This window comes from Saccopteryx leptura, unplaced genomic scaffold (genome assembly GCF_036850995.1).
Source record: "Saccopteryx leptura isolate mSacLep1 unplaced genomic scaffold, mSacLep1_pri_phased_curated manual_scaffold_28, whole genome shotgun sequence".
NCBI lineage: Eukaryota > Metazoa > Chordata > Mammalia > Chiroptera > Emballonuridae > Saccopteryx > Saccopteryx leptura.
The window spans coordinates 443090-515178 of NW_027095710.1; positions in this window are offsets into that span (position 1 = coordinate 443090).

Genomic DNA, 72089 nt, shown 5'->3' on the forward strand with positions numbered 1-72089 from the left:
ACATCCCATCTGTTGCCTGTGTGCCCCCACAGGACACGCTTTCTTCACCACCCATGTAAGTGGCCACCTTTGTGTCCAAGAGGGGACCATGGCCAGGCCACACTGGCGGCCGCTCAAACTCAAGGTGATTGCTGCCATGGCTTCTCGCGCTTGTGGTACTGGAAACTTGGTGGCGCCTGCAGCCTTGTATTTGGGGCATGCCTTCCCTGGCACACACTTTTCTATGCAGATTTTGAGCACTGGCCAGAGCTCTCTCTTGTCCCATTTGTGTCTTTTTTGCCGTACTGACCTGGGAAGCCACTGCTTCTGCCTTAGCTGTTGCCTGCTCGCTTCCCCTCAGAGGCACAGGGCAGGGAAAGCCGTAAGGCCAGCACAAACCCTAGTCAATGGGTGACCTTGTCCCTGCCACTTTACCAGTACTTGGCTCATTGCCCCTGCCTGGGTAGGCCAGCCTTCTGCTCTTTGGAGCCATAATTTTCAAGGATCTGAGACAAAGACTTTGGGAGCAAAGAGCTGTGGAGCGGCAACGTTTACAATGGCCACAGCCATGATATTCCCATCTTCCAAATTACTCTCAGATTTGAAGCTTTTATATTTATATTCCTCTGTTTCTACCTTATTCTGGTTAAACAACTTATTCTCAAATACAAACATTTGTACAAAAATAAAATCTCCCAACCTCACGTCTGATTGGAGATGCCCACCAGTCCCTTCCCAGCTTGTCAGCAAAGCTCCAGTGTGCAGACCGACGGCGGTCCCTCAATCCAGGACAAGCCCCCAAATGTTAAGCCTAATCTGGAGGGAACTGAAACAAAGAATACACAAGCAAAGTTTGTCAATTACACATCAAAACTTTATTGTCTAGCTTGGCCAAGCGGCGGCAACACCAACAGAAGTCTGAGGAAGAGTGCGTTGGCCCTTTATTCTACCTAGTTTTATAGTATTGTAAGTGGAAAGTACAGAAGCAAAAATTGTAATTAGGAGCCTTTTACCACTATTCGTTATAGTCATATGTCCTTTAACATGATAGGACCATGTTCAATTTGCAAGCCATACATCATTTTGGAGAAAACATAATTTACAAGCCAACACAATGGTAGAAAGATGTCTTTTTGCATATTAAAAGGCATTCCTATATTATCTATTGTTTATCTGCCATCTCTCTGTCCAGAGTCACATGTGTTAACCACATGCATTTACTTAGGAGAGGTAATTTCTATGGGGACAAATGCCCGCAAATGGCTCATTGCTATAAGATAAAATTTATTTTGGCTTTTCTCTCCCTGTTCCTAACTAGCCATACACCCTTTCCCCAAAGGCATGGTGGAGTGTCTGGGAATTTATGTTTTTCTGCCATTTACATTTACAATACAATGCCAAGGGCCATACTGGTTTTAGGCCAATCACACAGTACAGAGACTATTTCTCACAATTTCTCTGCATAACTTAACCCAAGTTAATAAAATGTTCTTCAAGCCTTTTAAAATATGAATATTGATTCTGTAGCTTTTGATACCTTACAACACCAGCAGATGAGGTGGCATCCTCAGTGTCAGATAGAGTGTCACTGTCATTTTGAATTGTATATTTCAAATAGTTAGTGAATACAAACACTTTTTATATATCTATTTGCTTTTTGTAGGTTTTTATTAGAAAATGTCTGCTCAGGTCCTCTCCACACTTTTTTTTTTCTTAAGTGAGAAGCAGGAAGGCAGTGGGACAAACTTCTAAATGAGCTCAACCAAAAATACATTTAACAAGCCCTCTATGGGGCAATGTTATGCCCAGTTGAACCATCGTTCATTTGCTTCTCAACTGAGCTACTTCATTACCTTAGGGAAGGCCATGGTGCCATTCTCACTGCCCAGGAAAAACTTGATTCAACAAAGCCATGGCAGCGAGAGGGGAAGAGAGAAAAAGGGTGAGGAAAAGGAGGAAGGGTGGAATAGCAGATGGTCACTTTCCCTTTGTATTCTGAGTAGGAATTGAGGTTGGGCTCTCCTCATTTTTTAATTGAATACTTTATTTGTTATGAGCTTTAGAAATTCTTTTTATGTTTTGGATATAAACCCCTTATTTGAACTGTTGTTTGTGAAAATTATCTTCCATTTTGTTGGCTGCCTTTTTGTTTTTTCATCAGTTTCTTGTCCCTGATGGTGCTTTTTAGTTAGATATAGTGTCATTTATTTATTGCAGCCTTTACTTTCTTGCCTTTAGGGTCAAAGTTATTAAATGTTTTCTATGGCTTAGATCTATAAGTTTAATGTCTATGTTTTATTCTATGTACTTTATTTTTTTAGATTTTAAGTATAGGTTTTGATTCATTTTGAATTAATTTTTATGCAGGGGACAAAATTTAGTTGTTTTATTCTTTTGCGTGTGGCTTTCCAATTTTCCCAGAGCCATTAATTGAGGATGCTTTATTTTATCCATTGTGTCATTTTGACTCCTTTGAGAAAAATTATTTCTCCTAACATATGTGGTTTAATTTATGAGCTCTCAGTACTGTTTCATTTGTCTATCTGTCTGTCTTCCTGCTGTTCTGATTATTATGGATGTTATAAATTTTTGCTGTGTGTGTGTGTTTGTGTTCATTAAATTTAAGATATAAATTAAATTAGATGGCATTTGATATTCCCACCTATCTTAATTCACTTAGCATAATAATCTCCAGGTCCACTCTTGCCGATACCAAAGGTAAGATTTTATTTTCTATGACCTTATAACATTTTATTGTATAAATATACTATGGCTTTTTTTTTTCCTCCTTCAATGATGGACATTTGGGCTGTTTCTAGATCTTGCAAATGGCAATCAAAGCTAGAATAAACATAAAGCTGCATATAATATTTTGATGTGTTTGAGATTGTTGGGATATATTTCTATAAGTGGGATAGCAGCATCTTAAAGCAGTTTCATTATTACTTAAAAAAAAACAACAACAACCATACTGTTTTCTACTGTGACAATGAGTCTGCATTTCCACCCACAATGCAGGAAGGTTCTGTTTTCTCAACACCTTTACCAGCACTTGTTGTTTGTTTATTTTTTAATACAAACTATTCTGACAGGTGAGAGGTGACATTTCATTGTGGTTCAAATTTGTATTTCTCTGATGATTAGTGACATTCAGAATATTCATATATGTATTGGGCATCTATGTGTCCTCTTTAGAGAAATGTCCAGTCAAGTAAGTATTTTGCCTACTTTTTTTAAAAAAAAAAAAATTTTTAGCACATTGTGCTGATGTTTTTCAAGAGTCCCATATAATATATCACTCTATAATCCATGTATCATGCTCACCCATGACACATCCAAAGTCTGTTTCTATTTTAACCATTTTACTGCCTTATCACTACCTCCACACAGCCTTTCTCTCTAGAAATGCTACCCTGTTGTGGCATTTATGTGTTATGTGTGTGTATATATGTGTGTATATACACACAAAACTTGATTAATCCCTTCACCTTGTTTGAGCTTCATCCTTTTCTCCTCCTTTTCTATGACAGCTGTCCATCTATTCTTTGTGACCCTGCCTCTGTTTCTGTTTTATTTCTCACTTTATTGTGTTTATTTGATTCCACATATAAGTGAGATTATATGGCATTTGTCTTTCTCTGCCTACCTTGGTTCACTTAGCATAATAATCTCTAGGTCTGTCGATGTCAATGCAAATGTAAGATTTTATTTTTTTTTTAAGAACCATGTAGTATTCAGGTGAGTAAATCTGCCACAGCTTGTATATCCACTCATACACTGATGGGCATTTAGGTTGTTTCCAGTTCTTGGCTTTCTGCAAACAATGCTTCAAAGCACATGGGCTCCATATCTTCTTCTGCTTTTTCTTTTGTGTGTTTTTAACTTTTAAGTTAATGATTTTTTGTTGATGTATATAAGGTTTTATTTCTGACTTCATGATTCTGTACCATTATTCTGTCTTTTTTTTCTATCAGTACCATGCTGTTTTGATTATCGTAGCCCTATATTATAATTTGAAGTCTTGTATTATGATACCTCCAGCTTCATCTTTTTCTCTGGATTGTTTTGCTATTCAGGGTCGTTAATGGTACCATACAAATCTGGTGATATTTAGTTCTATTTCTGTAACAAGATGACATTGGGATTTTAGTGTGAATTGCCTTAAATTTGTATATTGCTTTGGATAATATGTCCATTTTATTTATAGATTCTTCAAATCTATAAACATAAAATAATTTTTTACTTCATTTGTCTTTTTAATTTTTTTTAGTAATGCTTTGTAATTTCATTGAATACATTTTTCACATGGCTTTAGTTTTTATTTGTAGGTATTTTATTTTAAATATATTGAAATTGTATTGTGGATAGACAGGTGATATATTAGAGTAAAGTGGCCTGAGAGATACACCTCATCTCTCCCCTTGAATTTTCAGTAAATTGAACAGCTATAACACAGAGAAGAATTTTCAGCCAGGCTCATAGGAATGCTCGATAGACCTGCACAATTTAGACTAGAAGTTTGAAGGTGCAAAGAGCAGGACAAAAAATAAAACATATTTACAGCCTTCTGAAGCATGACTGTTTTGTGTTTGTTTTGCATTGTTTTTTCGAGGACTACAGGGATGAGGAAAACACAAGGTGCTTGGAAATTTTTTTCTTCTAGGAATATGGACAGGGAAGATGGAAGTGACTCAGCTTCCTCCATTTTGGAGGAACAGTGAAACTAAGGGTGGCAGAGAGAAAGGAAAGATACTAAACCAAAGTGGTGGCAGAACATGTGGTCATGGCCAGTGTTTCCACAGTCTTTTCATAGCCCACACTTAGGCAGAGACATAGAAATAAAAGTTCGGCTGCAACTAGCCTCCCAGGTTTCATCTCCCTTACCTCATAGGTATGGGAGCAGTGCAGAGAAAGACCCCATGCTAATTATTCACGGCCACTTTCTTCCCCAATAAATAGTGGTGCTTTGTATCTGATCCCCTGCTCTGTTAAAATGTTGAGAGAAGCACTGGAAAACCTGAAATCTCCATTAATCAAGCTGTGAAGTCATAAAGCCCTCACTCCAGTCCCAAAAATACAAATGTGATTGTGGCCCCACCTCCATCAATGAGACTGCAGCAACTCAGCAGATATCAGTCTGGAAATTCAAAGAGCTGAAAATGATAATAAAGAAAGACATACTGAAAAAAAGTAACTTCTCAAATCTGATGTTTTTCTTTATTTTATTTTTCCTTTTTCATTTTTTTTTCTCTTTTTAATATTTTTACAAATTTATATATTTTTATTTTCATTTTAGTGATAGTTTATTATGGTTTATGTTACTTGTCATTACTTTTAAATTTTTATATTTTTAATTGTATTTTTTCAATATTTATCCAATATTTAGTTTATTCTTGTTATAGTGTGTTTTTAATTTTTGACAGATACAAAGAGAGAGTCAGAGTGAGGGACAGATAGGGATAGACAGACAGGAAGGAAAAGAGGTGAGAAGCATCAGTGCTTCATTTTGACACCATAATTGTTCATTGATTGCTTTCTTATATGTGCCTTCACTTGGGGGCTATAAAAAATTAAGTAAACATTTGTTTAAGCCAGTAACCTTGGGCTTCAAGCCAGTAATCTTTGGTCCCAAGTCAATGACAATGGGGTCATGTCTATGATCCCATGCTCATGCTAGCTATCATGTTCTCAATTCTGTGAGCCTATGCTCAAGCTGGTTACCTTGGGGCTTCAAAACTGGGTCCTGTACATCCCAGTTAATGCTCTTTCCACTGGGCCACTTACTTCTCAGGCTCTTGTTTGAGTTTTTATGCTTTTTTAATTCAAATTTTATTTATTTATTTTTATAGGGACAGAGAGAGATTCAGAGAGAGGGATAGACAGGGACAAACAGACAGGACAAGAGAGAGATGAGAAGTATAAATCATTAGTTTTTCATTGCGCGTTGCAACACCTTAGTTGTTCATTGATTTTTTTTCATATGTGCCTTGACCGTGGGCCTTCAGCAAACAGGGTAACCCCTTGCTGGTGCCAGTGACCTTTGATTCAAGCTGGTGGGCTTTTGCTAAAACCACATGAGCCCACGCTCAAGCTGGCAACCTTGAGGTCTCAAACCTGGGTTCTCCGCACCCCAGTTTGATGCTCTATCCACTGCGCCACCACCTGGTCAGGCTTGTTAGAGTTTTAAAAAATACACTTTTAAATGCAGTCAAAGAAGAAGAAATTATATAGTAAAGCTTCACAAGAAATACAAGTAATTCAAAAGAAAGTAAAAATTTCCAGAAAGCACTCTCAATTACATGGAAACTTTGGACTTATATGATAGAAAATTCCATATTAAAGTTTTGAAAATACTCATTGAAATGTGAGAAAACACTCAGATATTTTAAGGAATTTAATGAGCTCAAAAAGAAATTAATGAATAAAATTAATATTTCAGCAAGAAGACTGAAACATTAAAAACAGTTATAAAGAACTCAGTATTTGAATTAAAACCTGAGAAGCAAGTATAGCAAACAGACAAGCCAGATAGGGGAAGAATCATTGACATTGAAGACAGGAAACTAGAGATATTACAGAAGATAAAAAAAAACTCACATATTTTTAAAAATGTAAAAGTTCTACAAGAATTACCAAACCCTCTCAGAAAGAGCAATATAAAAAAATGAAAATATCAGAAGAAAAAAAGGGGAGAGGGAACTGAGAGCCTATTGAATTTAATAATTGGTAAGAATTTCCCAATCACATGAAATCAGATCCTTAAATCCAAGAAGAAAATGGAAATCCAAATTACCTCAATCCAAACAGACTAAGACAAATCATAATCAAATTTTTAAAATTCAATGAAAAGAAAAGGATTCTCAAGAAGCTGAGGGAAAAGACCATATATATAAGGAAGTCTCATTAGGCTTTTATTAGAATTCTCAGAAGAAACTCTAAAAGACAGAAGGGTGTGGATCCAAACACCCAGAATACTTAGAGAAAAGAATACCAGCCAAGAATTCTATGTCCATCAAAACTATTCAAATGTGAAGGAGAAATTAATTGTTTGTAGATATACAGAGGCTGAGAAAATTTATTAACAGAAAACTTTCACTGCAGGAGAAGGTCATTCAACCAGACACAAAGAACAGAACACATATAACTATAAATGAAAGGTTGTAAAATGATTCTCCAAGCAAATATTATCTAAAAAAAAGCATGTGTAGTTATAATATCAGACAATGCTGACTTCAAGACAACAAAGATAACCAGAGACAAAGATATACATTTAACAAGATAAAAAGGATATTGTATCAAGAAGACACAACACTCTTAATACATTGCACCAAACCAGGCATCACTGAAATATATAAGACATATATTAACCGATCTAAAAACAGAAGCAAAGAAAAGCACAATTTTACTTGGAGAACTCAACATTTATTGATGACTTCAGATAGATCTTCTGAACAAAAAATCAATAAAGAAATATTGGCCTTAAATAACACACTGAACCAAATGAACATAATAGATATTTTCAGGATATTTTATCCCAAAATATCAGATTATACATTCTTCTCCTGTGTGCACACAACGTTTACAAGAATAGACCGCATGTTGGGCTACAAAACTAACATCAATAAATTTAGAAAGATGAAAATAATACCAAGCATATTAACTGATCATAAATCTTTGACTAGAATTCAACAGCAGAAAGGAAGTATGGAAAGCCATTTAAAGAGTGGAAATTAAGAAACATTTATAAAAAGTGACTTGGTCAAGAAGAAATAAAAACAGAAAACAAAAGATATATAGAGGCCCTGGCCGGTTGGCTCAGTGATAGGCATTGGCCTGGTGTGCGGGGGACCCGGGTTTGATTCCCGGCCAGGGCACATAGGCGAAGCGCCCATTTGCTTCTCTAGCCCCCCTCCTTCCTCTCTGTCTCTCTCTTCCCCTCCCACAGCCAAGGCTCCATTGGAGCAAAGATGGCCCAGGCGCTGGGTATGGCTCCTTGGCCTCTGCCCCAGGCGCTAGAGTGGCTCTGGTTGTGGTAGAACGAACCCCCCCCCCGGAGGGGCAGAGCATCGCCCCCTGGTGGGCAGAGCATTGCCCTTGGTGGGCATGCTGGGTGGATCCCCGTCGGGTGCATGTGGGAGTCTGTCTGACTGTCTCTCCTCGTTTCCAGCTTCAGAAAAATACAAAAAAAAAAAAAAAAGATATATACAGACAAATGTGTGTTTGTTTTGTTTTAATCAGAGGTCTTAATTTGGCTCAGAATGTCCTAGTGTGTTTAATATCCGCTCTACCATTACCCCCAGATAACTTCTTCATTTTTTTTTCCATGAGTTTTAGTTCTATATCACCCCTACGTGTGAAACCATACAGTTTTTAGCTTTCTCTCACTTACTTATTTTGATTATTATAATGTTTTTAAGTCCATCATACTATAAAAGTTACTGTGTTATCATTTCTTTTGGCTGAGTAGTATGCCACTGTAAACATGTACTACCTCTGTATTGTGTTTTATGTTCCAGCATGAGAAGTCCTAGATATAGTATCTTTACCCAGAATTTCTTATCTCTAGACAGAAATCAGGTAGGGGTTCTTTATGTGCACAAAAATTTCTTTATTTTTTTATAGATATTTTATAAGCTCACCTTGTTATTACATTTATTTTGTTGTTGCAATTACTTAAACCTATATCTAGTTGTATTTTTTTTGTTTTTATATTTTGTTTTAAGTTTTTACTTATTTATTATTTTTTTTTAAATATTTATTTAGAAAATTAACTTTGGCCCTGGTCAGTTTGTTCAGTTGTGAAGCCTCAGCCCAGCATATATATGGATGTCTTGAGTGTCAATTCCCAGTCAGGGCACACAGAAGAAGTGACCATCTGGTTCTACAACCCTCCTCCTCTCATTTATCATCTGTGCTACCTCTTTTCCTCCTTCAACCATGGTTTGATTGGAGCAAGATTCCTGGAGACTGAGAATAGCTTCATGTCCTTTGCATCTGGCACTAAGAAAAGCTTGGTTCTTGAACAACGGAGCAATATTAACATGGCAGACCATCATCTTTAGAAAATATGCCAGGTGGATTTCAGTGGGGCACTAGTGAAAGTCTTTCTCTGCCTCCCTGCCTCTCACTTTAATAACACTGGGGAACACTGCATTCACAAAAGCACTTGTTCTTACCTAATTATAGGGTGCTGATCTCAAATCTGACATTAGTTTTTCTGTTTAAGGTACTTTTTTTTCAATTCAAGATTTTATGATGTCACCTTATTGTAAAATTTTCAACATTTAGTTTAAAATAATAAAGTAAAATGTCTTTTTGGGCATCATTTTTGTGAAAATATAATAATTTATATAATTCAGTAAATAAAAAAATACACTAAAAGATATGATTGCATCAGAATTTGTATATAATTTCAAAATAGAACATATTAAAAAAACTTATATTAATCATAAAATTATTGAAAAACTTATTTAAATTCTAGTCAGGAAGAAATTTGCATTTTTAGATATTGAATTTGTGTAATTTTTGAGGACAATCTCATTTGATGCTCCGCTCATCATAAACAGATTTAAGATTTTCAGAAAACTTAACAAGTTGACTATTCAAAAAGTGAATCTTGAGATGACGTCAGAGTAATGGCGGGGTAGGAAGCGATACCGATAAATCGTCCCCAAAACTCAACAAGATCTTCAACCAGAAACAGAAAAACCTATACTTGGAGCCTCCAGAAGCTTCGCAATACACCCAAAGGTATGGTCGAGTGAAAAATTGTCTAAATATATAACCAAACCCCGAAGGAAATAGGGAGTAAGAAATGCTCCGCCTTCCTCACTAACCTAAACAGGGCGGCTTTCTCTGGTAACTGTGAATATAGAAACTGAGGCAGGCAAAGGGGGTGAACAGATCCAGGCCGCGGCACAAACGGCCGAACCAGGCTGTGGCACGGAGATCCAAGCCGAGGAAAAACTGATCCTGTGGCAACCCGGGCAATACAAGCTAACATTCGCGCCAAATCCAGACAAAGAAAGACAAGTGGGGCGGCCATTTTACCCAGTCTCCTGGTTGGCGTGCATGCAGTTAGTGGGCGAGAGATTTCTTCCTAGGCCCCGAGAGTGGGTGCCCGTGTTGCCCCACGGAGAGGCAGGTTCAGAGGCCTTTCTGTGGGCCGAGGGCAGAGTCTCTGGGCAGCCCCAGTGCCCTGGAAAAGCCACGCACAGGAGGGAGTGAGAACTAATTCCAACAGTGGAGATTTTCCGTGCTGGAGGGATTTCACTCAGAGGGAAACGCGGCCAGCCTCATATCCTGGTTTGCACGCGCAGATAGTGAATGAGAGATTCCTCCAAGTGCCTCAGCAGTGCGCGCCCTTGTTATGACACAGAGGGGCAGAATCAGGGGCCTTTGTGTGGGCCAAAGCAGAATCTCGGGCCGCCAGAGCGCCTTGCAAAAGCCGCGCACGGGGACGGAGCGAGACTCAATTCCAACGCTGCAACTTTTCCCTGCGGTTGGGGGTTTCACTCAGAGCGTGAAACTGCTGCCTGGATATCCTGGTCTGCGCACGCAGCCAGTGAGTGAGAGTTTCCTCCAAGCGCCCTGGAAGTGGGCGCCCGCCTGTGTTACCAGACAGAGTGACAGACAGAGCCAGAGGTCTTTGAGTGGGCGGAAAGCCCTACTGATTATGCTAGCAGCTCTGACTGACTGAGCCTTACCCAGAGCCCTGTGCTGAGTGGAAATAGAGTGGGGAGTTGCCAGCTCTTTGAGCCTCTTACTATCCAGGCAGACGCAGCAGCAACCCCATAGCTGGATTATCAGGCTACTAATTGAGGAAGGAAAGACTAGGAGAAAGGCTCCAGGAACACGGACTCTCTCACTGTCGGAGCCTATAAATGCTAATGAGCCTCGACTGCAAATGAGACTAAAGCACAATACATGACATTGCCATAGAGACTTATCAACTGCAAACCTCTACCTGAGCGTGCCAAAGGGGCAGAACCCGGGGTACAGGGTCACCGACCAGGAAGAGGGAGAGAAAAGAAAAAGCAAGAAGATAACCTCTCAAAATCAAGAATAATCTGCAGACTTTATAACCTATCCCATTTTATTATATTTGTTCGTTGGTTTCTCTTATCTTCATTCTTGATACTTTTTTTCCTCCTCCAATTTGGCCGATTAACTCTCTGCCGGTCTTACTCTCTCCTCTCCTTGAACTACACTACCCATAAGTGTTACATCTCCCATTATCTTTTCTCTTCTCTTCCTTTCTCTCTATGAGGGTTGCACTCCAAAACCCTTAACTCTCTCTCTCTCTCTCTCTCCTTTCTTTTTTCTTCTTTTAGTGGTTCCCTCTTTTTTTCTCTCTCTCTCTTTCTTTTCTCCCTCTATATTAGTTTCTTCCTTTCTCCTTTACATCTCCTCTCATTCAAACCTCAATAACGAACAAATTATCTTATCTGGGACTCAAACTTATGTTTGTGGCATTTTGGGGGGTTTTTACTTCACCTTTTTAACTCACTAGCAGTGCTCCCATCCCTGGCTCTCCATTTTATCTAGTTCTTGTTCCACTAAATACAATAGTAATTTTTTAATTTGTCCCTCCATTTTTCCGTTTTCCTCTTATTCCTCTCATCATAACTCTCAGACAACCAACACCTAAAAGCAAATCATTTTATTCTTGACCCAAATTTTTTCCTTATTTGCTTTTTGTGGTCCATACGCTATTTTTTTTTCTTTTTTTTCTTTTTTTCGTTTTTCTTTTTTTTTTTTTCCTTCCCCTTTATTACTCTTCCCCAATTCAGGCCCTCCATCACAGGCATTGTTTGTTATAATTCACAATTCACCACAAGATTTTCTCAAGAAAGAGGGGAGAGGAGAGGAGAGGAAAAAAGGAGGGGGGAAATAATTGCCTTTTTAAAAAAATTTTATTTTATTTTATTTTTCTTTATTTCATTATTAATTTTTTTAAAAAAACAACTCTTTTCGATTTTTTATTTTTTTATTATTTTTTTAACTTTTTATTCTTTATTAAATCTCATTAATAATATCAACAAAACCACCCTCAGATGCCATTAAGGAAGAGAAAATCGAATATCATGGATACAAAAGAAAGAGAGGTAACACAGCTAGATGAGGAAAAATCTATGGAGAAAAAATTTAATATATTGGAAAACTTGGAGCTAAATGAAAGAGAATTCAAGATAGAAATCCTAAAAATCCTCCGAGATATACAAGAAAACACAGAAAGGCAATTTAGGGAGCTCAGAAAAAAACTCAATGAATACAAAGAATATATGTCCAAGGAAATTGAAACCATAAAAACAAATCAAACAGAAATGAAAAACTCAATTCACGAGCTGAAAAATGAAGTAACAAGCTTAGCTAATAGAACAGGTCAGATAGAAGAGAGGATTAGTGAAATAGAAGACAAGCAACTTGAGGCACAACAGAGAGAAGAAGAAAGAGACTCAAAAATTTAAAAAAATGAGATAGCCCTACAAGAATTATCTGACTCCATCAAAAAGAATAACATAAGAATAATAGGTATATCAGAGGGAGAAGAGAGAGAAAATGGAATGGAGAACATACTCAAACAAATAATAGATGAGAACTTCCCAAGCCTGTGGAAAGAACTGAAGCCTCAAGTTCAAGAAGCAAACAGAACTCCAAGTTTTCTTAACCCCAACAAACCTACTCCAAGGCATATCATAATGAAATTGACAAACCAACAGCAAAGAAAAAATTCTCAAGGCAGCCAGGGAAAAGAAGAATACAACATATAAAGGAAGGCCCATTAGATTATCATCAGATTTCTCAGCAGAGACTGTACAAGCTAGAAGAGAGTGGACCCCAATATTTAAAGTCCTGAAAGAGAGGAACTTTCAGCCATGAATACTATACCCATCAAAGCTATCCTTCAAATATGAAGGAGAAATAAAAACATTCACAGATACAGAAAAGATGAGGGAATTTATCATCAGAAAACCCCCACTCCAGGAATTACTAAAGAGGGTTCTCCAATCAGATAGATACAAAGAACAAAAAAAAACAGAGCCACAAGTAAAAGCTCCAAGAAGAACACAATAAAACCAAATTTAAACTGTGACAACAACAAAAAGAGGGGGAGAAGATGGAGATTAACAGTAGCAAAGGACAATGGAGTGCAAAAGTACTCACAAAATAGTTCGCTACAATGAACAGGGTAGGGACTCTTTTCATTACTCAAAGGTAACCACCATTGAAAAAACCACCACAGAAGCACATGAGATAAAAAAGATAGCAACAGAGGAAAGATGTATGGAATACAACCAAATAAAAACAAAAGATAGAAAAACGAAAGAGAAGGATCAAACAAGACACAAAACGAACAGAAAGCAAGATATAAAATGGCAATAGGGAACTCACAAGTATCAATAATTACACTAAATGTAAACGGACTACACTCACATAAAAACTCAAATAAAAAGGCACAGATTAGCAGAATGGATTAAAAAAGAAAATCCAACTGTATGCTGCCTACAGGAAACTCATCTAAGTAACAAGGATAAAAACAAATTCAAAGTGAAAGGCTGGAAAACAATACTCCAAGCAAATAACACCCAAAAAAAAGCAGGTGTAGCAATACTCATATCGGATAATGCTGACTACAAGACAGGAAAAGTACTCAGAGACAAAAATGGCCATTTCATAATGGCTAAGGGGACACTGAATCAAGAAGACATAACAATTCTTAATATATATGCACCAAACCAAGGAGCACCAAAATATATAAGAAAGTTACTTATTGATCTTAAAACAAAAACTGACAAAAATACAATCATACTTGGAGACCTCAATACACCGCTGACGGCTCTAGATCGGTCATCCAAACAGAGAATCAACATAGATATAGTGGCCTTAAACAAAACACTAGAGCACCTGGATATGATAGACATCTACAGGACATTTAATTTCAAAGAGACTGAGTATACATTTTTCTCCAGTGTACATGGATCATTATCAAGAATTGACCATATGTTGGGCCACAAAAACAACATCAGCAAATTCAGAAAAATTAAAGTTGTACCAAGCATATTTTCTGATCATAAAGCCTTGAAACTAGAATTCAACTGCAAAAAAGAGGAAAAAAATCCCACAAAAATGTGGAAACTAAACAACATACTTTTAAAAAATGAATGGGTCAAAGAAGAAATAAGTGCAGAGATCAAAAGATATATACAGACTAATGAAAATGACATTACGACATATCAGAATCTATGGGATGCAGCAAAAGCAGTGATAAGAGGGAAGTTCATATCATTTCAGGCATATATGAACAAACAAGAGAGAGCCCAAGTGAACCACTTAACTTCCCACCTTAAGGAACTAGAAAAAGAAGAAAAAAGACAACTCAAAACCAGCCGAAGAAAGGAGATAATAAAAATCAGAGCAGAAATAAGTGAATTAGAGAACAGAAAAAGTATAGAAAAAATTAATAGAACAAGGAGCTGGTTCTTTGAAAAGATCAACAAAATTGACAAACCCTTGGCAAGACTTACCAAGGAAAAAAGAGAAAGAACTCATATAAACAAAATCCAAAATGAAAGAGGAGAAATCACCACGGACACCGTAGATATACAAAGAATTGTTGTAGAATACTATGAAAAACTTTATGCCACTAAATTCAACAACCTAGAAGAAATGGATAAATTCCTAGAACAATACAACCTTCCTAGACTGAGTCAAGAAGAAGCAGAAAGCCTAAACAGACCTATCAGTAGAGAAGAAATAGAAAAAACCATTAAAAACCTCCCCAAAAATAAAAGTCCAGGCCCTGACAGCTATACCAGCGAATTTTATCAAACATTCAAAGAAGACTTGGTTCCTATTCTACTCAAAGTCTTCCAAAAAATTGAAGAAGAAGCAATACTTCCAAACACATTTTATGAGGCCAACATAACCCTCATACCAAAACCAGGCAAGGATGGCACAAAAAAAGAAAACTACAGACCAATATCTCTAATGAATACAGATGCTAAAATACTAAACAAAATACTAGCAAATCGAATACAACAACATATTAAAAAATAATACATCACGATCAAGTGGGATTCATCCCAGAATCTCAAGGATGGTTCAACATACGTAAAACGGTTAACGTAATACACCATTATCAACAAAACAAAGAACAAAAACCACATGATCTTATCAATAGATGCAGAAAAGGCTTTTGATAAAATACAACAAAATTTTATGTTTAAGACTCTCAACAAAATGGGTGTAGAAAGAAAATATCTCAACATGATAAAGGCCATATATGATAAACCATCAGCTAACATCATATTAAATGGCACTAAACTGAAGGCTTTCCCCCTTAAATCAGGAACAAGACATGGTTGTCCACTCTCTCCACTCTTATTTAATGTGGTACTAGAGGTTCTAGCCAGAGCAATCAGACAAGACAAAGAAATAAAAGGCATCCATATCGGAAAAGAAGAAGTAAAGGTTTCACTTTTTGCTGATGATATGATCCTATACATCGAAAACCCCAAAGAATCCACAAAAAGACTACTAGAAACAATAAGCCAATACAGTAAGGTCGTAGGATACAAAATTAACATACAGAAGTCAATAGCCTTTCTATATGCCAACAATGAAACAACTGAGAACGAACTCAAAAGAATAATCCCCTTCACGATTGCAACAAAAAAAATAAAATACTTAGGAATAAACATAACAAAGAATGTAAAGGACTTATATAATGAAAACTATAAACCATTGTTAAGGGAAATCGAAAAAGATATAATGAGATGGAAGAATATACCTTGTTCTTGGCTAGGAAGAATAAATATAATCAAGATGGCTATATTACCCAAAGCAATATACAAATTTAATGCAATTCCCATCAAACTTCCAATGACGTTTTTTAAAGAAATAGAGCAAAAAATCATCAGATTTATATGGAACTATAAAAAACCCCGAATAGCCAAAGCAATCCTAAAGAAAAAGAATGAAGCTGGGGGCATTACAATACCTGACTTCAAACTATATTATAGGGCCACGAAAATCAAAACAGCATGGTATTGGCAGAAAAATAGACACTCAGACCAATGGAACAGAATAGAAAGTCCAGAAATAAAACCACATATATATAGTCAAATAATTTTTGATAAAGGGGCCAACAACACACAATGGAGAAAAGAAAGCCTCTTCAATAAATGGTGCTGGGAAAACTGGAAAGCCACATGCAAAAGAATGAAACTGGACTATAGTATCTCCCCCTGTACAAAAATTAACACAAAATGGATCAAAGATCTAAACATAAAACCTGAAACAATTAAGTACATAGAAGAAGACATAGGTACACAACTCATGGACCTGGGTTTTAAAGAGCATTTTATGAATTTGACTCCACAGGCAAGAGAAGTGAAGGCAAAAATTAATGAATGGGACTACATCAGACTAAGAAGTTTTTGCTCAGCAAGAGAAACTGATAACAAAATAAACAGAAAGCCAACTAAATGGGAAATGATATTTTCAAACAACAGCTTAGATAAGGGCCTAATATCCAATATATACAAAGAACTCATAAAACTCAACAACAAACAAACAAACAATCCAATAAAAAAATGGGAAGAGGATATGAATAGACACTTCTCCCAGGAAGAAATACAAATGGCCAACATATATATGAAAAGATACTCATCTTCTTTAGCTATTAGAGAAATGCAAATCAAAACAGCAATGAGATACCACCTCACACCTGTTCGATTAGCTGTTATTAGCAAGACAGGTAATAGCAAATGTTGGAGAGGCTGTGGAGAAAAAGGAACCCTCATACACTGTTGGTGGGAATGTAAAGTAGTACAACCATTATGGAAGAAAGTATGGTGGTTCCTCAAAAAAACTGAAAATAGAACTACCTTATGACCCAGCAATCCCTCTACTGGGTATATATCCCAAAAACTCAGAAACATTGATACGTAAAGACACATGCAGCCCCATGTTTATTGCAGCATTGTTCACAGTGGCCAGGACATGGAAACAACCAAAAAGCCCATCAATAGATGACTGGATAAAGAAGATGTGGCACATATACACTATGGAATACTACTCAGCCATAAGAAATGATGACATCGGAACATTTACAGCAAAATGGTGGGATCTTGATAACATGATATGAAGCAAAATAAGTAAATCAGAAAAAACCAGGAACTGTATTATTCCATACGTAGGTGGGACATAATAGTGAAACTAAGAGACATTGATAAGAGTGTGGTGGTTACGGGGGGGGAGGGGGGAATGGGGTGGGGAGGGGCACAAAGAAAACAAGATAGAAGGTGACAGAGGACAATCTGACTTTGGGTGGTGGGTATGCAACATAACTGAACGACAAGATAACCTGGACTTGTTATCTTTGAATATATGTATCCTGATTTATTGATGTCACCCCATTAAAAAAATAAAATTATTTAAAAAAATTAAAAAAAATAAAAATAATAAAAAGTGAATCTTAAAGCTCACATTAAATCCAATGTTGCAGAAAGCCAACAGCATCTTTTGAACTAGAAGCTCATAGTTTTCTGCTTTTTTGTTGCCAAGAAAGTTCTTTGTAAATGCCACAAAAGTTTCCCATGCTGCTTTCCCCTCCTTATTCATCTTCCTGGAAAATTCTCCATCATGAAGGTTCAAATTTTTGGTCCATCAAATACACCTGCTTTTATGCTCTTTAAAGTCAAGGCAAAAAAAGCAGAAATAATATGTTGAAAGTATTCACCTTCTCTATGTAAAGCCTGAACAAACTGCTTCATTAAGCCAAATTTGAGATGAAGTGGGAAAAAATGATCCTGTCTCAATTAACTACAGTTTTCTTCACAATATTTTGCATCCCTACTTTCAGAGCCTCTCATTTCAGCCACTCCTTCTGTGTCCAGTGTTTCTCCTGAGCTGGGTTGTCTAAAAAACACAGAAAGCAATGATATTTCATGAAACCTCTCTGTTATCATAGCAAACAATTTATTATTTTAAGATTCACACAAATGATCTAGTTATGCTCCACATACTTCGGAAAGTTGAGGACAATTTTATGTCATTCTTCCTAAATCATTCCATTTGAGTTGGCTAAACTGATGAGGATTTAATGACAGCTTGGAAACAGAAAAAGACCTTTCAGATTCTATACCCATTTCCTAATGCATCTTATCAAAATACACTTGATCACCATGTTCACTTTCTTTGTACTTAGAAGAAATAAAACCATTGAAAACTAAAACTGGGAGTTTCTCAGAGGGTTCGATAAGATGTATTGCTAAAAGAATATTAGGATTTGCAATCATATGCCATTTTTTTTTGCCGATGCCCTTTGTATAGATATGACAGAAATAATAGACACTCCTGTGTTCCTTAGTTTCAAGCCAAACCATGGGAATAAGAAAAGGCATTTCTTTGCATTTTACTTTTGTCCAGTCATGAAGCATTTTCTTACAATTATGACACATTATATGGGGAGCTCAGTTTTTCTCTTGATTGCCAAGTGGAATTTGAAAATAGGCAATATATGCACATGTCACAAATGATAAAATATTGTGCCTTTGATCTTGAATTCTGTAACAGCTACATATATAACAGAAGGTATCAGGACTATTATAACATTTATGCCTACTTGAAGAAGGCATGCTTTAATCTTAAAACAAAAAAGAGGGTGTGTTAATCAGAAAAAACAATTAAAAGCAACTTCAATTATGTAAAAGTGATTTGTAATACATTAATTGCCCTGTAGTTATGTTCAATATGAGTCGTTGCCATTTAACTGCAATTTAAAAAAAAATGCATGCCATTAACTGTAACAAAAAGAAATTAAAATTGATAAAAGCTAGATTATATACCAAAATATAGATTTCAGATTTTGAATCACCGAAGCAGAATTATTATATAAACAGTTCTAAATCTCATTTGATGGAAAATAAAAAAAAAATGTCTTTCCCCAGTGTAATAATCATTATGAGAAAAAGAAGAAGAAGAAAAAAAAGAAGGTAATGAAAAAGAAGATGAAAATAAATTTAAAAGCATGACATTTAGCCAGAAGAGTATAAAGATTGCAGGTGAACATTTCTATAGCATTTGAACTGTTGTTGTTGTATACCCATCACCCAAAATCTAAATACACATATTCTGTCATATGTGTACTTGTCCCTCTTTGCTCCTTTCACACAAACTCTTATCCCACATCCATCTTTCCATAGTAACCAGTTAACTTTTCTCTTTGTCCAGGAGTCTTAATTTTATGATAAGTTTAATAAATGCATGCATGGTTAGAATAAACAAATAAAGTTTTTCACTCTTTCTTTCTTTTCTTTCTCTCCAAGGATTTCTTTATTTTTTTCTAATCAGTTATCCTGCCAGCTCTCTAGGACTTAAAAAATTTGTCATTTTAATTTTCAACTTCCCCAAAAGGCCAACAAAATCAGGACCCAAATATTTTCAATCAAAATTTTTCTGTCTCCTTTTACACAGGAAACAAACAGTTTTTTGACCTGTCCTGTGATATATTGGGTCTGACTTAAATATGACTATCCAGAAGTGTTGAAAAATTAATTTCCCAATCAGAGTCTAATATTAGATTGAAGAATAGTTTTGTCAGTCAAACAGCAAGTTCTACTTTGGAAACAATAACAAGCTTATTCTAAAATATTATTTTTTGATTTTATATTTTTTGAAGTGAGAGGCAGAGAGACAAAATCCAGCATGTGCTTGACCAGGGTTTACAGGGCATGTCCAATAGGTGGCAATACTCTGCCCATCTGGGCATTGCTCCTTTGAAACCAGAGGCATTCTAGTATTTGAGACAAAGGCCATGGTGTCATCCTCCCTTCCAGGGCCATCTTTGCTCCAATGAAGCCTTGCCTGTAGGAGGGGAAAAGAAAGATGGAGAGAAAAGAGAATGGGAAGGGTTGGGAAGCAGAAGAGTGCTCCTTCTATTTGCCCTGACTGGGAATTGAACTCAGGACATCCACATGCAAGATTGATGCTCTACTATTGAACCAACCAACCTAGGCTTATTCTATAAAATTTAATATTCTCAGTAATTCAATCAATAGGGTTATACATGATTTCATTTTTTTAGGTAAACCCAAAACAGGGTACATGAGTGAAGTCATTGGTTGAAAAATATTTGTGAGTCCTCAGACACTGACCACTTAGCTTTCCTTTTCCTCAGAAAATGGCAGCATGGCACCAGACTTCTAAATTTGCATAAAGGTCCACTTAAGTTTTGACAAGTGTATTTCCTACCCCATGTCATGGCTCATGAACATACATTTGGTCTGTCAGCTTCAGCATATTTATTACTGCACCAAAGCCTTTTCTTAATAAGAGCTCTTTCTTGGCAACTATTCTGTCAATTATTACATATTTCACCCTGTATCATGGATCATGGACACATTTCAACATGAAGGAGCTTCATTAAGTCACTCTATGTGGGTCAGGATTGTACCACAGTCAATTTGCCACCTTTTAGAGCTTAGTTTTATTTAATGAAATAAATGGATTTAATAATATATGGATGACTCTGTAAAGAAAGATTTTTATATATGCACACAGATTTATTCTCTCTTCTTCTTTAATTAATTAATTTATTTTTGTGCTTGTTTTATTGTTTATTTATTTTACTACTAAATGACATTCTCTGAGGACAAATCACTTTGTTTCTTGACAGACAGACTACAAAAGTCCCAAAAACAATTCTCAAGGTACAAATTTAAATTTCTGTGTAGAAAACAACAGAATTGGACTGTGCTGATCTAGTTGGTTGGTTATAGGACAGAACGACTGGAAGAGTACCCACTTCTAATTCTCTCAGGTTTTCATAGACTCTGTGTTGCTAGGAGGAAAATACTGTACCTACTCCACTTTGTTACATTGCCTCGCAGCACAATTTTCTCTTAATGGGGATGTGACACCAAGGATAAGACCCTAATGGCTCATGTGCACAGAAACCCCTGATTGAATTGGTGACAGAAGAGTCTTTAATTTTAGATCCAAACAAGAGTACATAAACTGAACATTGTAGAAGCATTTCATGCACAAGCAACACAGAGGATTATATATCATCAACTCCCCAAATGCTGTTTTCTTTAAACTGGTTTGCACTAAAGAGTGACAACCCTACAATTACTTCTGTTTCCCCTCAAAATTAAAATTTATGTCTTTTTTGTTTTTTTGTTTATCTGTTATATTTCCTTTGGTAGGCTAAAACCTGATTGTCCCAATAAACAAATATTTACTATGCTGAAGTAAACACATTTTGGCTGCTAAAATATTTGCTATATTTTAAAGAAAACATGTATGGACTGAACTGTATCCTGTGTGCCAGTGCCATTTCACCTGGAACAGAAGAGGAACCTTGTAGGAGATAGCCTGAAAACTCTGTGTACCATGAGAAATGTGGCATTCTCCCATTTACCACAAAGATGTAATCCTACAGACAGCCACTCACTGGTGAAGCATGCTTCTTATTCCTGTCCAAATTCTATGGAAATTCCTAATACATGTTGTGTGTCTCATTTTTTTCCCCCATTCATTAGGGGCAGTATTACAGAGAAAAAGAAATACAGAGAAACATATTCCCACATGATCCCTGACTGAGATCTAACAGACAAGCCCTCTACAGGATGATGCAGTGCCCATCCTTGGCCGCTGCTCCACAGCTCAGCAACTAAGGTATTTCAGTGCCTGCAGCGATGTCATAGAGACATATTCAGGCCTCAGAAACAAAAACCTCCATCATGCCTTGCAAGTCATCTGGACTGGCTGAGATAGAGGAGGTGGAATTGAGATGGAGAGAATTAAGAATAGGTCTCCAGAACCTAATGGCATGACTCCTGTGCATCCTGACCTCGAATCAAACCTTAGAATGCCACATACCTACGGATTCTCTATTTCTGAACCAATAGACTGGGGCCTCTGTCTTTCTTTAGACTTGATGCTCAGCACATTGAGAATTCCAAAAAAAAGAACAGCTTCTGCTGCTCATGGTACACTGCCACACAGCATCTCTGGAGACTGGCACACTCCCATTGGAGTATTTGTCAGAAAGTTGTAATACTTGTGTGTGTGTTTTTTTTCCCATTCAGGCATTCACCAGATAAAGTTTTGTTGGCAAAATCCTTAAGTCTTTCCAAAAAACAAGTCAGGTCCATAGTCTGAGAAGAGTAGCTCTGGGTACCTCACTGTGCAAATGAGTGTGTGTGTATTTGTTGTGTAAAAGTGTGAGAGAGGACTCTGGTTTGATAAGATCTCCCTGGCTATTTACGCCTCCATAAGGACATTTGCACAATGCGAGACATTATCATTACCACGTTTTAATATGTCTCAGCTCATATCCCACCTCCACTACAGGGCCTGCCTCCCCCATCTTCCTACATGTGGATCTAAACCCAGTCATAATGGCCTGATCTGTAGTGGCACAGTGGATAATGTGTCGACCTGGAAATGCTGAGGTCGCCGGTTCAAAACCCTGGGGTTGCCTGGTCAAGGCACTTATGGGAGTTGATGCTTCTAGCTCCTCCCCCTTCTCTCTCTCTGTCTTTCTCTCTCCTCTCTAAAATGAATAAAAAAGTTTAAAAAAATTAAACCCAGTCATAAGGTGTTGTTTCTCCCCACTGAGAAGATGGAAGACATTTGGTCCAACTGTAAAATGTACCTTTATGCTTCCACACGGGTTTCTGCTGTTACTGTGGCTGCACATGTCTAAAAAGGAGGGTGTCTTCTCTTGTGATCCCAGAGCTTAACATATGCATGTCTCTTATACTACAAGCTCAAGCATCTAGGGACTGAGAATTCCTGGGTAGCCAACAAGGAATCTCTCACAAACTCGCCCAAACACATACACACACAACACACACATTCACACAGTTGATTTGCTTTATTTCTATTTTCATCTTGTTCTGGGATCTTTAACATGCCCTTCTTGGAATGCTTCAGCACTGCTGCTGCCTTTTATCATTCCCTGTGTAGGAGAAAGAAGGTTGCCTGAGAACATTGTTTTATCTGAGCAAGGTTCTTACATGCACTGCTACTGAACTGCATGTAAAGGAGGATGATCTCTAATACACATGGTATCCTCTGACAGCTAGGCCTGAACACAGAACACTCACTGTTATATCTTCCTTGAAAGGTATTATAATGTTGTCTTTCCAAATGTCTCACTGCTCTTCTAGGAAGAATCCACTTTCATTGGTATACCTGAAATCTTTTTAATTGCCTCCAAAACCTTTTTCTCCTGAACACTGTTCTCAGGATTGCCATGGAAGGCTATGGAAATCCATAAGTACCTCAAACATGACTGTGATGCTCCAGAGAAAATAGCAAAGGCATACAGGGTTAGCCTTCACATCACAATGGTGCCAGGACCTTTGTGCACAGGGTGCAAGGATGATCATTATACCAGTCAATAGTGACAAGGTGATGGGCAACCCTGAGTACATATTGATGTTTTGGTTGGAAGTTAAGACCCTAGGACTCAGTGAGTGAGCTTTTATTTTGAGTGACTTTGTACAGGTTGATATCTTCAACTTCCTAAATGTGCCTTAGCAAATGTGCACACCTGATTTAAAAAACCATTGTCCAGACTCACTGCGTAAGCCTGATACCCATTAGACATGGTGGCACATGTGGCATTCTCCCCAAATTCAGTGTGGAAGAAACATGCCAGCTAAATAAACAAACTGTTGTGGGCCTGTCTGGGCCTGTCCTTTTCTCCAATCCCTGTTCTAGTGCATTGTTGTCTGGTAGTACCTCAGCAGATTGGGCCACAGGTCCTTACTGATTATCTGGTGAAGGACACAGGGAAAGTGAGGAAAGCCAGAGGTCTGACTGCAATCCCATGCAGATGCTGAACACACCAAGTTATTTCCCAACCTTGCCACTGAAGCCCCAACTCAGCAATCCAGAAAGATCCTGGCAAGTTGTGGTCAGTCATCCAGAGAAAGAAAGTAAAATCGCTTTTGTGGTGCCTGAGGAAGCAGATGTCTCATGCATAATGCTATTTCCACTCCATGTGTGTGGTGTGAAGAACATTGTATCCTGTAGGTGGACAACGGCTAAGAAGGGGACTCATCACTTTTATCAACTTACCACTTTCCACCACCCACGCAGGGCACCATCTTTTACAACTGATGGTAATGAGGTAATACTTCACAATCACGTTATTGCAGAAGTAAGGGTTCCTGCAAAAGAACAGCATAATCTTGCAGCAGTCACTGACTTCCTTCACCTGCAGGGAAAAGCAGATGAGGAAGGGGAAATCTCTCTCCAGGACACCTGCGATTTCTGTCTTAAGGGATCGCTTATTTCGGCAACCTCTCTCTCTCCCCAGGCTCACCTTCACATTGGTCATGTGACTAAGCACGTTTTGATGTTCCTCAATGATCATGGCTGACAATATCAGATGGTAAACAAACTGTTTTATGTCAAGGAGCCTGAAGGCTGTGTGCTTGAGATCACATGGCGAGAATAGGGAGCGGGTCTGGAGAACAGCCTGGCAGAGCCTAAACACACTGGTATCTCCCATGCCTTCTCCACAGATAAAATAAGGTCCTGGAGGCCCTTGTGTTTCTAGCTGTCTGCCCTTACACAAGCAGGCTCTGTATCCTGGCAGATGTTGATCACTGCTATGACTGTGTGATAATGGAAACAATTTGCATATTCCTGCACATCACCAAATCTGGCCTCTCTTGATGTGCAAGATCAGGCCCTTTACAAAGCCTTTTCTGTAGCTTCAGTCCAGGAAGCACCTATGAGACACATACCCGGGTGCAGTAAGCTACCACTGAAGTACATATGAGTCTGCTTATGGAAACCTGGTGTTGAGATTTAGTGTGTCCTGTGGACCATGCGTGTCCCCAATGTTTAAAACAGATAGTGATATCAAACTCGAGTGTTTCCCCAGTTATTCTGTTTCTTCTTATTTTCTTTTCCTTTTTTAGCCACACTGATATTTTTCCCCTGAACTGGCCCTGGCAAACTGTGGTTTCTCCCTTATATAATAGAGAATATAGTTTGACCCAGAATCCATGAATGGACTCAATCATGCTGCTTCAGAGTTCTAGCTGGGGCTTTTGCCTCTGCCATGTTTTCCACTTCTGCCAAGAGAAAACCCTGCTGGCTTGATTGTTCATGGGCTGAATCTCTAACTGAAGATTCATGAGTACCTCCAGTGAGGACCAGGTAGAATTCCTCTAGTCCTGGTCTCTGCCTGCTCCTGAGCCACTGGCTTTTCCTCTGGCGCTTTGCAACAGCCTCTGCCTCTGGCTACTTCTCCAACATCATCCCCACTTTTGTAATGTCTTTCCCCTCCAGAATGACACATTTCTCTACCACAACTTCACCTTCTAGGATTTCCTTCTCTACCTCCTGTTCCCACTGTGCCTTCCTTTCTGCAGCCTGCAGGACCTCACATTGTTTCTTATCCAACAAGTACTGTTCAGCCTCCACTTCTTTCTCCCTCCTTATCTCCAGTTTTTGCAAAATCTCCTTTCAAGCCATCACTTCCTCTTCCCACTTCTCCTCTTCCCATTGCTGATCCCTTGCTGTGACTTTCAGCATCTCAAGCTCCTCCTCTGCCTCCAACAGCTCTTCCATCAATGATTCCTTCTCTCTTCATACATCCATGTCCAACAATATGTCCTCACCTGCCACCAACACTTCACCCCCTATCATAACCTTTACCACTTGCATGACTACTTTCTCCTCCAGGACAAATTGTGCACCAGTCTTCAATTTCCTGCCTAGTGCCTCTTTCTCTTCTGACTGCAACTCCATATTGGAGCCTGCTGGACTTTATGCCTCTCTCCCAACAACTGATCATCAGTCTTCTTCTTCTCCTCCCTCCCAAAATCCAGCTCCTACAATATCTTCTCCACAGCCACCATTTTCACCTCCATTCTCTACACCACTGACTGCTCCTCTCTCCTTCTTCTTGTAGGATCACAACGTCCTTCCTCACCAACAGCTCTTCAGCCACCACCTCCTCCTGCCTTTCCAGCTTGTTCTAGCCAAAAGTCTTGCCCTTCCACCATCACCTCTTCTCCTGAAGACACTTTTACTACCTAGGAATGTCCTCCAACTCCAGCAGCAACTCTACATTCAGCAACAGTTTCTTCTTCACCAACACTAGCTCTGGCACAGTCTTCTCCCGGGGCACTAGCTGCTCCTCCACCTTTTTCCACAATGCACCTTCCTTTCTCTACTCTGAGCTTCTTCCCAATCCTCCTCCACAACCACATTCTCTTTGGTCCACTTACCTCGTCCTCCACACCCTCCTCCAACTGATCCATCCCCTTTACCCTGGCTGTCTTTGGGCTTCTTCGGCTCCAACAACTTCCATTCCAGCCCCACCACCTACTCCTACTACACCACCCTGTCCACCTCCTGCTGCAATTTTTACTTCACTTTCTTTCTTTCCTATTCCCTAACCACAGAAGCTAACTTCAATAATCACTACATCACCCTCCAAAGCCACAGCTTTGACCCCACATTCATTACAGGCATGAGGTCCTCCAATTCCAGCACCAACTCTGCCCTTAGCACTGCCTCTGATTTCATCAGTAAGAACTCCCCTTGCTGTACAACCTCCAACATTCAGACCTGACACTGCATACAAATTCTCTACAGCCATTACAAGCTCTACCTGACCAAGAAAATTCTGCATCCTGTGGCCCCTAGGCCCTCTGTAACCTAAAGTGACACCGGAAGGGACAGAGGTGACCCAAGGTGCTGGAGAGGCTCACAATTTCCAGTCCCATCTGCTTGCTACACAGTCCTGAGCCTAGCAGCTTCCAAGAAGTAGGAGATAGAATCATGTGGATGGCAGAGCCAGTGGAGACTCTGCTTGCTGCTGACAGTGCCCTGATCTGGGTACTTGCTGCTGAATGTGGGATTGAGGAGGAAGAGCACATACACACGTGTTTCCATCCCAGCAAATGTTGGGTAGAAGTTCTCAGGCATGAGCCTTACACTGTGTGCTCATCTCACATTTGCTAGAGTTAGTGAGAGGACAGTGGGTGTCATCTTTCAAAGTCCCACTCCTCACTCCACCCACTTGAGTGTCTGCTTCTTTGTGCTGCACTGCGGTAATCAGACAGCTCAACTGTCTGACCTCACAGCTGAGATTTAATGTGCACTGCCTATTGCATTTTGAGCTCGATGAGCTATCCAGCATTTGCACTACCAAATTACATATATGTATCACTTTCTCTATTATCTTCAGTGACTGTGATAAAGTATACAAGGGCAGATGCTTTGGACAAAAGCAGCTATTTTATGCTGTAAAATGTCTGAAATTCATGCTAGAAATAATGGGAATGCTTGAAGTTTAGGAAACTGTATCCTCTATTTGATGAGAAAAAGAAAAACACCACAAAAAAATTAAAAAGTGCTCATTCTGTTACACCTCATGCTTGCCTTGCTATATATTTTTTGCAAGTCTGCCCTAAATAGGAAATTTGGTTCTGCCTATAAACTTTCCATATTCATATGAAAATATGACACCTGCCTTCTTTTGTCTTTCCTCCAGAGTGCCTGGTGCCATTAGCAGCCTGATGGGCATGTAAAAATGATATTGACAGGTCAATTTAATATCTGATAGAATGTGAATTAGAAATACTGACAATGAGTAAAGCCCAGGTTTCTAGGAATTTGCTGGCAGAAGCAAAACTCAAAAAAGAAAGAAGCTGAGAGAATGGCATGTGACCTAGCTCGTAAATGAATGCTTTGAAAATACCACTGCACAAACTGGGCAGAGAACCTTGATACTTGCCCTTCACTTGTCTTCCTCTAGGGCCTTTTGAAGTCTTTCCCTCAACATAGTAAAGCTCCGGGACCCAGGGCTACCTTCCAGGTTAATGAAACGTCATTTTTCATATTTTTTTCTGAAGAAACATTCCTTGGTGCCAGTGCTCACATTTCAAAATGCAATAGACAGTGCACATTAATATCTTATAGAATGTGAATTAGAAATTATTTCTAATTCACATTCTACCAATGCCCTGTTCTTGGACCGTTCACAAGCATGTACTTCTGCATGGTCCTTCTCTGGGGCCTGTGTCCCTTGGGTAATTCTGCAGATGATTATGCCTCAGGTCCTCTGTGATTATATAGGACAGAAAACAGAGTCAGAAAGAACAGGCCAAGGCCACTCCCCATGTCCCCAGGCCTCCACCATCACCACTCCTGATCATGGCCCGAGCAGACCCACCTCAGCAATCCGGCTTCACACTGGCAGGTTGTGTTCACACAACAAGTTGAAGAAGTTAATGCTGATTGTGTCATGCCTGCCCCACTGGGGACAACACATTCATAATCCCAGAACCAGTGCCCTACACTGAAACTGGATGCACTACCCTGGAAGAACAGAGCTGGGATGGTTTCCCATTGGCACTGCATGCACAACCAACCCCACCATCTGATTGTTCTCCCCAAACCCTCATGGTGGGCAACATCTCTCACCTGCAAGGCTGAGGTGATATTCTTAATAATCACCTCGTTCCAAAAATAGGGGTTGCTCTGAAAGAAAATCATCAATTTGCATGTGTATTTTGGGTGGCCCAGTTTCTTCACCTGTCAAGAAGTGGAGGTGGGGTCACCCTGCTTGCTCGCAAGAATACTCCATTTCCTCTCTGCTGGTCTCCATGCTCAGACTTTTCCCACCAGGTGCTCCAGCCTCCTTCTTGCCTGCATCTCCGGCTGCACAGTCTGACCTCCAAGTTGGTCAAGTAGCTCAGCAGGTCTTCATCTTGTTCACTGATGATGGCTGACATCTGGGGGTGATTCTGAATCTGCATTTTGGTCAAGGAGCTTACAAAGGCAATGGAAGATGAAACCTAAAAGCCACAGAGCCAAACGAGGCCAGTGGTGAAACTCATTGGCCCAGCCATACAATACACACATGGCCCCCTTCCAACTGGCTCACTGTCCACCTTGCCTCTCACAGACTCCCAAAAGTGGTGCCTTTGTCTATCTGGTCTGAGGATACCTGCTCTATTAATGGGAGCCCCTTCCCAGACTGTTTTGGAATCTTCCCTGTTCTCTTTGTGCTGGTGCAGACGAGTCAGTGCTTACCATACCTGCATGTGGTGGGTTTCTCCCAGTTTCTTGGAATGCCTGAGGAATGATGTACTGTATGTTCTCCAGAACTGTGTCATCACACATCTGCTAGAGGTTCTTGTGTTGTAGAGATTATGTTCCTGTTTAAACTCTGAAAAAACACAAGAGGTGCAATGGCTGTTTTTGCACTGAAATGTGTGTGAGAGAGTCAGTGTAAGGGTGCTTGCCTGTGGAAAGTGAGTGGGAGCAAGCTCTGCTGCCTGCCTAGAATCCACACTAGATATGAAACCAGAGAACACAGGAACCATGCAGCTGAATCCTCAGTCTTGGCTACTCATGATTTTCCACTGAGATATTGACCAAACCAAAGCAAAGCAAAGCCAGTCAACAATCTCCGAGCCTCCTTAGAGTGTCCTGGACAAGGTGTTTGCTAAAACATGCATTGTGGGACTTGTATTTTACCACCTGTGTTCTGCCAGCCACCTACAGACTGGCCCCAAATCTTCCAGATGCCCTCACCCCCTGCTGTGGGCGGCTGGGAATAGGAGGCTCGCAACTGCGCTCATCACATTTACCCTCGCCCTGCTATGCCTTTTCCTACTTCCTGTCCTCCTCTTTGCCCTACCCAAAGGGTGTGGGCAAGAATATTGCTTTGACCAGAAGCCAGGAAAGCTCTAGATGGTGGCCCTCCGATGCTCTAGAATGGGGTTCCAATTCTAAGCAACCTTGTGCTTCACCCGACTGTAGGGCCTGTTGGCTCGGGCACTCTCAGAGCTGGGCTGCACCTGGCGGGCCTCTATTCCCTCCTCTGGGGTCATTGCGCCCATTGCAGCCAGCCCTGGCCCCGACAGCTGCGGCTCCTCGGGATACTCCGTTTCTTTCTCCAGGTCGGGTCCATGTGTTGCCAACATTTTGTACTCTGCCTTCATTTGTACCCCTGCCACAAAACTCTTTACATCAGGCATCAACTCTACCCCAACAGTTCCCCCGCTGAACCGCTAGGGCCACAGTTTCTGCAGAGTTCACCCTTATAATGGACGACTCCTTAGCCATCCCACAGGCCTCAGCCTGCACCATTCCTAGGGCCCCCACTGCACCAGATCTCCAAGACTCTGTCACCTGACAGGTCTTTCTGGGGACTGGAGTCACCCTAGATCCCTACTTGTGCTCCCCGCTCTTTCTGGAACAAGCTGCACACGCAATGTGGCCTGGCACTGCAGAGAAGCGGGCGGGGCCCACTGCGGTCTGCCAGCCCCGGGGTTCAGTTTCCTGCTGCTGAGGTCTCCTCCTAGCTTCATGGCTAATCTTGTGCTGGGAGTCCTGTGCCCCCTGGGGACGGCACAGACTGGGGTCCCGGGCTCCTGATTCTTGGCACGCCCTGACGGCTCCTCCCACTCCTCACAGCCCAGAGAGGAGACAGCGGCTGCTCTCGTTCTCCGCACCCCACCCCTCACTTTGCAGGCCCTTCTGTCTGTCACCCACAGCGCATCAGTCTGCAGCCGCCCACACAAACTTGAAGTCTGGGCTTAAGCTTTGCCTGGCTGCCTGCCGTTTGGCCTCGAACTGCCAGAGACCTTCTGTTACCAAATTACATTTCTGTATTACTTTCCCACTGAACCACAGTAATTTGTAACCTATGCTTGGACCTGCCGTTCTGGAAAAGACATGAAATCTAAGCTATGGGAGACTGGAGAGCCAACCTAGAGGCAGCCGGAAACCCAGAGCAGCACCGGGCAGCCGCTGCACGTTTGGATGAGCAGGAGAAAGGAAAGCACAGAAAAGGGCTCTTTTCCACTGCATGGTGCTCAGTGTTCTTTCTGCCTTCCATTTTTCTCCTCTTTCTATCTTTTCTCCCAAGTTTCTCCCTACACTCCCTAAGGAGAGTGCCCACCAAGTTATGGCAGAAGAGAGTGTTCAGTAAAGAAGATACCTTCTTTAGGAAGAGCAGCTTAGTACATAAAAGACCTCACCTCCTCTGCCACGGGCACCCATTGGGCCACCATGAGCAACAGGTGCTGGATCTTACCTCTTACTTTCAGTGCCCTTTGTGTGGATAGCAGTGAGATACATGTCCCCCACGAATCTGGAAATGTGACGGAGCACAAGACTAAGTCTTGGGGATGCTGTTGACCATAGCAATGAGCGACACTCTCTATGCCTTGGTTGACACATGGAAGCACCCGTGTTTGACAACCCAAGATGAATGACTTGAATAGGCCTCTCTGAGGAGATGACGAAGCAAATGCAGGCAATTGTACTTCCTGCAGAGAAAATAAATGCAATTGTGCCCTACACATGGGTTCTAATAAACCAGAATTCAGCTGTGGCATGGCTTCTGATTGTGATTCCTGTACTCCACAATGTCTTTTTGACCTTGCTGAGCACAGTAGAAGACAAGCTAAAGATCCTGTATTACACTGTCCCCAAATGCTGAAATTCTTCCCGTAAAGCTGCTTGGTAGGGTCCTCCTCCCTACAGCTATTTAACGTGCGGCAAATGTCATTCTGGTTCACCTGCCATCTCCCAAAGCCTTCATACAAGGCATGCACTTACTAGCAGGTCCTTTTTTTATTTATTTATTTTATTTTTCTGAAGTTGGAAACAGGGAGGCAGTCAGACAGACTCCCACATGTGCCCGACCGGGATCCACCCAGCACACCCACCAGGAGACAATGCTCTGCCCATCTGGGGCATTGCCCTGTTGAAACCAAAGCCACTGTAGTGCCTGAGGCAGAGGCCACAGAGCCATCCTCAGTGCCTGGGCCAACTTTGCTCCAATGGAGCCTTGGCTGAGGGAGAGGAAGAGAGAGACAGAGAGAAAATAGAGGTAGAGGGATGGAGAAGCAGATGGGCACTTCTCTTGTGTGCCCTGGCTGGGAATTAAACCTGGGACTCCTGCATGCCAGGCCCACACTGTACCACTGAGCAAACTGGCCAGGGCCTTGCAAGTTTTTTTTGAGGGGCAACTCAATCTTGGCTAGCTAAGACAATGAACGCTGTAGTTGTGGTGTTTTCTCTAATCTTGTCATTGTTAGGAATGTATTTAAATAGATTAGAGAGAAAGTGAAAGTGAAAGACCATAGGATGGGGAAGGGGAAGTTAATTTGTCCACAAGATTTTGCATTTATTGGTTGGGTCTTGTACACTAACTGATTGGGAATCAAAGATGCAAGCTTAGTGTGATGAAATGATGGGCTAAGAAAATCGTCACTCTGCCCAGGTAAGAGACACCTCTAGTCTAAAATATCCCGACTGGGCCCATGTTGTTCTCTATGCACAGAGCATCAGTGCTCTTGCCCAGTACCTTGAGCGCCTGCACCACAGGGGTTCAGGCTCAGACAGTAAACTTTCCACATTCACATGACACTGCACAAGGTTCCCGCTTTACATATATTTTCAAACTGGAGGCTTCACCTGTCTCTTGTCATATGAAGGTCAAAGATCTGAGAAAACAGCCATAAGGAAAACTACCCAAGACAAGGGACAAGGGAACCTATGGTCATTTGTAACTGTCAGGCTCCTGTTCTTGGCAACTGTACTCACTGTCACTTGACCAAAATACAAGTCTCCAAATCAGCCGTTAGTCAGCTTTTTGCCCTTATTCCCCAAGAATACAGGGTAGAGTACAAATGTCTGACATCTACCACACTCTTGTGCTTAAATGAGGGTTTGTCTATCTGACACACTGGCTGGTTTTCTCGAGCAGCTGCTTAAACTGCCACGTTGAAGTCACCTCACAGCTACAGGCAACATGGAGTCAAAAGTCCATCAGAACTTTTTTATTTGACTTTTAGGGACATGCAAGGTATGTGGCATAGGCACACTGAATCTTCTCCAGGCCATCCCTCCTTCCTCTGGCCTCCTGTGCACAACAATCACACAGATATTTTCACCATCACTGGCCTCAGCAGCGACCATATAGCTCCTCTACTACCCAGCCAGATCTGATGCTCTGATCGACTCCCCTTGGATTCCACAGTACTTGTGCTTTGCACACACAACAAACTCACACACATAATTGCAGGCTCTGGTATGTGCCCAAATTTGTGTAAGGCCACACTTGCACCCATTGTGCCCAGAGCCTGTACCCCGGGTTCACTCTTGACCCAATTTTTGACCACCCTGAGGTTTTTAAAATGTTCTCAGATAGCCAGGAGCCACTGAGAGCACTGTGGGCCTGGCTCAGAAAAATGGATGGGTCTATTTCAACATGAAAAATTTAAAACATAACAAGAACCAAAACAAAAATAAACAGCCTTGCAAGAAAGTGAAGCAAGCAAATACATTTTTAAAATAAAAAAAGAAATAAAGAAAAGAAAAAAAGAGTAAGAAAAGAAAAAAAAGAAAAAGAGAGACATCAGGGGAGCCATATCTGAACAAGTGCTAGAAAGTCAAAGGCTTCTAGCTTTTGTGTATTCAAAATTGTTTCCTTAACTCTTTGCTAAGTAGTTCCAATTCAAAATGCCAAAATTAAATACAGCCATTTATTATTATTTTCCTATGCATTTTCACTTGGGTTCTCTCAACACTTTGCCTTTAGTTACACCTATGTGATTTTTCCCTAAAATCTAAAATTAAGTTGGAGCCACTCACTATAAAATAGAAAAGTTTGATTTTCAAAAGAAGCTCACCTTAATTCATCAGATCCAGAGGAGATGTCATTAAGACATAATCATCCTTGATAGTACCAAAGCACAGGTCCAGATATTTAAAGTGATCCTGGGGGCTTAGTAGAATTCTGTTGCACTACAGCAAGAAATGTTAGGATAAGCAAAGTTTAAAAAATGGTTTGACTTTGGGTTATGGTATACAGCATAATCAACAGTTCAAATGCTATAGAAATGTTTACCTAAAAATTTATACTCTTTTTAAATATTATTCATTGAAAAGGAGATAGGCAGAGACATACTCTCACTTACCTCATTTACTGAGCAGCCCATCTGGGGTTTTGTTCCATTGCTAAGCAACCAAGATTTTTAACCCCTGAAGCAATGGCTATGGAGCCCTCCTTAGTGCTCAGGGAAGCTCGCTTAAATTGACCCATGGCTGCTGGAGGGAAAAGAAAGACAGAGAGAGAGAATAGGGGAAGTGGCAGAGAAGCAGATGTGTTCTTCTGTGTTTTTTGACCTGGAATCAAACCTTGGAAATCCATCCATATGCTGTCTGACACTCAAACACTGTGCCAACTGGCCAGGACCAAACCTATGTATCTTTGTTGATCACTGTCACAATGTTAAAGCTAACTTTCTAAATTCAAATTAAAAAATATATATATTTAAACCTTTGATAATATTTATGTAGGAGATGACTCTGCACCAGTATAAATGGCAGTAAACTGAAGAGCAAGTGTTAATAGGAGACAGGAGATCTTGGAGTGTGTTGGCCACGGAGAGACACTGGCCTGGGTTACTCAAGTGCATATATGCAAAATTCTTGGAGGAATGCCTGTGAGAACCAGATGTTCTTTGTGCTTGATAAGCTCTGAGACTCTGAATCCTCTTGTGTCTTTGTTCATAAAAAGAAACAATAGATGTACAGAGTTGAGGATGAAACAAATGGGAAAAATGGCTTGTGTAAGATTATAGTTTTAAATGCTTAGCTATGATATTTGGAACTCAATAAATATGCAAATGTGCTGTTTCTCAGCGCTGAATCTACCTATGAGTTTCAATGCTCTGCATATTGTACATATCATTAAGTGTGTCTTTTACCTTGTAAGTCATGAAAATGAAGAAATTTGTAACATATTTATGAGTTTATTTGAGCCAAACTTTTCACAACTGCTGGGAAGCAGCACCTCTATGGACTAAGAAAATGCTCTGAGAAATGGCAGTTTAACCGATTATTTGAACACTATAATCAAAATGGAAGACATAAGTAAGTTTTATGAAAACCATTAGTGTTATATTAGAAAGGTAGAAAAAATAAAATCAAGGATATCTTTACAATTGAATAAAAAGCAATATCAAAAACAATACATAAATACATTGGTAAGCATACATTAGTTAACATTAAACAATTAACATGATAAAAACAATAAAAGATTTGTGGTATCTGATCTGGTAGTGTAGTTGTACCCTGAGGGATCTAGAAAAGATTACATTACATTTCAAATGTATGCTATTAGGTACCTTATTTTAAATATAAAAATAGTATAAATGGGCTCAGTTAAGGAAAGCATTTAATTTTATCAGCACTAAATATGAACCTGGGACATGACTACAACCAGGAATTGCTTTTAGTTAGAGTTTTTATTTCAGACATTTCTGTGTGGTTATTTTAGGTTTCTGAGTTTGTGAGGGCACCATGCAGGTATCCCCTTAGATTGTCTCTTTGAGCATATGGCCCCTTATTCATTTTCATTGAAGATATAACTTGCTCAGATGAGACCCGGAGGAAAAATAAAAAAGCTTGTTACATAAAGATTTTTGCTAGCAGATTTCTAATGATAGCTCTTTCTGTTTCTTGATTTGCTTTTTTCACCTGAAGCAATCAATATATTTAGGGAAACTGGCTCATAATATCTGTTTCCAGTTCTCCAGTCTTTTGAGCTTTTCATCTTTGAAGCAATATTTGCAAAAGAAAATGGAAAAATGTAGCAACTCAATGTTTTACCAAATTTCCAATAAAATATACAACTCTGAACCATAACAAACCCTACAATGCCTTCAACAACACAACACATGTTTTGTACATATTTCTGACAGCTAATACACAGCCAGCACTTACTCTGTGTCATTATTGCATTCATTTTCTTTAATTTTTCCATTTTTTAGGGGTTTCTTATTATTTTGTTTGCTTTTGATCTTTTTCCAATAGGTTTCTCTTCTTTTCTTCTCATAGTTTTTAATATTTTATATATTTATAGTATTTTTTAATTTAAAAAATTTTACTTGTTCTTCTGTTAAATTATTAAAAATACCACTCTAAAAGTCCATCCAGGAAGCAGAAATTGAATACAAAAAAATCTCAAGGAAACATTGAAGCTAAAGAATAGAGAATTCAAAATTAAAGTTCTGAAAATACGCATTGACGTGTGAAAAGGCACCAGAAGGCTACTTAATTAATTAGTTCAGAAACCAAATTAATGAGTAAAATAGCACTTAAAGAAGGTTGAAACTTTAAAAACAGAAATGAAAAAGTCAATATATGAACTAAAAAAAATGGAGCTAACAGGTTTAGTAAATGGTACAAGCCAGACAGAGGGAAGAATAAGTGAAAACAAAGACACAAAACTAGAGATGCTACAGAAAGAAGAGAAGCAGGACTCATGAATTAAAATAATTCAGAGAGCTCTGCAGGCATTGTCTACCTGTATCAGAAATAGAAATAACAGGGATTTCAGAGAAATGGCACCATGAGGAGTGCTCCTGATTCCTCTCCCTAAAACTTCAACAAGTTTGTCAACCAGTGACAGAAAAATCTATCCTTGAAGCATCTGGAAATCTCACACACTGAACATGAAAGTATGATCGAGCAAAAAGGTGACTAAATATATAATCAACCCTGTAGGAAATAAGATGGAGAATGGAACACTTTGCCTTCCTCACTAACCTGAGCAAAAGCTGCTTTCACTTGGAACTGAGAGAGAGTAAGGGCTGGCAGAGTGTAGGGAGCCAGGTGGCAAGACGACATTCAAGCTGAGAAAGAGTGTGCCTGCAGCGACTCAGCCCTTGTGAGCTAACGCTGGCACCAGACCCAGCAAAGGCGGGTGAGCGAAGGCTGACTTTAGCTCCAATATCCTGGTCAGCCAGCGCAGATAGTGTGTGAGAGGTTCCTCCTAGCACACTGGGAGTGGTTTCCTGTGTTTCCGAACAGATGGGCACGGTCAGAAGCCTTTGCATGTGTTATGAACAGAGTCTCGGTGTGGTCCCTGCACCCTAACAAGATAGCTCAAGGACTTCACAAAAGCAAACATCCCTATGCCCAAACTTCTCGAAGTGGGTGAGGTGCCTCACTCAGCCTTCAAGCTAACATTCCGAAAAGAAAATATATGGAAGCAATAGGGGCAGGTGCATGCAAGCATCTTGCAGTCTGTCTCTAGATAAGATCTGTAGAACAAATTGCTGAAATTAGCTTAACCCACAGTCTGCTCACCTCCCAAATGAATTATGTGGCTCTAACTGACAAGTTCTTTTTCAGCTCAGCAATTTAAGACAAGAGACATAATATTCTTTAGTGCTTCTTGCTATGCATGTAGGGGCAGGGGAAACTTCTTGTCAGCCAATACAGGGTAGAAAACACATTCCCATGAAAAAAATCCCAGAGAACAATACAGAAGTTAGACAGCATAGGCTGTAGGCTTTTTTTTTTTTTTACAAGAAAGAAGCCTGCAGAAAGCAATACCTTGGAACACTAAGGCAAATTTAACTAGATAAACCTGGAGAACTGAACAGAAGTCAACACTCCCCCCTACATGATTAGGCTGGTGACTCTGATTGGCAGAGCTTTCATACTGAGAGCTATACATTAAAAAGAGGGACTTGGAAGCTTTTAAGACATCCTGTTCTGTATAGAGCAACTAGGGAATCTTACTCCCAGCCAAAACAGGTTTCAAAGTTCAAAAAGCCTGGGGAGAGTGGTCTCACAGAGTGCTGAGGAATACTGGACACACCTGGAGGCTCATAAAAAGGCACCTTGAGAGCAATTGGCTCACAGATCTGCCTGATAAGGCTGGAGGCTCTGGACTGACAGAGCCTTACTCAGAGCCCTGCACTTAGTGGGGATAGTGTGGGGATTTGCCAGCTCTTTGAGCCTCTTTCTCTCCAGGCAGAAGAAGCAGCAACCTCATACCTGGATCAATAGGCTGCTAATTCAGGAAGGAGAGACTAGGAGACAGTCTCTGAAAAAACAAACTCTCTCATTGTTGAAGCCTGCAAAAACTAAAAAGCCCTGACTAACAACAAAACTGAATTCAAATAAATGACATTGCCATAGAAACCCATCAACTGCAAATCTCAACATAAGCATGCCACAAGGGCAGAGCCTGGGGTACAGAGTCACTGACCATAAAGAGGGAGAAGAAAGAAAAAGGAAGAAGATAACCTCTCAAAGTAAAAAAATGTCCACAGACTTTATAACTTTTTTCCCTTTTTTTTGTTTCTTTCATCTTCCTGTCTTTATTATTTTGTTTCTTCTACATTGGTCCTTTTATTTTCTGCCCATCCTATTATTTTCTCTTCTTGAACTACATTACCCATAAGTGTTCAATTTTTTACTTTCTTTCTTTTCTTCTTCCTTTCTCTCTAAGAGGGTTACACTACAAAACCCTTAACTCTATCTCTCTCTTTTTCTTTTATATTCTTTTCTTTTTTTTCTCCCTCTCTATTAGTTTCTTCTTTTTTTTCTTTACTTTTTCTTTCATTCAATCCTCACTTATGAACAAATTATTTATTTGGGACTCAAATTATTTCTTTGTGGCATTTTGGGTGCTTTTTGCTTTGCTATTTACTTTGCATTCCCTTTCAACCCTGGCTCTCCATTCTATTTAGTTTTTCTCTACTTAATACAAGAGTATTTTTCTTTTTTTTCTGTTTTCTATTATTCCTCTAATTATATTTCTCAGTCGACCATCACTTAAAAGCAAATCATTATATTTTTGACTCAATTTTTTTCTTTTTTGCATTTTGTGGGGCCCACCTCTTTTTTTGCTTCTTTATAACTTCTTTTCAACACAGGCCCTCTGTTATACATAGTTTTTGTAACAATTCGCACAATGTAATTCACAGTTTAGCACAATAAATTTTAAGGAGGAAGAGAGAAAAGAATAAAAAGAAATAATAAATTTTTCCATTTCTTTTCTTTATTTTTGCTTTTTATTCTTTATTAATTCTTATTAGTGCTATAAACAAAACCACCCTCAGAAGCCATTAAGAAAAAGGTAATCAAATATCATGGATACAAAAACAAACATGTAGCACAGATAGATGAGAAAAAATCTATGAAAAAGAAATTAAATATATTTAAAACCTTGGTGTTAGGGGAGGAGACAAGATGGCGCTGGAGTAGGCGGACATACCAGCATCTACCTCCCAGAACCAATGTGGATTACAAACTAATTTTATGAACTATCAGCTGGAAAAACCAACTTTGGACTAAACTAAAAGGACTCTTCAACCCAGGAACGCTGAAGAAGCCACACAGAGACTGGTAGGAAAAGCGGAAATGCAGAGAGGGCTGCCCAGCTTCTCGGAGCGAACGGCAGCAGGGAGAGACTCGCGTGGCGGGAAGTGAGTTTAGCAGAGTGGAAAGGGTCCTGAACCCAGGAACAAAGCCCCAGCCTGCAGCCCCAGAGCCCAGAAGAAGCGTAAGGACAGTATTTAGCTGGAAACAAGTCAGGATACTGTTTGTGAGAGAGTCTGATTTCTCAGATCCAGGATCCTTCTTAAAGGGACCACGCAGAACATCTCGCTCACAAACACTCACCCTGGGCTCCTGGGGACGGAGGGAGAGGGGAGAGAACCACAGTAACAGGAAGAGAGTGCAATCTAGGAGGCATAGGGAGAAACATTTTGGGAGATAGCCACCCTAACCCCTGGGACGAGTCACTCCCCAAAGCTGAAGTGAATATTTCCCCTGGAAACAGCAATACCAGCAAAGGGAAGCAGGAGAGCAGCCAAACAAGCTCCCCTGCAGCATTCAGAACAGAATCGCATAAAAGGAGGGAGCTTTCGGGTCTACAGTAGTGAGTCTTAGGGTCCGAACTGCAACGACCCCACCCACGCGGCTGAGGGTGCACACGAGAGCGGGCGGCAGTGGGAAACAAAAGCGTGGTTCTGCTGGCAGGGGTGGAAGCTGGCTGGCCACCAATGGGCTCAGGTGTGAGCTCAATCTTGCCCGGCTAGGGAGAAGGGGGCGTGCAAAAGCGGCCAAGCTCAGCTGCCGGCAGCCTGTAATCCAGCCTCCGGGACAAGGGCGGGAAACCCAGAAAGGGTAGAAACCAGCCCTGGAGCAAGGGCAGAGGAGCACATCCCTGCCCCACCCGTGCAACCCAGGCTTGCGGTCTGACATAGTAGTCAGCTCCTCCCGCGAGGGTGGAGCCAAAAGCCCAGAAGAGATGGAGTTCTGCTACGAAGCTGAGCTTGGGCACGCAGCCCTGCCTGGCGGTAGAGCCAAGGCTAGCAGCTGTTCCTTGAGTGGGATCATCCTGCAAAGGTAGGGCAAAAGCTCAGAAACAGGCGGAGACCCGCAGCTGAGCAAAGGTGCTCGCCAAGGCCCTCAGGACCGAGCATAACGTCACACACGGGGGCGGGGCAAAGGCCAAGGCCACCAACCCTTGTGCACCTGAGCACGTGATCACAGCCACTCTTGTGAAGAGAAAATGCGGAGGCAGAGAAATACAACACAAATAAACCAACAGAAATCCCCAGAAAAGAACCTAAGTGAATCAGATATAACCAAATTACCAGATGCAGAGTTTAAAATAACGATTGTTAGAATGCTCAAAGATATTAGAACCACCATAGATGGCCATTACGAAAACCTAAATAAAGAGATAACAAATATAAAAAAGGACATTGAAATAATAAAAAAGAATCAGTCAGAAATGACAAATTCAATATCTGAAATAAAGAATACAATGGAAGGAATTAAAAGCAGGATGGATGAAGCAGAGAATCGAATTAGTGAGTTAGAGGACACAATAAATAAAGGCACAGAAGCAGAGCAGAAAAAAGAAAAGAGACTCAAAAAGTCTGAGGAAACTCTAAGAGAGCTCTGTGACAACATGAAGAGAAATAACATCCACATCATAGGGGTTCCTGAAGAAGAAGAGAAAGAACAAGGGATAGAGACTTTGTTCAAACATATTATAGTGGAAAACTTCCCCCAATTAAGGCAGGAAAACATTTCACATGTTCAGGAAGCACAGAGAACTCCATTAAGGAGAAACCTAAAGAAACCAACACCAAGACACATCATAATTAAATTACCAAAGCTAAATGATAAAGAGAAAATATTAAAAGCTGCTAGAGAAAAAAAGACTATCACCTACAAAGGAGCCCCCATAAGGATGAATTCTGACTTCTCAACAGAAACACTTGAGGCCAGAAGGGAATGGCAAGAAATAATCAAAGTAATGCAGAACAAGAACCTACAACCAAGACTACTTTATCCAGCAAGGCTATCATTTAAAATTGAAGGAGAAATAAAAAGCTTTACAGACAAAAAAAAACTCAAGGATTTCACTGCGACAAAACCAAGGCTGCAAGAAATGCTAAGGGACCTGTTGTAAACAGATCAAAGGAAAAAAAGAATATAGCAAAAGAGAAAAACAGTTTTAAAGAAAAAAAATGACAATAAACAATTATATATCAGTAATAACCTTAAATGATAATGGATTAAATGATCTGATCAAGAGACATAGGGTAGCTACATGGATAAGAAAACAGGACCCATACATATGCTGTCTACAAGAGACACACCTTAAATCAAAAGATGCACACAGACTGAAGATAAAAGGATGGAAAAAAATATTTCACGCAAATGGAAATGAAAAAAAAGCTGGGGTAGCAATACTTATATCAGACAAAATGGACTTTAGAACAAAGACCATAGTTAAAGATAAAGAAGGTCACTACATAATGATAAAGGGAGCAATCCAAAAGGAAGATATAACCATTATAAATATCTATGCATCTAATATAGGAGCACCTAAATATGTAAAGCAGACTTTGATAGACTTAAAGAGCGAGATCAACAGCAATACTATAATACTAGGAGATTTCAATACCCCATTAACATCATTAGATAGATCCTCAAGAAAGAAAATTAACAAAGAAACAGCAGACTTAAAGGACACATTAGATGAACTCGATTTAATAGATATCTTCAGAACCTTTCACCCTAAAACAGCAGAATATACATTCTTTTCAAGCGCTCATGGTACATTCTCTAGAATAGACCACATGTTAGGGCACAAAAGCGATCTCAACAAATTTAAGGAGATTGAAATCATATCGAGCACTTTCTCTGATCACAATGGCATTAAACTAGAAATCAACCACAATAGAAAAATTGAAAAATATTCAAACACTTGGAAACTAAATAGCACGTTATTAAACAATGAATGGGTTAACATTGAGATCAAAGAAGAAATTAAAAAATTCCTAGAAACAAACGATAATGAGCATACATCAACTCAAAATTTATGGGACACAGCAAAAGCAGTCCTGAGAGGGAAGTTTATAGCATTACAGGCATACCTCAAGAATCTAGAAAAAGCTCAAATAAAAAACTTAACCCTGCATCTAAAAGAACTAGAAAAAGAACAGCAAGTAAAGCCCAGAGCTAGTAGAAGGAAGGAAATAATAAAGATTAGAGCAGAACTAAATGACATAGAGGCTAAAGAACAATACAGAGGATCAATGAAACCAGGAGCTGGTTCTTTGAAAAGGTAAATAAGATCGATGAACCTTTAACAAGACTCACCAAGAAAAAAAGAGAGAGGACTCAAATAAATGAAATTAGAAATGAGAGTGGAGAAATAACAACTGACACAACAGAAATACAAAATATTGTAAGAAAATACTATGAAGAACTGTACGCCAAAAAAACTAGACAACCTAGATGAAATGGACAAATTCCTTGAATCATATAATCTTCCAAAAATCAATCTGGAAGAATCAGAAAACCTAAACAGACCAATTACAACAAATGAGATAGAAACAGCTATAAAAAAACTCCCAAAAAAGAAAAGTCCTGGGCCTGATGGCTTCACAAGTGAATTCTACCAAATATTCAAAGAAGAACTAACTCCTATCCTTCTCAAGCTATTTCAAAAAATTCAAGAGGAAGGAAGACTTCCAAACTCCTTTTATGAGGTGAGCATAATTCTGATTCCAAAACCAGGCAAAGACAACACAAAAAAAGAAAATTATAAGCCAATATCCCCAATGAACGTAGATGCAAAAATCTTCAATGAAATATTAGCAAAACGGATCCAGCAATATATGGAAAAAATCATACACCATGATCAAGTAGGATTTATTCTTGGGAGGCAAGGCTTGTACAATATTCGCAAATCAATCAATGTGATTTATCACATTAACAAAAGAAAGGAGAAAAACCACATGATAATTTCAATAGATGCAGAAAAAGCATTTGATAAAGTCCAGCACCCATTCATGATCAAAACTCTCAGCAAGGTGGGAATACTGGGAACATACCTAAACAATGTAAAGGCCATCTATGACAAACCCACAGCCAACATCATACTCAATGGGCAAAAATTAAAAGCAATCCCCTTAAGATCAGGAACAAGGCAGGGGTGCCCCCTTTCACCACTCTTATTCAACATAGTTCTGGAAGTCCTTGCCACAACAATCAGACAAGAAAAAAAAATAAAAGGCATCCAAATTGGAAAAGAAGAAGTAAAACTATCATTATTTGCAGATGATATAATTTTGTATATAGAAAACCCTAAAGTCTCAGTCAAAAAACTATTAGACCTGATAAAAGAATTTGGCAAGGTGGCAGGATATAAAATCAATACTCAGAAATCAGAGGCATTTTTATACACTAATAATGAACTCTCAGAAAGAGAAATCAGGGAATCAATCCCCTTTACCATTGAAATCCAAAAAAATAAAGTACCTAGGAATAAATCTAACCAAGGAGATTAAAGACTTGTACTCAGAAAATTATAAAACATTGATAAAAGAAATCAGGGAAGATACAAATAAGTGGAGGCATATACTGTGCTCATGGTTAGGAAGAATAAACATCATTAAAATGTCTATATTACCCAAAGCAATTTATAAATTCAATGCAATTCCAATGACAATACCAATGACTTACTTCAAAGACATAGAACACATATTCCAAAAATTTATATGGAACCAAAAAAGAACACGAATAGCCTCAGCAATCCTGAAAAGGAAGAAAAAAGCGGGAGGTATCACACTTCCAGATATCAAGTTATATTATAAGGCCATTGTACTCAAAACAGCATGGTACTGGCATAAGAACAGGCACATAGATCAATGGAACAGAACAGAGAACTCAGAAATAAACCCACAGCTCTATGGACAACTGATATTTGACAAAGGAGGTAAGACAATACAAGAGGAGTAAAGACAGCCTCTTCAAAAAATGGTGTTGGGAAAACTGGACAGCTACCTGCAAAAAAATGAAACTAGACCACCAACTTACACCACTCACAAAAATAAACTCAAAATGGATAAAAGACTTGAATGTAAGCTGTGAAACCATAAGCATCTTAGAAGAAAACATAGGCAGTAAGCTCTCTGACATGTCTCGCAGCAATATATTTGCTGATTTGTCTCCACAGGCAAGTGAAATAAAAGACAGGATAAACAAATGGGACTTTATCAAACTAAAAAGCTTCTGCAGATCTAAAGACAATAAGAACAGAATAAAAAGACAAACTACACAATGGGAGAATATAATTGACATAGCCTCTGATAAGGGGTAATAACCAAAATTTATAAAGAACTTGTAAAACTTAATACCAGGAAGACAAACAATTCAATCCAAAAATGGGCAAAAGAAATGAATAGACACTTCTCCAAAGAGGACACACAGATGGCCAATAGGCATATGAAAAAATGTTCAACATCACTAATGATTAGAGAAATGCAAATTAAAACCACAATGAGATATCACCTCACACCAGTCAGAATGGCGCTCATCAATAAAACAACACAGAATAAGTGCTGGCGAGGATGTGGAGGAAAGGGAACCCTCCTGCACTGCTGGTGGGAATGCAGACTGGTGCAGCCACTGTGGAAAACAGTATGGAGATTCCTCAAGAAATTAAAAATCGAACTGCCTTTTGACCCAGCTATACCACTGTTAGGAATATACCCCAAGAACACCATAGCACTGTTTGAAAAGAAGAAATGCACCCCCATGTTTATGGCAGCATTGTTCACAATAGCAAAGATTTGGAAACAGCCCAAGTGTCCATCAGAGGACGAGTGGATTAAAAAGCTTTGGTATATATATACTATGGAATACTACTCAGCCATAAGAAATGTTGACATAGGATCTTTTACAACAACATGGATGGGCCTTGATAACATTATACTGAGTGAAAGAAGTAAATCAGAAAAAACTAAGAACAATATGTTTTCATACATAGGTGGGACATAAAGATGAGACTCAGAGACATGAACAACAGTGTTGGGGTTACAGGGTGGGGGGAGGAGAGGGAGGGGGCTGGGGGAGGGGAGGGGCACAAAGATCATGGCTTTTCAGCATTTGCCATATTCCCCCCTTAATCTACAGACAGACAGCAAATATTTACGTATGGTGTTCCCACTATAAAGACTGCTGTCTTAGGGACAAATGCTGATAAACTATTTCAGCAGTTCCTCCCTCTTCAAAGACTTTTATGTAAACATAGAGCTCCATGTTTCATAGGACATACTCAAGCTAACTCCATGCTCCCTGGAGCTTTAGCCCAAGGGAATGCCCCCCCCTTTCTTTATTTTATTTTATTTTATTTAGTATTTTTTATTTCATTTATTTATTTTTTGTATATTTCTGAGGATGGGGATGGGGAGGCAGTCAGACAGACTCCTGCATACGCCTGACTGGGATCCACCTGACATGCCTACCGGGGGGAATGCTCTGCCCATCTGGGATGTTGCTCTGTTACAACTGGAGCCATTCTAGCAACTGGAGCGGAGGCCATGGGGCCATCCTTAGTGCCCAGGGTGGATTTCCTCCGGTGGAGCCTTGGCTGCGGGCGGGAGGAGAGAGACCAAGAGGAAGGAGAGGGGGAGGAGTGGAGAGGTAGATGGGCGCTTCTCCTGTGTGCTCTGGCCGGGAATTGAACCCAGGAATCCTGCACACCAGGCCAATGTCTCCGACGGGTCTACCATATCATGCTTTTTACTTAAAAAAAAAAATTTCCATTTCTTTTGAATGCTGATGAACAGAGACACCAAATCTTTTTCACCTGCAAACTACTACCTTCTTTATTAGATCTAGCTAATAACACTGTTCTGTCTTTTTTCCAAATAGCTCCAGATATATGGAAAAGATTTATATAGGTGGATGGGGATCCTCAAACCCCTCAGCGAGATCTTCTGAGAATGGCTTTTAAGATACCTAGAGGCAGAAAAAGCCCAATAGAGATCAAGGGAACTACCAGCTTTTAGGATACACCCTTAAAGGCTCCAACACCCCAAAGGGGTCTCATAGGATGCCATCTGGGTCCTGTTTCAATAGTGGAAAGGAAGGTCATTGAGCTAAAGCCTGCCAGGCTTACACGCTCTGCTGTGACGAAACAGGGACACTGGAAGGTGGGCTTCCCCCTCGCTCCTCTAAGGGAGGGTTCAGTCTCTTCCAGCCCTGCTCCAGCCACCTATGACCTAACCTTGCCCAGAAAGCTGGGGTTTGCCACTGAAGGCTGAAGGTGCCCAGGGCCGTCGGCCCCATCTACGACACTGTGGACGAGCCTAGGGTATTTCTTCCAAGAAGCAGGTAAACTGATCTCATTCGCACAAGGGCCACTTAACTATGTTTTGCCTGAATAGTCAGGTTTTTTATTCTTCCCTCAAAGATCTCTGTTGTGGGTGTTGATAGTCCTATTTTCTGCTGCTTTGCTTAATATATAGTGTTTCCTTTATCCCTCCTACCTCAATGCCCCACTCATATTTCAGGCCGGGACCTACTCTTAATTTAGAGCTCTCTTTCCTCCTTTTGCCAACTTGTATTATGAATTTACCTTTGCCACCCAGCTTAGTGTATCCCAAGGTTCTCTTTACCAGGCCACAGTCACAGAGCTCCAGTGAAAAGCAACCTGGTCTCAACTCTCCAGGCAGAGGAGAACAGAAGCTCCATATCCACGCATGCTGCAAATGGCTTTTTCCAGTCTACCTGAATCATTACCAGCTAGAAGTAGCGGTCATTGGGACTTGGACATGAGCTGCAAAGTATAGAATGGTGACAACAATTCCAGTGCCATGCGGACTTTTCCTATGGGGAAGTTTCCTGGACTCCTGCTCCCTGTCACAGCTCCTAACAGACTGAACTGTGGTTGGGTTGCATTTTTCAGGGATTTGGCATGGTGATGGGGCCAACTTGGACTTGGGGAACATGTTAAGGACACTACTCTTTTATGGATTCTTGCTGTATTGGCCAAGAGTTTGCTTAAAGGCTTTTAATCACTGTAAAAAAAATAGAGGACTGGATGAAGAAGATGGGGCACATATACACCATGGTATATTATTCAGCTAGGAGAAATGGTGACATCGGATCACTTATAGTGGAATGGTGGAGTCTTGGTAGCATTGTGCGGGTTGAAATAAGCAAATCAGAAAAAAACAGGAACTGCAGGATTCCATACATTGGTGGGACATAAAAGCAAGACTAAGAGGCATGAACAGGAGTGTGGTGGCTATTGGGGGTGGGCGGATGGAAGGAGGGAGAGGGGGAGGGGGAGGGGTACAGAGAGAACTGGATGGAGGGTGGCGGAGGACGATCTCTCTTCGGGTGATGGGTATGCAACATAACTGAATGACAAGATAACCTGGAAATGTTTTCTTTGAATGTATGTACCCTGATTTATTGATGTCACCCCATTAAAATAAAAATTTATTTATTAAAAAAAAAAAACCTTGGTGTTAAATAAGAGAATATAAAATATAAATTCTAAAAATACTCAGAGATATCAATAAAACAGAGAAATTAAATTTAGGGAGCTCAGAAAACAACTCAGCAAACACAAAGAATATATTACCAAGGAAATTAAAACTATAAAAACAAATCAAACAGAGATGAAAAACAGAATTCATGAAATGAAAAATGAGGTAACAAGCTTAGCTAATAAAACTGACCAGATACAAGGTAAAATTAGGGATATAGAACCCAAGCAACTTGAGGCACAACAGATAGAAAAAACAATTAAAAATTAAAAAAATAAGAAAGCTCTGCAGAAATTGTTTGATTTCATCAAAAAGACTAACATAAAAATAATAGGTACATTAGAAGGAGAAGAAAGAGAAAATGGAATGGAGAACATATTCAATTAAATAATAGATGAGAACTTTCCAAGCTTGTAAACAGAACTAAAGCCTCAAATTCAAGAAGCTAAAAGAACACCCAGTTGTCTTAACCCAAACAACCTACTCCAAGACACATCATAATGAAATTGGACAAACCAACCAAAAAGAAAAAATTCTACAGACATCCAGGGAAAAGAAGAATACAACATAGAAAGAAGGCCTATTAGATTATCATCAGATTTCCCAGCAGAAACTCTACAAGCTATAAGGGAGTGGACCTCATATTTGAAGTCCTGAAAGAAAGAAACTTTCAGCCAGGAATACTATATCAATCAAAGCTACCCTTCAAATACGAAGGAGAAATAAAACCATTCAGAGATATAAAAAAGATGAGGAAATTTATTATCAGAAAACCCTGACTCTAGGAAATATTAAGGAAGTTTTTAAAACCAGATATAAAGAACATAACAAAATAAAACCACAAGTAAAATCTTCACCAAGAACACAATAAAACCAAATTTAAATGGTGAAAACAAAAACATAAAAAAACGGGGAGAGGTCAGAGATTAAAAGTAACAAAAAACAATGGAGTGCAGAAACATTCATAAGATAGTGTACTACAATGAACATGGCATGTACCCTTTTCACTACTTAATCGTACACTCTTGAAACAATGACCACAGAAACACATGACTTAATAAAGGTAGCAACAGAGGAAAAAAGTATGAAATAAAGCCAAACAAAAACAAATGATAGATAAACTAAAGAGAAGATACATAACTAACAAAAGCAAACAAGATACATAACTAACAAAGCAATTTATAAATTGCAATAGGGAACACAAGTGTCAATAGTTACAATAAAAAGACACAGAGTGTCAAAATGGACAAAAAAAATAACCCAACTGTGTGCTGTATACAAGAAACACATCTTAGCAACAAGGATAAAAACAAAATGAAAGTGAAAGGCTGGAAAAAAATACTCCAAGCAAATAACATCCAAAAAAATGCAGGTGTAGCAATACTTATATCTAATAATGAAGACTACAAGACAGTAAAAGTAATCAGAGACAAAAATAATCATTTCATAATGATTAAGGGAACACTGAATCAAGAAGACATAACAGTTTTTACTATATATGCACCAAACCAAGGAACATCAAAATATATAAAACAGCTACTTATTGACTCATAAACAAAAACTGAAAAAAATGCAATCATACTTGGAGACCTCATACTGCTGACTGCTCTAGATTGTTTATCCAAACAGAAAATCAATGAATATATATTGGCCTTAAACAAAACACTAGAGCAACTGGATATGATAGACATCAACAGGACATTTCATCCCAAAGCATCAGAGTATACATTTTTATCTAGTGTATATGAAACATTCTCAAGAATTGACCATATGTTAGGCCACAAAATTAACATCAGCAAATTCAGAAAAATTGAAATAGTACCAAGCATATTTTCTGATTATAAAGCCTTGAAACTAGAATTCAGCTGCAAAAAAGGAATAAAACAAAAACGTAGAAACTAAACAATATACTTTTCAGAATTGAATGGGTCAAAGAAGAAATAAGCAGAGAGATCAAAAGATATATACAGACTAATGAAAGTGACACTACAGCATATCAGAATCTCTGGAATGCAGCAAAAGCAGTAATAAAAGAAAAGTTCATATCACTTCAGGCCTATATGAACATACAAAAGAGAGCCCAAATAAACCACATACCTTCACACCTTAAGAAACTAGAACAAGCCCTGGCCGGTTGGCTCAGTGGTAGAGCATCGGCCTAGCGTGCGGAGGACCCGGGTTCGATTCCCGGCCAGGGCACACAGGAGAAGCGCCCATTTGCTTCTCCACCCCTCCGCCGTGCTTTCCTCTCTGTCTCTCTCTTCCCCTCCTGCAGCCAAGGCTCCATTGGAGCAAAGATGATGGCCCGGGCACTGGGGATGGCTCTGTGGCCTCTGCCCCAGGCACTAGAGTGGCTCTGGTCACAACATGGCGATGCCCAGGATGGGCAGAGCATCGCCCCCTGGTGGGCAGAGCATCGCCCCTGGTGGGCGTGCCGGGTGGATCCCGGTCGGGCGCATGCGGGAGTCTGTCTGACTGTCTCTCCCCGTTTCCAGCTTCAGAAAAATGAAAGAAAAAAAAAAAGAAAGAAACTAGAACAAGAAACACAAAGAAAACGCAAAACCAACCAAAGAATGGAAATAATAAAAATCAGAGTAGTAATAAATGAAAGAGAATAGAAAAACAATAAAAAGATAAACAAAAAGCTGGTTCTTTGAAAAGATCAACAAAATTGAAAAACCCTTGGTGAAACTTACAAAAAAATAAAAAGAAAGAAAAAAACTCATATAAACAAAATCCAAAGTGAAAGAGTAGAAATCACCACAGACATCATACATATACCAAAATTTATTTTAGAATACTACGAAAAACTATATGCCACCAAATTCAACAATCTAGAAGAAATGGATAAATTCCTAGAACAATACAACCTTCCTAGACTGAGTCATGAAGAAGCAGAAAGCCTAAAGAGACCAATTAGCAAGGAAGAAATAAAAAAATATATTAAAAACCTCCTCCAAAATAAAAGTCCATGCCTAGTCAGTTATACTAGTGAATTCTATCAAACATTCAAAGAAGACTTGGTTCCTATTCTACTCAAAGTCTGTCAAAAATTTTAAGAAGTGGCAATACTTTCAAAATATTTTATCAGGCCAATATACCAAAAGCTGGCAAGGACATCACAAAAAAAGAAAACTACAGACCAATCTCTAATAAATACAGATGCTAAAGTACTAAACAAAATACTAGCAAATCAAATAAAACAACATATTAAAAAATAATAATCAGCCCTGGCCAGTTGGCTCAGTGGTAGAGCGTCGGCCTGCCGTGCAGAAGTCTTGGCTTCGATTCCTGGCCAGGGCACACAGGAGAAGTGCCCATCTGCTTCTCCACCCCTCCCCCTCTCCTTCCTCTCTGTCTCTCTCTTCCCCTCCCACAGCTGAGGCTCCATTGGAGCAAAGATGGCCCGGGTGCTGCTGGGAATGGCTCCTTGGCCTCTGCCCCAGGTACTAGAGTGGCTCTGGTCACAGCAGAGTGATGCCCCGGAGGGGCAGAGCATCGCCCCCTGGTGGGCGTGCCAGGTGTATCCCAGTCGGGCGCATGCGGGAGTCTGTCTGACTATCTCTCCCCGTTTTTTTGTATTCAGAAAAATACAAAAAAAAAATAATAATACATCATGATCAAGTGGGATTCATCCCAGAATCTCAAGGATGGTTCAACATATGTAAAACAGTGAACATAATACACCATATCAACAAAACAAAGATCTTATCAATAGATGAAAAAAGGCAGTCGATAAAATACAACACAACTTTATGTTTATGGGATAGTTTATGTCAGATTAATGAAAATGACAATACAACATATCAGAATCTCTGGGATGCAGAAAAAGCAGTAATAAGAGGAAAATTTATACCACTTTAGGCCTATACAAACAAACAAGAGAAAGCCCAAGTAAACCACATACCTTCACACCTTAAGAAAGGTTTAAGACACTCAACAAATGGATATAGAAAAAAAATAACTCAACATGATAAAAGCTATATGATAAACCATCAGCTAACATCATATGAAATGGAATAAAACTGAGGACTTTTTCTCTTAAATCAGGAATAAATCAGAGTTGTCTACTCTCTCCACTCCTATGTAACATGGTGCTAGAGGTTTTAACCAGAGCAATTAGACAAGATAAAGAAATAAAAGACATCCATATCAGAAAAGAAGAAGTAAAGGTATCACTTTCACAGATGATACGATCCTATACATTGAAAACTCTAAAGACTCCAAAAAAGATTACTAGAAACAATAAATCAATACAGTAAGATCATAGGATACAAACTTAATATACAAAAGTCCATAGCATTTCTATATGCCAAAAATAAACATTAAAAAACAAACTTTAAAATATAATCTCCTTTATGATTGCAACAACAAAAAATATTTAGAAATAAACATAACAAAGAATGTAATAGATCTATATAACAAAAACTACAAAGCTTTGTTAAGAAAAATTGAGAAAGATGCAATTAAATGGAAAAATATTTCTTGGTCTTAGATAGAAAAAATAAATATAATCAAAATGGACATATTACTCAAAGCAATATACAAATTTAATGCAATTCCCATCAAAATTTCAATGACATATTTTAAAGAAATGGAACAAAAATCATCAAATTTATATGGAACTATAAAAAATGCTGAATAGCTAAAGAAGTCCTAAGAAAAAAAGAATGAAGTTGGGGGCATTACAATACATATTTCAAACTATATTATAAAGCAATAACAAACAAAATAGTATCGTATTGGCAGAATAATAAACATTCAGACCAATGGAACAAAATAAAAATTCCAGAAATAAAACCACATATATATGGTCAAATAATTTTTGATAAAGAAGCTAACAACACACAACAAAGAAAAGAAAACCTCTTCAACAAATGGTGTTGGGAAAATTGAACAGCCACATGCAAAAAATAAACTCGACTACAGTTTGTCCCCTTGTACTGAAATTAATTCAAAATGGATCAAAGACTTAAATATAATACCTGAAACAATAAAGTACATAGGAAAAAATGTAGGTACTAAACTCACAGACCTTGGTTTTAAGTGGCATTTTATAAATATGACTCCAAAGGCAGGAGAAGTGAAGGCAAAGATAAATGAATGAGACTACATCAGAGTACAAAATTTTTGCTCAGCAAGAGAAACTGACAACAAAATAGACAGCCAACTAACAAAAAATGATATGTTCAAACAACAGCTCAGATAAAGGCTAATATAAAAAATATACAAAGAACTCATAAAACTCAACAACAAACAAACAAAAAAATTAATAAAAAAATGGGAAGAGGATATGGACAGACACTTCTCCCAGGAAGAAATACAAATGGCCAACAGATATATGAAAAGATGCTCATCTTCATTAGTTATTAGAGAAAGGCAAATATAAATTACAATGAGATACCACCTCACACCTGTTAGATTAGCTATTATCAACAAGACAGTTAATAGCAAGTGTTGGAGAGGTTGTAGAGAAAAAAGGACCCTTATTCACTGTTGGTGGAAATATAAAGAAGTACAACCATTATGGAAGAAAGTATCATGGTTTCTCAAAAAAATGAAAATAGAACTACCTTATGACCCAGTAATCTTTCTTCTGGGTATATACCACCAAAAGTAAAAGACATTGATATGTAAAGACACATGTAGTCCCATGTTAATTGCATCATTTTCATAGTAGCTAAGACATGAAAACAACCAAAAGGCCCTTTAATAGAAGACTGGATAAAAAAGATGTTGCATATATACTTTATGGAATACTACTCAGCAATAAGAAATGATGACATCGAATCATTTACAAAAAAAAAGGTTGGATCTTGATAAGGTTATACTGAATAAAATATGTAAGTCAGAAAAAACTAAGAACTATATGATTCCATACATGGGGACATAAAAACAAGACTAAGAGACATAGACTATACTTCGGTGTTTACCAGGGGAGTGGGTACTGGAGAAAAAAGAGAGAAAGAGGGGATAATGGAGGAGGAATGGCACAAAGAAAACTTGATAAAAGTTGATGGAGGATAGGTATGCAACATAATTGAAAGACAAGATAACCAGGACATGTTTTCTTTGAACATATGTACCCTGATTTATTAATGTCACTTCATTAAAATTAATAAAAGTTTATTTTAAAAAGTAAAGTAAATGCAAAAAATGCCATAAAAATTTGAATCAAAAATAAAATAATTTGTTTTGTGGCTGAGATTCTATTGAGAGGTAAAGTGAAAGAGAAAAAAAGAAACAAAAAGAAAAAGAGAGAAAGAAAAAAAGAAAAAGATTAAGTTTTTAGGAATGTAACACTTAAAAAAAATGAACGGAAAATGTAATAGCCATGGGTAATAAAGTTAAAAATGAAAAAAATAGAATAAAATAGAAAGAGGATAAAATGATCAAGGTGGAAGAGGAGAAAAAAAGATAAAAATACATAAAAAATGTAAAAAGTTATAAAGACTGTAGAATTTTTCTGTTTTGTGAGGTTATCCTCTTCCTTTTCTTTCTTCTCTTTGTTTTTGTCTGATGGCACTGTACCTCAGGTTCTGCCTCTGTGGCGCACTTAGACTGAGATTTGCAGTTGAACTGCTGCTATGGTGATGACATAAACTAGGCCTCTGTCCTGTTGATAGGTGGGGCTTGTTTGCAGGCTATGACAATAGGAGAGTCCGTTTTCTCTGAAGCTCTTTATAAATTTCTCTTTTTTTACTAGAACTCTGAGGATCCAACTGTGAAGTTGCCCCTGCCAATGCCTGGAGAGCGAGAGGCTCTATGAGCTGCCAAATTTTCCCTCTATTTCTGCTCAAGCAGGGTTCTAAGTAAAGCTTTGACAGCCAGATATGCCACCATAATTAGGCAGGGCTTGGAGCTGATTGCATTTCAAGTGTCTTTCTATAAGCCTCCAGGCATGTCTTGTATTCCTCAGCATGTCTAATTTCCCCAGGCTTTTTGCACTTTTTAATCTGTACTTGCTGGCAGAAATATGCCTCAGTCACTGACAGCAGAGCAAGAAGTCCTAAAAGCTGCGAAGTCTCTCCTCCAGTTTTGTTCAAAGCACAGCGCTATGTATGAAAACTTTGTCAACAAGAGCCATCACATCAAGCAAACAGGGAGTGAGCTGATTTCTGGTTCTAGTTCAATTTGCCTCAGCTCTCCATGCTCTGCTCTCCACAGGCTTCTTTCTTGTTGGGAAGCCTACAGCCCAGCCTGCCCAAATTACGCAGATTTCTCTGAGGTCTGTTTTTTGGGACGGTACTTTTTAAACTGTACTGGCCAGCTGGAAGTTGCCCCTGCAACTGCCTGCCAAGCAAGAGACCCTGAGAACTATCTAGTCCCTTTTCTAAGTCTCGTTAAATTGCAGGCCTGGGAAAGAAGGCTTTGTCAGCCAGAGCCACCACCATAAACCCACCAAGCAGTGAGCAGACAGTGGATCAGGCTCCCTTCAGCACTCAGCAGATCTCTTCAGAGGCTGTCTTTATGCCCTTCCCCCCATTACTTCTGCAGTTTCTTTCCCAGGAATGTGCTCTGTTTGCATGTATGGCTAGTAGAGGCACCAACCCATAGGAAAGCCAGCTCTCTGTGCCCTTCCTGAATGCTGCTGCTGAGCACCAGGATTATACAAAGATTTTGGTGACAGCCACACAGAGGGTCACTGCTAACAGTCTCTGACAAAACCCTTTTGTCTGGGAATGCAGGCGACCATGTCCAAAGCACCTGGTTGATCCATTTTCACACTACTTGTGCTCTCCAATCAAGTGATGGGGAGCAAACAAGGCAACTGCTCACCCAACTCCGCTGGTGACTCTGACTGGTATTAGCTCCACATGGGTTGAGCCATGGGAATACTCTCTTTTTGGCTTGAACGTTTTTACCCTAGCCCAGCTTTTTTATTTTTTTATTTTTTTTATTTTTCCAAAGCTGGAAAAGGGGAGGCAGTCAGACAGACTCCCGTATGCGCCTGACCGGGATCCACCCAGCATGCCCACCAGGGGGTGATATTCTGCCCCTCTGGGGCATCGCTTTGTTGCATCCAGAGCCATTCTAGCGCCTGAGGCAGAGGCCACAGAGTCATCCCCAGTGCCCAGGCCATCTTTGCTCCAATGGAGCCTCGGCTGTGGGAGGGGAAGAGAGAGAAAGAGAGGAAGGAGAGGGGAAGGGGTAGAGAAGCAGATGGGCACTTCTCCTGTGTGCCCTGGCCGGGAATCAATCCCAGGACTCCTGCATGCCAGGCTGATGCTCTACCACTGAACCAACCAGCCAGAGCCAGCCCAGCTTTTTCTATGCCCCTGTTCTTCTTTCTCTCATTTCAAAGTGAAAGCAGCTGTTGCTCATGTCAATGAGGAAAGTAGAATACTCGGTTCTCCACCTTATTTCCTTCACAGTGGATTATATATTCTGCAACCTTTTTGCCCAATCGTACCTTTGTTAGAAGTATGTGTATTTCAGGTGCTCCTGTAATTATTTTTTGTCTCTAGTTGTTGAATTTGTTGAAATTTTAGGGAGAGGTTTTTGGAGCACCCCTCACTGCACCATTTCTCTGACATGACTTCATAATTTCTAATTAATAATGAGTGTTTATCCTACTGGCTGTGAGATCTTGGGAAAAAATGCACATCCATTATTAGACTTAATATTAATGGGCAAGCTTAATTTTGAAATAATTTTATATAGTATTTTAAACTGTTACTTTTACCTTATTTCCAGTAGTAAAGTATTTTAGTTACCTGTGAATTACTTTAGTAAAATGAATTTCTAAATGTTCACCTGATTAAGTTTTCCTCTGCATATTTCTCTCTATATTTTTTTTACTTTGCTTAGTATTTATTTGGAAACAGACTAAGCAATCAGACATTATGTCTTCCTTACTAGATTTTAAATCTGACTTTTCTAATTATTTCTCCTTATTCTTAGTTGTCCCTTTCCTACAGGAAATGCTTTTTTTTCTAATTTGTTACAAATAAACCTTTGGCAACCTGGTTCTTATAAAGTTACAAAAATTTCCTAGAACATCACTGGTTTTAGGGCTACATTATTGGTAGTATCTTCAGCTGTGTAGTTTTTCTGGAGTTTCTATGGTGTCATCCTATGTATGTGCCCTGAACAGAGGGTGATGGCTACAATTTCAGAAGAGTAGAGTCCTGCATTCTCCATGTGAGGATTTGAGCCTCACTTTTGTTAGCTCTTAAGCCTCTCCAGATGGCCCCTTTTCAACTGTAAATATCTTAGGTTTTTCCTGCCTTCAGGAATCTTCAGGAACCACTAGTCTCTTATAGTATAAGACCGATGTAGTTCACACTGTGTAAATGTATGGTGCTTTGTGTAAGTGTAAGCTGCTTTATGTACTGTGTAATGATTACATACAAAGCACCTTACACTTACACAGTTCTGTGTGTATGGTGTGTGTACTGTTTTTAAATTATGAACCTTTTTTACACCAGCAGGCTGTCTCACAGGCTCTCTTGGCTCTCCGCCTCTTGCCTCTCTGCCTCCTAAGTTTCTGTCCTCCAGCGTTTGCTGCACCAGCCCACTAATGACATCAGCAAGCGCCGGACACACGTAATGTGCTGCTATGGATGAGCAGCCGTGATGGTATGGACTGTGGAGCATTCCCCCAGCTTCCCCCACCCCTTAGGCCCCAGACGGATGATGCGATCACATCTGTGCATGACCGCAGGCATTCAGTTTGGAATGCACATCTATAACGGCGTGCGTTCAAGCGAAATAGCGCTGCTGCAGATGGTAGTGCAGCTTCTCAGTGGCTAAAGCCATCAGAAATATGTATTTTCCAATGGCTTTAGGCGACCCCTGTGTTTTGGTCATTTGAACCCACTGGGTTTGTGACCCCAAGTTGAGAACCACTGCTTCGGAGCATCAAAAACATTTAGAAAATGAATGGGTGTGGCTAGCTTACAAGAAAACATTATTTACAAAAGCAGGCTGGGGTCCAGATGTAGCACCCAGGCAACGGTTTGATGATGTCTGTTCTAGAGTTTTACACATGCTGGTGTGTGCATTGGTATCTAATGAACAAAGAAAAGTTGGGAAAAAAATCACAACAGAATGATCATATTTTTTCTGTTTCAATCTTTAATTTTAATTGTGGCAAAATACACATATAAAATTTACCACTTGAAATATTTTAAGTGTACAATTCAGTGACCTTAGCTAAGTACATTTTCATGTTTGTGCAACAACTACCACCATTATCTCAAGAAATTTTCATCTTCCCATAAAGAAGCTCCATACTCACTAAACATTAACTTTTTATTATTCTCTTCCTATGTCCTCTGGCAACAACAATTCTGCTTTCTTTCTCTATAATCTTGTCTATTTTGGGTAACACATATACATAAGTTCATTCAATGTGTTTGTGTGTGCCTGTGTGTGTTTGCATGTGCATGCTGGTATTTCAATATTTTTAATTTTAAAATTTAATTGAGAAAAAACAAAGTTAATAGTGTGACATTGATCAGTAAGTGTACATAGATTTCACGAGAATATTTCTATAGCATTTGAATTGTTGATCATGTTGTATAACTATCACTCAAAGTCAACTCATTTTTTATCACCTTATATCTTCCCTCTTTATACCCTCTCTACCCCTTTTTGCCATAACCCTCTCCCCTGGTAACCACCTCACTTTTATCTGTGTCCATAAGACTCAATTTTATGTCCCACATATATGTCAAATAATATTATTCTTAGCTTTTTCTGATTAACAAATTTAACTCACTATAATGTTCTGAAGGTCTATGTATTGCATAAATATATCCAATTCTGTATCAAAAACACTTTGTTTTTTTCCATGTCTTGGCCACTGTGAATAAGGCTGCGATGAACATGGGGGTGCTTGTTTTTGCTTACCAGATTATAACAAGAAGAGGGATTGCTTGGTCAAAGAGTAGTTCTATTAATTTTTTGAAGAACCATCAATCTGTCTTCCATAATGGTTGTACCAGGTTACATTCCACCATGCAGTAGGGTTCTGTTTTCTCAACACCTTTGCAAGCACTTGTTGTTTGTTGATTTGTTAATACAAACTATTCTGACAAGTGTGAGGTGATATTTCATTGTGGTTCAAATTTGCATTTCTCTAATGATTAGTGACCTTTAGCATATTTTCATATCTATTGGGAATCTATGTGTCCTCTTTAGAGAAATGTCCAGTCAAGTAAGTATTTTGCACATTTTTTTAAAAAAGTTAATTTTTAACACATTTTTTTGATGTTCTTCTTTTTTTTTATTTTTTTGTATTTTTCTGAAGCTAGAAACCGGGAGAGACAGACAGACTCCTGCATGCGCCCGACTGGGATACACCTGGCACGCCCACCAGGGGGCGATGCTCTGCCCACCAGGGGGCAATGCTCTGCCCCTCCGGGGTGTTGCTCTGCCACGACCAGAGCCACTCTAGCGCCTGAGGCAGAGGCCAAGGAGCCATCCCCAGCGCCCAGGTCATCTTTGCTCCAATGGAGCCTCAGCTGTGGGAGGGGAAGAGAGAGACAGAGAGAAAGGAGAGGCGGCAAGGGGGAGAAGCAAATGGGCGCTTCTCCTGTGTGCCCTGGCTGGGAATCGAACCCGAGACTTCTACACACCAGGCCAACGCTCTATCACTGAGCCAACCGGCCAAGGCCTTTTTGATGTTTTTCAAGAGTCCCATACAATATATTGCTCTGTAATCCATATATGATGCTCACCATGACACATGCAAAGTCTGTTTCTTTTTTAAAAATTTTGCTGCCCTATTCCGACCTCCACACAACCTTTCTCTCTAGAAATGCTACTCTGTTGTTGCATTTATGTGTTTGTGTGTGTGTATACACATGTGTATATACATAGAAAACTTTACTAATCCCTTCTCCTTGTTTGAGCTTCATCCTGTCTTCCTTCTTTTCAATGATAGCTGTCCTTCTATTCCTTGTAACCCTGCCACTGTTTCTTTCCTCATTTTTTTGTGTTTATTAGATTCCACATATAAGTGAGATCATATCGCATTTGTCTTTCTCTGCTTGCCTTAGTTCACTTAACATAGTAAACTTTAGGTCTTTCTATGCCAATGCAAAAAGTAAGATTTTCTTTTTTTTAAGAACCATGTAGTATTCAGGTGTGTAAATGGGCCACAGCTTGTTTATCCACTCATCCACTGATGGGCATTTGGGTTGTTTCCAGTTCTTGGCTTTTTGCGAATTATGTTTCAAAGCACATAGGGTCCATATTCTCTTCTGCTTTTTCTTGTGTGTGTTTTTAGCTTTTAAGTTAAAGATTATTTGTTGATGTTTAAAAGGTTTTATTTCTGACTTCATGATCCTGTACTATTATTCTGTCCTTTTTTTCTGCCAATACCATTCTGTTTTGATTTATGTAGCCCTGTAGTATAATTTGAAGATTTGTTTTTTGATACCTCCAGCTTCATTTTTTTCTCTGGATTGTTTTGCTGTTCAGGGTCCTTAATGGTTTTATATAAATCTGGTGATATTTTGTTCTATTTCTGTCACAAGATGACACTGGGATTTTAGTGTGAAGTACATTAAATTTATATATTGCTTTGGATAATATGGCCATATTAAGTTATTCATTCTTCAAATCTATAAATATAAAATAATTTTTCACTTAATTTTTCTTTTTCAATTTTTTTTACTAATGCTTGGTAGTTTCAGTGAATAGGTATTTCACATGGCTTTAGTTTTTATTTGTAAGTATTTTCTTTTCAATTTATTGAATTATAATATGGATAGATAGATGTTACATTAGTGTAAAGTGGCATGAGAGATACTCCTCATCTTTCTTCTTAAATTTTCATCAAATTGAACAGCTATAACACAGAGAAGAAATTTTACCCAGGCTCATAGGCATGTCGATAGAACTGCACACTTTAGTCTCAAAGTTTGAAGGTGTATAAAGCAAGACAGAAAATAAAACAAATTCACTGCCTGCTTAAGCATGACTGTTTTATGTTTGTTTTGTTTTGTTTTTGATTCTTCAAGGACTCTAGGGATGAAGAAAACACATGCTGCTTAGAATTATTTTTTCTTCTAGGAATATGGACAGGGTAGATAAAAGTGACTCAGGTTCCTCTATTTTGGAGAAACACTAGAACTAAGATGTCAAAAAGAAGAAAGATATGTTAAAATAAATTGGTGACAGAGCATGTGGTCATGACAGTGTTTCCATAGCTTTTTCATAGCCTACACTTAGGCAGACGCAGAGAAATAAAAGTTCAGCTGCAACTAGTTTCCCAGATCATGTCTCCCTCACTTCACAGTAATGATAGAGGGGCATAGAAAGAACCCATGCTAATTATTCAGAGCCACTCTCTCCCCTAAAAAAGTGTGGTGCTTTGCATCTGATCCCTTGCTCTGTTAGGATGTGGAGAGAAGCACTGGGAAACTTCAGATCTATATTACTAAAGCTGTGAAGCCATAAAGCCCTCACAACAGGCCCAAACTTTCCATGTGATTGTGGCTCCACCTACATCAATGAGTCAGCAGCAACTTAGCAGATATCAGTCTTTAAATTGCAAAGAGCTGAAAATGGTAATATAGGAAGACATACTAAAAAAAGTACCATCTCAAAACTGAAATTTTTCTTCATTTTTTATTTATTTTTTCTGTTTTTCTTTTCTTAATTTTTAAAACAAATTTATGTATTTTTATTTTCATTTAATTATAGTTTGTTATGGCTATTGTTTGCCAGGGTCCAGCCCCGGGGGGAGGATCCAGGGGTCCCACAGGAGGAGATGGCGTCGGCGAAATTTGAGTGAGAGAGCCGAATTCTTTTCTTTCTCTTTATTCTCTAGTTAGCATTTACTGCCAGGCATCTCTGCCAATGGCTGGTCTAACATTACTTTTTATGCACACACACTAAGTTACAATCACATGGTATTTTGAATACATCATTGTTTTACTTTCACTTTGGTTACATAATTTCAGATAACAGTTAATTCATATCTATAAGCTACAAATCAGGTGGTAAGTCATTCAAAGTACAGTTATACAATAACTTGAATAGTAATAACAATATAGGTACAAACTTCTAAAAGATTAGTACTAATTAATAACTCTGTTTTACTGTTGTTGTGAGTCAAGGGTGCAGAAAGAGATAGCAGACAAAATTATCAAGGACTAGCAAAGGACCACCGCTTGCTCAGGCAAATAGCCTTGAGTTCATGTAGTGTCCTAATTCTTTTTTCATAAGACTACAGAAGGCTTGCTATTTAAGAAACTAACATAGCATTAAGAGTAACTTTTACTTAAAGATACATGGAGTGCACCTGCAAGATAGCTAGTAGCAACATAATATCAGAAGGCATTAATTGCTATTGCTGCTATGAATCCCACCACATTCCTCTCCTTATTCTTGGAAAATACAAAAATCTCATGAGAATGTTTTACGGCAAAAAGCCCAGCAACTGCCTTCAGTGACAAAACAAGTCTTTTAACAAAACATTCTTTACTTGCCAGCTGCACTCCTATCCAAGGCCACGCAACAGGCCACTCCACTACACTTTATCTAAGATTCTAATGTCTAGTTAAACTTTATTCATTTACTATATTCATATACTAGTTAAGTTCTAACTTTATTCTTTCTAACATGATTAATAAGAAGAAATTCTCCTACAAACTTAACTCTTTATGAGGGATATCATGGCCAGCCTCTTATGTCAATGAGCCCAGTTCAAGGGGCTTACAGGCTTTTCTGTGGAACTTACACCTTCTGTCTCATTTCCAAAGAAATTACTACAAATCTACAGGGAAAGCACGGTACTATTATCCCTGTGCCATAAATAATAGCACACACCCAGGAAAGGGGGGATATAAGGCCAGATTAATTCAAAAGATTAAAGGGGGAAGTATCATTGTGCCTTTCCTTTGTGGTGACTTTGTCAACTCGCAGCTGTTGGTCTTCAGTGCTGTAACTCTATCAACCAGTAGCCATCGATCTTCTTTTGCTGTGACTTTGTCAACTAGCAGTTGTAGATCTTCTCCTGCTATGACCTAGTTAGCCAGAATTAGTGGATCAGCTCCCGACAATTGTTATGGTTTATTGTTTTTGTAACTTTTCATTTCTTTTAATTTTTTATATTTTTGATTGTATTTTAATATATATTTAATATTTAGTTGATTCTTGTTAGAGTGTGTTTTTAATTTTTGACAGAGACAGAGAGAAAGTCACAGTGAAGGACAGATAGAAATAGACAGGAAGAGAAAGAGGTGAGAAGCATCTGTGCTTCATTGTGACACCATAATATTTTATTGATTGCTTTCTTATATATGCCTTGACTGGGGGGCTATGGAAGAGTCAGTGACCTTTTGGTTAAGTCAGTGAACTTGGGCTTCATGCCAGTGATCTTTGGGCCCAAGTAAATGACCATGGTGTCATGTCTATAACATGCTATGCTAGCCACCATGTGCTCAATTAGGTGAGCCCATGCATAAGCCAGATGAACCTATGTCCAAGCTAGTGATCTAGGGGCTTTGAAACTGGGTAATGTACATCCCAGTTAATGCTCTAACCACTGGGCCACTGACTTCTCAGGTTCTTGTTAAAGTTTTTAAAATACACTTTCAAATGTCATCAAGAAAGAAGAAATTATATAGTAAAGCTTCACAAAAAATAGAAGTAATTCAAAAGAAATTAAAAATTTTCCAGAAAGCAATCTCAGTGACATGAAAATCTTGGACTTAAATGATAGAAAATTTCAAATTAAAGTTCTGAAAATTCACACTGAAATATGAGAAGACACTCTGATAATTTCATAAATGTAATGAGCTCAAAAAAAGTAATAAAAAATTAATACCTCAACAAGGATCTTGAAACTCTAAAAACATATAAAAACTCAGTATATGAATTGAAACCTGATGAGCATGTATAGAAAACAGACAAGCCAGATAGGGGAAAGAATCAGAGACATTGAAGACAGGCAACTAGAGATGTTACAGAAAGTAAAAGAGAAACTCATATATTTTTTTAAAAATATGACAGTTCTGCAAGAATTACCTGACCCTATTAAAAAGAGCAATATAAGAATAATGTGTATATCAGAAAAATAAAGGGAGAGGTGAATGGAGAGCCTATTGAATTGAATAATTGGTGAGAGTTTCCCAAGCACATGAAAACAAATCCTCAAATCTAAGAAGAAAACATATTCCAAGTTACCTCAATCCAAACAGACCAAGACATATCATAATAAAATTGAAAAAAGCAAATGACAAAGATAGGATTCTCAAGGCAGCCTGAAAAAAGACAAAACATATAAAAGAAGTCTCATTAGGCTTTCATGAGAATTCTCAGCAGAAACTCTATAACCCATAAGGGTGTGGATCCAAACACCAAGAATACTAACAAAAAGGAATGCCAGCCAAGAATACTATATCCATCAAAGCAGTCCAAATGTAAAGAAGAAGTCAATCATTTGCAGATATACAGAGGCTGAGGGAATTTATTACTGGAAACCCCCACTGCAGAAGAGATTTTTTTAAACCAGACACAAAGAACAGAACACATATAACTATAAATAAAAAGTTGTGAAATGATTCTCCAAGCAAATAATATCCAAAGAAAAGCAGGTATATTCATTGTAATATCAAACAATGCTGACTTCAAGAAAACAAAGATAACCAGAAAAAACAATACATTTAATAAGATAAAAAGGACACTGTATCAAGAAGACACAACACTTCTTAATACTTCTGCACCAAACCAGGCATCACTGAAATATAAAAGACATATATTAACTGATCTAAAAGCAGAAGCAGACAAAAACACAATCATACTGGGAGAACTCAACATTTAATGATGGCATTAGATAGATCTTCCAAACAAAAAAATTAATAAAAAATATTGGCCTTATATAACACACTCAACCAAATGAACATAATAGATATTTTCAGAATATTGAATTTCAAAATGTCAGATTATACATTTTTCTCCACTGTGCACGGAACGTTCTCAAAAATAGACTGCATGTTGGGCCACAAAACTAACATCAATAAATTCAGAAAGATTGAAATAATACCAAGCATATTAACTGATCATAAATCTTTGAATAGAATTCAATTGCAGGAAGGAAGTGAGAAAAGCCATTAAAAAAGTGGAAATTCAAAAACACATGTATAAAAATGACTTGGTCAAGAAAAAATAAAAACAGCGATCAAAAAGTATATACAGACAAATGTTTGTTTTGTTTTACTCAGAGGTCTTTATTTGGCTCAGAATGTCCTAGTATGTTTAAGTTCCCCTCCCTCATTACCCATATATAACTTCTTCATTTTTATCTTTGTCAATAAGTTTTAGTTTTATATCCCCCATACATAAGAAATCACAGTTTGTAGCTTTCTCTCACTTATGTATTTTGATTATTATACAGTTCTTAAAGTCAATCATGCTGTAAATGTCACTGTGTTATCATTTTTTTTGGCTGAGTAGTATTACATTGTATACATGTACTAACCCTGGACTGTGTTTTATCCTCCAGCATGAGAAATTTTAGATGGAATATCTTTACCCAGAATTTCTTATCTCTAGACAAAGCTCAGGTAGGGGTCCTGTTAGTGTACAAATTTTTTTTTATTTTTTAATAAATATTTCTTTATAAGCTCACCTTGTTAGTACATTTATTTTGTTGTTGCAAATATTTAAAAATCTTTTCTGGTTGTATTTATTCTTTGATTTTATATTTTGTTTCAAGTTTTTACTTATTTTATTTTGAAAAATTTTATTTAGAAAACTAACTTTGGCCCTGGTCAGTTGGTTCACTTGTGGAGCCTCAGCCCAGCATATATATGGATGTCTGGGGTATCAATTCCCAGTCAGGGCACGCAGGTGAAGTGAACATATGCTTCTCAAATCCTCCCCCTCTTACTAATCTTCCATGCTCTTACTCTCTTTTTCACCTTCAACCATGGTTTGATTGAAGCATGTTCCCTGGAGACTGCACTAAGCAAAACTTGGTTCCTGAACAACAAAGTGATATTAACATGGGCAGACCATTGTTTGTAGGGGAAATGCGAGGTGGATCTAAGAGGGGCACTAGTGAAAGTTTTTCTCAGACTTCTTGTCTCTCACTTGAATAACACTGGGAAACAAAATTTTTGTTGCATTCACAAAAGCACTCTATCTTACCTAAATGGAGGATGCTGATCTCAAATCTGACATTAAATTTTCTCTGGAAGCTGTTTTTTTGCAATTCAAGATTTTAGGATTTCATCTTATTGTAAAAATTTTTAACATTTAGTTTAACATAATGAAGTATAATATGTTCTTGGGCATCATATTTGTGAAAATATAATAATTTATATAATGCAGTAAATATATTAATACACTAAAAGATAGGACTGCATCAGAATTTGTTGACAATTTCAGAATAGAACATATTAAGATCTTATTTTAATCATAAATTTTTGAAAAAAATTTTAAATTCTAGTCAGGCAGAAATTTGTGTTTGTAGCTATTGCATTTGTGTACTTGTTGAGGACAATATTTTTTAATGCTCCAGCTGTAGCCTACTCATCATAAACAAATTCAAGATTTTCAGAAAACTAAACAAGGTGACTGTTCAAGAAGTGAATCTTAACTCTCTCATTATATCAATGTCGCAGAAAGCCAACAGCATGCTTTGAACTAGAAATTCTAAGTTTTCTGCTTTTTTGTTGCCAAGGAAGTTTTTTTAAATGCCACAAAAGTTTGCCATGCTGCTTTCTTTTTCTTATTTATCTTTCTGGTAAATTCTCTATCATGTATGTGGGTGTGAATTTTTGGTCCATTGAATATACCTCCATTTATGCTCTTAAAAGACAAATCAGCAAAAGCAGAAATAATATGTTAAAAGCAATCACTTTCTCTTTGCAAAGCCTAAACAAAGTGTTTTTTAAGTCAAGTTTGAGGAGAAGTGAAAATGATTCTGTCTTGATTAACTACAGGTTCAATCACAATATTTTGCATTCCTACTTCCAGAGCTTCATGTTTCAGCCACTCTTTCCATGTCCAGTGTTTCTCCTGAGCTCAACTGTACCAAAAACACAGAATGCAAAAATACTTCATGAAACCTCTCTGTTGTTCTTGCAGGAAATTTATTATTTTAAGATCCACAAAAATGATCTAGTTATGCTTCTCATACTTCATAAAGTCAAGGACAATTTTTATGTCATTTTTAGTAAGTAATTCAATTTGTGTTGGCTAAACTGATGAGGGGTTAATGATTGCTTGGAATCAAAAGAACACCTTATATTCTATTTCCATTTTCTCACATATTTTATCAAAATACGTTTGATCAACATATTCACTAATTCATCCTTAGAAGAAATAAAACCATTGAAAACTGAAACTGGGAGTGTCTCAGATAGTGGAATATGTCCTATTGCTGAAGAAATTTTAGGATATGCAACCATATGCCTTTTTTTGTTGATGCTCTTTGTATAAATCAGACAGAAATAATAGTCACTGCTGTGTTCCTTCAGTTCACGCAAAACCATGAGAATACCAAAAGGCATTCCTTTGCATTTTCCTTTTGTCCAGTCATGAAACAATTATGACACACAATATGATGAGCCCAATTTTTCTCTTCATTGCCAAGGTGAACTTAAAAATAGACAATATATGCACATGTCACAAATGATGAAATATTGCGCCTTTGACGTTTAAGTGTGTAACTGCCACATATATAACAGAAGATGTCAGGACTAGTTTTACATTTATGCCTACCTGAAAAAGGCATCATTCAATCTTAAAACAAAATAAGAGGGTGTGTTAATCAGATAAAATTATTTAAAAACAAATACAATTATGTAAAAGTGATGTTTTAAAAGATTAATTGCCCTGTGGTTATGTTCAATACAAGACTCATTGTTCTTTAACTCCAATTTAAAAATCAATGCATGCCATTAACTGTAACAAAAATAAATGCAAATTGCATAAAAGCTAGAGCATGCACCAATAAACAGATTTCAGATTTCTAATCACTGAAGAAGTATATAGAAACAGTTCTAAAACCTCATGCAACAAAAATGAAAAATAGTTTTTTTTTTTTTTTTTTTTTAATAAATTTTTATTAATGGTAATGGGATGACATTAATAAATCAGGGTACATATATTCAAAGAAAACATGTCTACGTTATTTTGTCATTAAATTGTTGCATACCCCTCGCCCAAAGTCAGATTGTCCTTCGCCACCCTCTATCTAGTTCTCTGTGCCCCTCCCCCTCCCCCTAACTCTCCCCCTGTTCTCCCTCCCCCCCACCCCTGGTAACCACCACACTCTTGTCCATGTCTCTTAGTCTCATTTTTATGTTCCACCAATGTATGGAATCATGTAGTTCTTGTTTTTTTCTGATTTACTTATTTCACTCCTTATAATGTTATCAAGATCCCACCATTTTGCTGTAAATGATCTGATGTCATCGTTTCTTATGGCTGAGTAGTATTCCATAGTGTATATGTGCCACATCTTCTTTATCCAGTCTTCTAATGAAGGGCTTTTTGGTTGTTTCCATGTCTTGGCCACTGTGAACAGTGCTGCAATGAACATGGGGCTACATGTGTCTTCACGTATCAATGTTTCTGAGGTTTTGGGGTATATACCCAGTAGAGGGATTGCAGGGTCATAAGGTAGTTCTATTTGCAGTTTTTTGAGGAACCACCATACTTTCCTCCATAATGGTTGTACTACTTTACAGTCCCACCAACAGTGAATGAGGGTTCCTTTTTCTCCACAGCCTCTCCAACATTTGCTATTACCCGTCTTGTTGATCATAGCTAATCTAACAGGGGTGAGGTGGTATCTCATTGTAGTTTTGATTTGCATTTCCCTAATAACTAATGAAGCTGAGCATTTTTTCATATATCTGTTGGCCATTTGTATCTCTTCCTGGGAGAAGTGTCTATTCATGTCTTCTTCCCATTTTTTTATTGGATTGTTTGTTTGTTTGTTGTTGAGTTTTATGAGTTCTTTGTAAATTTTGGAAATTAGGCCCTTATCTGAGCTGTTGTTTGAAAATATCATTTCCCATTTAGTTGGCTGTCTGTTTATTTTTATATCAGTTTCTCTTGCTGAGCAAAAACTTTTTATTCTGATGTAGTCCCATTCATTTATCTTTGCCTTCACTTCTCTTGCCATTGGAGTCAAGTTCATAAAATGTTCTTTAAAACCCAGGTCCATGAGTTTAGTACCTATGTCTTCTTCTATGTACTTTATTGTTTCAGGTCTTATATTTAGGTCTTTGATCCATTTTGAATTAATTTTAGTACACGGGGACAGGCTGTAGTCGAGTTTCATTCTTTTGCATGTGGCTTTCCAGTTTTCCCAACACCATTTGTTGAAGAGGCTTTCTTTTCTCCATTGTGTGTTGTTGGCCCCTTTATCAAAGATTATTTGACCGTATATATGTGGTTTTATTTCTGGGCTTTCTATTCTGTTCCATTGGTCTGAGTGTCTATTTTTCTGCCAATACCATGCTGTTTTGATTATTGTGGCCCTATAATATAGTTTAAAGTCAGGTATTGTAATGCCCCCAGCTTCATTCTTTTTCCTTAGGATTGTTTTGGCTATTCGGGGTTTTTTATAGTTCCATATAAATCTGATGATTTTTTGTTCCATTTCTTTAAAAAATCCCATAGGGATTTTGATGGGAATTGCATTAAATTTGTATATTGCTTTGGGTAATATGGCCATTTTGATTATATTTATTCTTCCTATCCAAGAACAAGGAATATTTTTCCATCTCATTGTATCTTTTTCGATTTCTCTTAACAATGCTTTGTAATTTTCATTATATAGGTCCTTTACATTCTTTGTTATGTTTATTCCTAGGTATTTTATTTTTTTTGTTGCAATCGTGAAGGGGATTATTTTTTTGAGTTCGTTTTCTAATATTTCATTGTTGGCATAGAGAAAGGCTATGGACTTCTGTATGTTAATTTTGTATCCTGCGACCTTACTGTATTGGTTTATTGTTTCTAATAATCTTTTTGTGGAGTCCTTCGGGTTTTCGATGTATAGGATCATATCATCAGCAAAAAGTGATACCTTTACTTCTTCTTTTCCAATATGGATGCCTTTTATTTCTTTGTCTTGTCTGATTGCTCTGGCCAGAACTTCTAGCACCACATTAAATAAGAGTGGGGAGAGTGGACAACCCTGTCTTGTTCCTGATTTAAGGTAGAAAGTCCTCAGTTTTATGCCATTTAAAATGATGTTGGCTGATGGTTTATCATATATGGCCTTTATCATGTTGAGATATTTTCCTTCTATACCCATTTTGTTGAGAGTCTTAAACATAAAATTGTGTTGTATTTTATCAAAAGCCTTTTCTGCATCTATTGATAAGATCATATGGTTTTTGTTCTTTGTTTTGTTGATATGGTGTATTACGTTAACCGTTTTGCGTATGTTGAACCATCCTTGAGATTCTGGGATGAATCCCACTTGATCATGATGTATTATTTTTTTAATATGTTGTTGTATTCGGTTTGCCAGTATTTTGTTTAGAATTTTAGCATCTGTATTCATTAGAGATATTGGTCTGTAGTTTTCTTTCTTTGTGCCATCCTTGCCAGGTTTTGGTATGAGGGTTATGTTGGCCTCATAAAATGTGTTTGGAAGTATTGCTTCTTCTTCAATTTTTTGGAAGACTTTGAGTAGAATAGGAACCAAGTCTTCTTTGAATGTTTGATAGAATTCACTAGTATAACCGTCTGGGCCTGGACTTTTATTTTTGGGGAGGTTTTTAATAGTTTTTCCTATTTCCTCCCTGCTGATTGGTCTGTTTAGGCTTTCTGCTTCTTCATGACTCAGTCTAGGAAGGTTGTATTGTTCTAGGAATTTATCCATTTCTTCTAGATTGTTGTATTTGGTGGCATATAATTTTTCATAGTATTCTACAATAATTCTTTGTATATCTATGATGTCTGTGGTGATCTCTCCTCTTTCATTTTGGATTTTATTTATTTGAGTCCTGTGCCTTTTTTCCTTGGTGAGTCTTGCCAAGGGTTTGTCAATTTTGTTGATCTTTTCAAAGAACCAGCTCCTTGTTTTATTGATTTTTTCTATAGTTTTTCTGTTCTCTATTTCATTTATTTCTGCTCTGATTTTTATTATCTCCTTTCTTCGGCTGGTTTTGGGTTGTCTTTGTTCTTCTTTTTCTAGTTCCTTAAGGTGTGAAGTTAAGTGGTTTACTTCGGCTCTCTCTTGTTTGTTTATATAGGCCTGAAGTGATATGAACTTTCCTCTTATTACTGCTTTTGCTGCATCCCAGAGATTCTGATATGTCGTATTTTCATTTTCATTTGTCTGTATGTATCTTTTGATCTCTGCGCTTATTTCTTCTTTGACCCATTCATTTTTTAGAAGTATGTTGTTTAGTTTCCACTTTTTTGTGGTTTTTTCCCCCTCTTTTTTGCAGTTGAATTCTAGTTTCAAGGCTTTATGATCAGAAAATATGCTTGGTATAATTTCAATTTTTCTAAATTTGCTGATATTGTCTTTGTGGCCCAACATATGATCAATTCTTGAGAATGTTCCATGTACACTAGAGAAAAATGTATACTCTGTCGCTTTGGGATGAAGTGTCCTGTAGATGTCTATCATATCCAGGTGTTCTAGTATTTCGTTCAAGGCCACTATATCTTTATTGATTCTCTGTTTGGATGACCGATCTAGAGCCGTCAGCGGAGTATTGAGGTCTCCAAGTATGATTGTATTTTTGTTAGTTTTTGTTTTAAGGTCAATAAGTAGCTGTCTTATATATTTTGGTGCTCCTTGGTTTGGTGCATATATATTAAGGATTGTTATGTCTTCTTGATTCAGTGTCCCCTTAATCATTATGAAGTGACCATTTTTGTCTCTGAGTACTTTTTCTGTCTTGTAGTCAGCATTATCAGATATGAGTATTGCTACACCTGCTTTTTTTTGGGTGTTGTTTGCTTGGAGTATTGTTTTCCAGCCTTTCACTTTGAATTTGTTTTTATCCTTGTTGCTTAGATGTGTTTCTTGTAGGCAGCATATAGTTGGATTTTCTTTTTTAATCCATTCTGCTACTCTGTGTCTTTTTATTGGTAAGTTTAATCCATTTACATTTAGTGTAATTATTGACACTTGTGGGTTCCCTACTGCCATTTTATAAATTGCTTTCTGTTAGTTTTGTATCTAGTTTGATTCTTCTCTTTTGTTTTTCTATCATTTGTTTCTGTTTGTTTGTGTTCCATACTTCTTTCCTCTGTTGCTACCTTTTTTAAGTCATGTGTTTTTGTGGTGGCTTTTTCTAGGGTGGTTACCATTAAGTAATGAAAAGGGTACCTACCATATTCATTGTAGTACCCTATCTTATAAGTATTTCTGCACTTCATCGTCCTTTGCTACTGTTAATCTCCATTCTCTCCCCCCTTTTTTTTTTCCTTTGTTGTCACAGTTTAAGTTTGGTTTTATTGTGTTCTTGGTGGAGCTGT